General features: G+C 38.4%; 1 long non-coding RNA gene across 1 annotated transcript; it reads right to left on the reverse strand.

The window, feature by feature from the left end:
* Positions 1-14,333: 14,333 nt before the first annotated feature.
* LOC148217023 (uncharacterized) lies at positions 14,334-20,461 on the reverse strand. Its single transcript, XR_015795445.1, has 3 exons — positions 20,225-20,461; positions 19,530-19,598; positions 14,334-16,083 (listed from the first exon to the last, which is right to left on the reverse strand). It is a non-coding gene; the product is annotated as an uncharacterized LOC148217023 (long non-coding RNA).
* Between the last annotated feature and the right edge of the window lie 51,628 nt (positions 20,462-72,089).

Genomic DNA, 72,089 nt, shown 5'->3' on the forward strand with positions numbered 1-72,089 from the left:
CCATGGTACACACATGAAAGGATACGGAGAGTCCCTCGCCCCTCAAGAAGTGACTTTTTCTGTCATGGCCCCTACCTTTGGAACACTGTGCCCTGGAGTTTTTGTAGCACCTTCCTTAATTAGCCTTCCTCAAGGTGAAGTCACTGTTGTTTGAGATGTCTGGAATGGTTGTGACTATATTTAATTTCTAATTATTTATTTATTTATTTATTCTGGATCTTTTTTTTCTTTTTTCTTTGGTAAACTGTCAGGAGTTGGGCTGGGCAACATGTATGCAAATAAGTAATAAATATATAATATTTTTATTCTTAGGAGGAAGTATGATATAAAAATAAGACAATTGCTAACCACAGAAATATCAACAACATATTCTTATCTTTGCAGGAGGATATGGAGAATTTGCTGTGGGGTTTCATGCTCAAGAGATGAATTTAATCCCCCACCCCACCACCACAATTCTGGTCCTACAGATAATGTAAAACTTTATTACAATCAAGGACCAGTATAAAAAATAGAAAAGCATTATAATAAGGAAGGACAAACATACTGAGGGGAAAAACAGTTATTGCAAACTTTTTTGTGGGAACCAGTGTCTTCCTGATCTTATATGCCACCACATAGAATTTCACCAACTTATATGTTGTTGTAGAGTTCTTGTCAGACAATGTGAAAGATGTATAAAAATGCTGAGGGGGTCCTGGGAAATCTACTAGCAATGGTGTAATATAACTACTTTATACATGACTATGATATTGACAAGCAAGTAGAACTCCCTCAGTTGTTTCTACAGTCTCATCCCCACACAGGCACAGTTGTTCTAACTTGGGGACTTTTTTAATAACTTCCCTCTAGGACTGCTGTGGGAAGAGCACCACACCTTGCCAGGGTAAAAACTCTTCTATGCCCCAGATAAATGAATAATAAGAAAATGTCTCAGACAAGCCTCTCCCTAGTTCACACGAAGATAAAGAGAGGGCAGGAGGAAGCACATTCAGTTTTGCAAGATTCTGTTACTAGCTTTACAATAAAAGGAGTACTCACCTACATGACATTGCTTTCCTAGTCTGGTCTACCTTGAAGGGCTGACAGGTTGATATAAGTCCTTTCTATCACTGGAGTGTGTCTGCCTCAGCTTTGGATCCTAGAAGAGGCAAATCTCATCTTGTCCCTTACACCCTTTTGTATTTTCCAAAAACGTTAGCCTCAAATGCAGAATGAGCTGTTTTTCATGAATTGGTTCTTTGGCTTATGACCAAACAGTCCTCTTTAAATTATTCATACCTTCTTCAGTAAGTAAATCCGGAGAAATTACATTGCCCTTTGTTCTCCTTATGACTTTTCAGCTCCTTTAGCTTCAGTAACATTTTGTTCTTAGCTCCCTTTTTAATACTCTTGACTTGCTACTATAAACTTGTTCTTTTATTAAATTAAATAAATTGTGCTGACCATGTTCTTTTTCACTGTACCTCATTTATGTACCCTGGTTTGTTTGTTTGTTTGTTTGTTTTACTTCTATTATGGTACCAAAGAGATGTTTGTGATAAGCTTCGGATCTTGTCGAATATCACTTATCACTAGGCCTTTAGTGTTCAGTGTTAGGAACCTCAAGTTCATAATTGATCATTGTTCTATATGTGCACATGTGTGTAACTGCAACTATCTTCTTCATTCTTCACTAAACATAAATCAGAGAAAAAGCAAAAAACATAAAACTGCAGAGGCAAAATCAATCGATCAATCAATCAGTTAAAATGCCTGAATAAGTAAGAATGTCTTGATCTGATGTCAAAGTATTGTGATATCAGCCAGCTAAATTTCTTTAGGAAAGGTATTCCAAAGGTGGCTGCTACCACAGAAAAAGTTCTTTGCTTCCTAATCTCATAATTGCTTCTCTATTTACTCAGGAATTTGGTGCATTAATGGTAGAATGAGGACTAGATCTGGCAAAGTCAGATGCAAAAAGTTTGAGACCAAACTAATCACCAGTGGTAACTGTCCCTCCTACCCCGATTTTTTATTATTTTATTTTATTTTATGTTTATTATGTATTTTATTTATATAACTACCCATCTCACTTTTGTGTGATTCTAGGCAGCTTACAATAAAACCAATAAAATACATAAAATACACAATATAAAAAAACAAAAATAAAACACATAGGAGCCAGGCATAATCTAACCAATCTTCCACACAACCTGGAGATGGGCTGTAACTCACACCCAGGGCCCCAGGCACGAGCACAAAGCCAAGCTTTCAAGACCTTGGGCGGCATATACATTTAATAAATAAATAAAAATAATAAATAAATCTCAGGGGGGATGATGTTCCAAGGGCCAGGTGCCATGGCAGAAAAGGCTGTCCTTCTGGGCCCCGTCAGCTGACACTCCTTAGCCAATGGTCCCCGGAGCATGCCCTTCATGCAAGATCGGGTAGGATGAGTAGAAACAATTGTGGGAAAATGGTCCAGTAGCTAACCCAGTTACTTGTGAGGACACCAGCCCATTACTTCATGTGAGTTGGAAAAAGAGATGTAAGAACTGAATCTTCCTTCCATTATAAACAGGGCTTGCATTTCATACTTGACAGTTGCCAGATGTCTTCCTAATAGCTTTCTTAGTTCTTGTAATCAATACACTCATTAGAGAGCTGCACCTTTGAATCACAGCCTGCAAGGCTTCTAGCTCTAGTCTTGGCTAGGAGAAGAACACAGAGGCACCCTGAAAATGGGGTCAGAAATGCACCAATATAATTTGGGAATAAATACACTGCTCTGTCTAAATTAACTCCTCACAATTCTCATTGCCAAAATTTAAACTAAATGAAGTTTTCACTATTTTCAAGGCACTGTTAGGAACCAGAAATGAACTATGGCATTTTGGTGTCTGAAGCAAGCATGCAGGCCCGCCTTGCCTGCCTGCCTGCCTCCCTCCGTCCCTCCCTTCCTTCCTTCCTTCCAAATGAAATAACCATTTAAATAATTTACAATTTGCAGGACAACTCCTCCCTCTAATTCCATTTTCACCCTCAGTCACTGAAATCTATACCCAGTTTGGGATCCCCAGATGAAGAAAAAAAGTTTCTTTAAAATTGGGAAGCGGCATATTATCCCAGCTCAGCCTTAGATATGCTTATTTCTCTGTACCATCTCTTTACTTGAATTAATGAAGTCTAATGAATTTCTAACAAAACCTGTCCCCCAACCAAGTCACTCTTTTCATTATTCCAAATAATACTTTACTTTTCAGCCATCTTCTCTGCTTTATCAGAACACAACCCTAGTCTCTTTTACTGTAATTAATTTTCCATATTTTGCCCATCCAGTAATTTCCCATCCATGCACTGATCAAGTGAGTGTTTCAGGTTTCCTTTAGTGCCTTATTCCAATTATACCATTCAAGTTTCAAATGGGCAGCAGTGGATTCTGAAAAAGGGAAGATCCAAGAGAGTTTAGGAACACTACCTGTTCTAGATTAAACAAATGTAATGAAACAGTAAGTCAAGGGGACTCATGGGAGAAGGGAATTGCCTTTCAAAAACTTATAATTACTAAAAGAATCAGAAAGCTCATCAGAGTCAGTGAAATGGATGCATGGACTTCTGTCATATGCAGGCATAGATGTCCATGGGAGAGTAGAAGTGCATGTGACAAGAGGAACATTGTGGTTCAAACCCCACCTCTTTTGTATGTGGGTCATGACAACATATATATGTATGTATGGGGTGGGGCCTGCATCATGACGTTGCAATGTTTGTTTTGTCATTCTGACCAAACTGTTGGATTCTGCCTCTGTGCCGGTGATTGATCTACATTGAAACTGCTTTCCTTTTGCCGTGCGCAACAGTAACAGGCCAGGACATTCTTATCTCAGCATGCTGGTCTCATATAATCTCAACTCCTTCTTTAACTGAGGTTCTTCAGAAGACCTTCAGAAGCCAGGGCACTGAGTGCTTTCTTAAGAACAATCTTTTGCCCCACTGCCTCCTATAACCCATGCCATTCCAGCATCAACCAATTTTAACATTTTTGTGAGATTAGTGGAATACTTTCTATACGGCAAAATCTATTGTGCTCTGTCTTCAGTAGAGTAAAATCCTATTTATCGGTCCACCAGAAAAACAGTGATTTTTCTGTTTGTGGTTAAGAGATTTACTTATTTCCAAGTTGCAACAGAGAATCATGGATTAATTGTGATTATTCAGGGACTAAATTGACAAGGCAGTTGATTGCTAATAAAAAAGCCAGCAGGATCTGAGTTGGTAAAATGCAACTTATGCAGAAGTTGATATCAGAATTGTCTCAAATCTTCTAGCCTACAGTAGCTATACTCCTTCTGATAAAGAGGGGACCAGATACTAACTTGTTTCCATAGTTGGGAGAGTAACAGATTCTACTTGAAGCAGCTTGTTCTATTTCCTCCTAATGGTAGTTTATGGTCAGGTGGGCATCAGATTTTCCAGACATCCAGATCAAAAGGCAGAGTAGGACAATTTGGAACAGATTTTTATTTGGTCAGGAGACAGCAGGTGAATGAATTAGGATGCACAAGCTAACAAGCATACTATATATTATGCACTGGACTGTATTTTATTGTGTGAATGAAGGAATGAGTGGAAATTGTGAGGCTGAGAACGTCTTTTCAGGAAGATTCTGAACAGCAGCTGTGAATAATAAAAACATACTCAAGTCTACACATGAAACAAAAATATCCTAAGGCTGGGAAAAATATAGCTGTGTAGATGGGAGTGGGGCTCAACTAAATGACAATAACCAGATATTATCCCAGACTATTTTGAGAAAGTGGTCCATCTGGAATGGGCAAGATTATCTATGAGAGGGAAAACAAGGTTCTCATTGTCCCAGGCATCATGGGATTCTCATATACAGGAGACAGTGATCTCAAAACAAGGATCCATCTACATCAACAGTAGGACATGCTGTTCTGAGTAGCATCTAACTGGAACAAAGGGAATCAGAGGTCCTGCATAAATGCAGCATAATCTCCTTGTGTAAAGTATAAATGTGCCAACACCATCCCAAGCTAGAAGTCATATAAGAAATAACTGAGGGACTAGTCATTTGGAAGTAAACCACCCAAGAAAGGCAACTGGTAGAATCTCCTTCCTCCCTAAGACTAGTCATCCTGGGAGCTGACCAACTCAAGAGAGCCCATCTGCAGCTTCTGCATTTCACTTATCTTCCCTGTTTTGCCTCAGTTTGGTGCCATAAAAATAGATGGAGGGATGGAAGGATAAATATGGATTGATTCACATTCAATATTGAGTTCTGTTTGTGTTCCATATTTTGTACCATCTGACACACACATATGCATTCTACATACACACATCCATATACCTCTTGCAAAAATAAAATAGTGTATCATAACTAGGTGTCAGCCTGATGTTTGTGTTGCCTCAATGGTTATTTCAGATGATCTGTCAGATGCTGAATGAAGGACGGCTCAAGCGCATATGATTTTTTTGCACATACTGGAAGGCGCTGGATGGAGAGAAGGAAAACTGTTCCTTATGATCTACTCTGAAAAGCTGATAGGTTGTACGAGTTAAAAAGCTTTGAGTTTTCCCCCTTTCTTGATAGATCACTTGGGAAAAGAGCTTGGTCATAATGGTACTAAAGCATGGAAAGCCACCAACTTTGCCACTTTGTACTTATCCACATTTACTTCAGTTTTGGGAAAAGTGTGTATCTCTGGATTTGTGGCAGAGCTCTGGGCACACATATGGTACAGCAGAATGCCATTAGTTTCATGGCTGTCCTAGAATAACATTTCTTCAGCTCCTGCCCTTAGAAATGGCCTTTTAATAGTTTTATTAATGATACTTTTATCAGCTGAACTAATGGAGAAGCAACCCTTGCAAAAGTCATCAAAACTTCCCATTTCCGAACAGAATAAGTATGCAGAAATAATTAGGGAAACACTTCAGTTCCCTGGACATTCCGTTTTAGACCTCAAGGTGGCAATACTTGAGAAAAGGAATTGCAGAGCCTGATTAGATTGCAAAACAGCCCAGCTGAAATTCATGTGAAAATTCAACACTATTTCTCATAGATTAACAACAATCCAAGGCTTCCACATACATACTTTGTTACCAAATTGCTAGTGTTAACTACTTTTTCTGTGGCATGTCTAACTGCTGTTTCATGCAGGCATGTTCCTTACCTTCACCATTTTCCCCCAGCCCTTCTTTCTTGCATCAAATATACTGTATGATATGTACTTCTTTCTCAGGAGAATAATAATCATAATAAAATAATAATCTAATAAATGTATTAGGTTTTGAGATGCATTATCAAGTCTATTGCAATAGACTGACTACTCTCCAAGAACACCATTTTTATTTTTTATTTCTGGACATTATCTAAGTAATTTTATCTCCCATCCCCAAAGTAACTCCCTGTCCTCTCTTTTCACAATTCCCTTTTCCCTTCTCTGCCTTCCCCCTAAGCATTATGTGTGTGTGTGGGGGGGGGTATGTATGCGTGTGTATACATGCACACAAACATACACACACACACACATATACATTTATCTCTCAGAGCTATTTTCTATGAAGTGGATTATAATTCATGAAAGTTTATGTAATGCAACTAATTAATTCTTAAGATACCGAACATCCCAATTTTCTGAAAAGCTTAGTACACATATATGGAGTTAATACCATCAGTGAAACAGACCTGTTGAAGAAAGCTAGGCTGGAAAAGAATAGCATTTTGAAGTTGCCTCTTAGTTAAATTGGGAAGAGCCATCAGTCAGTAGTAAAACACATATTTTGCACAGAGAAAATTACAGATTTAATCTCTAGCATTTCCAGATTGACCTGGGAAAGATTACTTCTGAAACTTTGGATAGCAGCTGTCAAGCTGTATAAATAGTACCAAACTAGATTTGATTGAGTATAAGGTAGCTTCCTATTTATTTGAATTTTCTCTATCAGGCTGCACTAATGAAGCAGAATTCAGAATTAATCAACTGCTTTAAGTTCGCTGAATTCAGTAATTATCTGGATTATAATTAGGGCTGTGCATGGACTGTCCAATTTACTTGCTTGGTGTTAGTCCAGGGGGAGAGGATTTAGCTGGTTGTCACTCATTTCAAAAAGACCCAAGTTGAAAATGTTCCAAGCTTGATATACAACACTTGTGTACCATAGGTGCAGTTCTGGACTCAAGACAAAACACACTGAGGTTGCTTTGCCCTCAGACTAAAATAGGCCATTTTAAGCAGGGTTATTCTAAGCATTCTAGTTGTTGCAACTTTTGAATCCAGGATATTCTTTTTTTTTCCCCAAAAATGTTTCCGGTTGTAGGGGGAATAGGGAAGGGCCTTGAAGAACAGGAGGAAGAGACACTACCAAGGCAACAGTCAGATAAGAGGGGCTTGAGCCCAGGCCAATAAAATAAATTGAAAAAACATCTAGACAAGCCCCTCCCTAGTTCACACAAAGATAAAGGGAGGGAGGGAGAAGCACATTCAGATTTTCAAGTTTCTGTTACTATATTTGTTCCAATAAAAGTAGTCCTGGCCTATATGGCATTGGTTTCTTAGTCTGGTCTACCTTGTGAGGCTGAGATCAGTCTACCCAATACAACAAGGGCGAGCAGTTCTATCTCTACTGCCACTGGCCGAGACTGAACAGTATGATGAGGGAGTGGCTCTGAGGGGAAAACCGTAGCTATATAAGCCTGGGAATTCCAGGACTGTTGGCTAGACTGGGAAACATTCTTTAAAAATTCTAAAAGGGAATGGCAATACCATGCCCATTACACTGCAAGGACAACTGCGTGGATGCAGTCACCATGAGTTAAGCTCAGTATGACTTGTAATGACTTCTCAAACACATTCACATTGTTTTCTTGGCAAAACAATGGAAGGGACTACTTCTTCTGGGATTTTTTCAGCTTCCCAGTAGGGCTTACAGCCCTGGGTTTCTTTGTGGTTGAACCCTGCTTAGATTTAGGTAAATATAAATGGGTGTGTTTGCATCTGCATTATGCAAGTATTGCTGACAATATTTTCAAGATGCATGTTATAAGTGCAAAGATCATGTCTTTGTCCATGCTCTTGTTACTTGTCTGTTTTGAGCTTTTGGGGGCTACTATAAATGCAAAGACTCCTTGTTGATTTCTTGAACTTTGGTAATTATGTGTACTTTTGTGCCTTGTTGAACTTTAGGGTGGAATGAAAATGCCAAGACTACTATGTTGACTTTGTAGGTTTGCTAGGATTTATGTATACAATTGTGATGTTAATACTCTAGATCCTCTTACATTTTTTTTGATGTAGAGCTTTGTAGGTGGGGACATTTAACTGCTGGTATTGAGCTTTGCAGCCTGGCAGATTAAGTAGCGGTTAGCTTTACTACCATGGTTAATCATCTTCTCCTTCTCCTTCTTCTGCACCTAGCAAAAATAAAGACATGGCACAGTTGCTTTTTTGCTGGGTTTGTAAAAAGGAAGGGTAAAATGGCTGCTTCCATAGTTCATTATTTATTTAATTACAGGCTGCCAAATTCAAAGGCTCTAGGTGGCATACAGAGGATGTATAGAAACCCATAGAAAACCACATCAGCAAATTTGGTGCACCTAATCACTCATCTTTTACTGGCTGGGATCACAAATCACCCTGGCATCTGGCCTGTTTGAAAAGCCAGGTTTTCAGACCTTTTCTAAAGGATGGCAAGGTTCAGCCTAGATGAACCACTGGGGAAGGATATTCCAGAGAGCAGGGATGGCAGCAGAGAAAGCACAGCTCTGAGATCCCATAAGATGGCACTCTTTAATTGGTGGGACCTGGAGTATGCCCACTCTGCCTGATCCTATAGGATGGGAGAGTTAACTGAAGAAAGACTGTCCCATAAATAATCAGGCCATATGCTATGCTGTATAGGAATGCTCACACATGTAGGGCTTTATTCATGAAAAGTGGCACTTTGAATTTTACCCAGAAGCCCACCAGTATCCACTGCAGCTTGCACAGCACAGATGTTATGAAGGCATACTGAGATGCATACATAACTGCTCATACAGTCATGCTCTATGCTAGCTGTAGCTTCTGAATGGTCTTCAAGGGTAGTCCCATGAATAGCACATTACAATAATTCAGATGAGCGGTGGGTAAGGGCCTGTATGTCTGTGAGCAGGTCTGCTGATCCAGGAAAGGGCAAAATTGATGCCATTTTGAGAAAATGGGTGCCCTACCTTTGCATTATCTAAAGGAACCTATATTTTTGTTATCAGAAGGGGATGATGTTTTCTGGTAAATTAGAACACTATAGGGGAATATTGTCTGCCAGTTTCCTGCAAATAAACATAGGGGGTTTCCAGTTAATATTCCTTTTCTGTCTATGTTATCAAAGTGCTCAGAATAGTTTTACTTTACCTGATAATGGGATAAAATTCTCAGGCAAGCTAGACCATTATGAGGAGATAAAGTTTGTTAACATTTGTGGGAATTAGTGCAGATCTTTTCAGTTACATGGTCTTTCGGCCTTAGCAAAGGTTACTTATTGCCTATAATCTTTTGCCAATGCAATGTGAGATCCCATTCCCCTTCCTTTTCCTGTCCCTAATCTCTCTGGTGATACTGCCTAAGTGTCTGATTAAGTCCTGGCAAGAGAGAGGGGTGGCTTATCTAGAGTGCCTGGATCCAGTGTAAACCATATTGGTTCACAATCACATTCCCTTGGAAGGACCTGGTCCAGGATCTGGGAGTTTTCCAGAATTCAAGCTCCTGCTCAAACAGCAGGTGGAGACCATGGTTAGAAAAGCCTTTGTCCAGATGTGGATGGTGCAGCCATTCCTGAATTAGGGTCCTCTGACAACTGTCACTCATGCCCTAATCAAGTCTCATCTGGATTACATGAATGCACTTTACCTGGGACTTTGAAGGCTACTCTGAAAGTGCAGTGGGTTCAAAATGTGGCTATCCAATTTCTGATGGAGCAGTCCCAGTTCAGCAGCATTACAGGTAGTCTCAGGTTACAATGGCAATTGGGACCGGGATTGCCATTGCTAAGTGATGCGATCGTAAAGTGTGACATCACCTGATTGCATCGCTTAGCAATGGCAATCCTGGCAGTCCTGGTTCCTGTCGTAACCCCAGGACTGTGTGGGTCACTAAGTGGGAAGAGGCAGGAGTCCCAGGTAAGGAGTGCAGGGGGATGGGGGATACCACTGGTGGGTGCTGGGAAGTGCAGGTGGGGCAGCAAGGGTAGCAGGCAGGTGCTTGGAAGTGTGGGCAGGCCAGCAAGGGCAGTGAGTGGGTGCTGGGAAGAGCAGGCAGGCTGGCAAGGGCTGTAGGCAGGTGCCGGGGGAGCAGGGGGTGCTATGGAGAACAAGATCCCTGGGATCTTGTACTCCATAGCGGGGCTCCTTGGGAGAAAAAGTGGCAGGAGCGACTTATTGGAGTGACTTCCGACCTTCCCTGCCAGCTTCCCCATTGACTTTGCTTGTAGGAAGCTGGCAAGGAAGGTTGCAATAGTGATCATGTGACTGCAGGGATGCTGCGACAGCCACAATTTTGCAGACTGGTTGCAAGTCCTCCTCATTCAGCGCTGTCATAATTTTGAATGGTCACTGAACGAGTAGCCGTAACCAGAGGACTACTTGTACATCCATCTTGCAAGAACTGCATTGGCTACCAACAGATCTCCAGGTACAATTCAAAGTGCTGATTATGATCTATAAATTCCTATACTGTATGGCTCAGGCCCTCACTTCTCCTGAGACTGTCTTCTCCAAGTAGAATCTTTCTGTCCTGCATATACTTTTTGGGAAAAACAGTTGGTGATCACACTCCCCAGATGGCCTGGGGGATGGCAGCTGGGAAGCAAGCTTTCTCTGTAACTGTGCCAACCCTTGGTATTTCCTACTCCCAGAGGTGAGAATGGCCCACTCTTTCATGGCATTCTAGAAGCAGATGAAAACCACTTGCTATTGCACTTGAGGGTAATGTTTTTAGCTGTTAGGTGACATGTGGCTCTATGTTGATATTATTGTTAGATTTTATGTATCTATCATTGTTGTGAAGTGGCCAGAATCTTGTGAAGTGGGCAGCAGACAAATGAAGTGGGAAGGAGGGAGGGCCAGTATGGATTGGGGCAATAATATTGTTTACAAGGACAGAAGAAAAGCTTTATTATTTACATACAAGTATATGTTATTTAAACAAACGTGTTATTTATAATTTTATTCAGTTATATAGAGAACCTACTAAAAAGTAATAAATGACTTGTAGGAAGAATAAATGAACAGAGAAGATGTAAGTGAAAAAAAACCTAGTAAGATCTAAACATTATCTTTAAGCAAAATAAAAGATTGATATGCCATTGGTGACCATAACAGCCAGACTGAATTTGTCTTTGTGAGATGACATGACTTCCCCACTATTATGGATGTAAAGGTAATTCCATCCAATTGCCTCGCCCCACAACACAAGTTGCTCGTTGCTGATATGAAGATCAGCAAGCATGCAAAGAGTGGTGGCAGCATGATGGGTCCACAGGAGATCAAGTGGTGGAAGCTATGAGACCACAAGGCAGCCATCATTAACCACATCACATTTCCTTCAATTACCACAGGCTCGATTGATGCCACATGGACTGTTCTCCGCAAGTCCATTACCACTGCTGTGAGAACCACCCTAGGCACTATGAGATCAGGTCATCATCGAACTGACAAGCAGATGTGGCTCTAGACAGAGTAAGTGCAGCAGAAAGTACAGGAAAAGAAGGTATCTTACGAGAACTGGTATGTGCAAAAGATCAGTGAAAACTGGAAAAAGTACATCACTGCAAGAAGAATGGCAAAGAAAGCTGTTGCAGAGGCCAAAGCCAATCATTAGTGGGACTCATATGAACAACTGGACACAAAGGAAGGTGATAAAAACATCTACGTCCTCGCTTAAAGAAGGTTCAACGATGATTCAAAGTAACAACGGCCTCAGAAAAAGTGCTTTATGACCTATACTTGCACTTACAACCATTGCAAATGTTGCACCACCCCCATGATCACGTGATTGTGATTTGCAACCATTTTTATGATGGTTGTAAAGCAAATCACATGGTCATTAAGCAAATCATGTGATCATTAAGTCCCACAAAAAATGTCCATGGGGAAGCTGGATTTGCTTAACAATCACGTGATTTGCTAAATGACCATGGTGATTTGCTTTACAATCATCAAAAAAATGGTTGTAAAATTGGGTCCGGTCACATGGTGACTTGCTTAACAACCGCCCTGCTTAATGACCAATTTTCTGGTACCTATTGTGATTGTTAAGTGAGGATTACTGTATCAACTAGCATAAATGAGTGCCAAGGCAGCAAAAGACATTGAACACTACATGTATGTTAAGGATAAAAATGGCAGCAACTGCAGGATAAGCTCAAAATCCTGAAACACTGGTAGCAGCACTATGATGAAATCTCTAATGTTGAATTTCCACACTTGCCAATTCCTGATGGCTTGGCTAAAGCTGGCCCTGTCCTGCATTTTACACCTGAAAAGGTTACCAAAGCTATCAGTAGCATAAAGAATTTGAAAGCACCTGGCCCGGACAATCTAACAGCAGGCATCTGGAAGCTGAACTTCATGGCACAGCGGCTGACAAACTTCTTCAATGACATTGTGGACTCTGGCCACGTGCCTGCTGAATGGGCCATGAGTATCACAGTTCCCCTCTTCAAGAAAAAAGGCGACTTGGCAGACTGCTTCAACTACTGACCACTCCGCCTCCTGTCACACGCAATGAAAATATTTGAGTGGATCCTCAACCAGTGCCTTCGTGACATCACTGAAATCAGTATCAACCGGTGTGGTTTGTTAAAGGCTTGAGTACCACCTATACCATTTTTGCAGCTTGCATGCTCATGGAGAAACATACAGAAAAGAAGGCATTACCTCTGGCTTTCCTTGACGTAGAAAAAACTTTTGACCATGTTCCGCATCAGCTGATATGGTATGTGCTACATGACCACGGTGTGCCTGAGCTACTCATAAAATGGGTCCAGATGCTTTATGTTAATACCAGCAGCTGAGATGTGCCACCAGCCTTTCCAACAGCTTTCCTGTGAAAGTGGGCATGCACCAAGGCCAACTTGCTGTTCATTCTTGTCACGGATACCATTACACGAGACCTGCACCACAGTGCTCCCCTGGGCCTTGGGCTACATCGACAATGTCCTACTTCCAGCTACCACCAGGGAAGAACTGCAGCGCTGTGTTTTGACATGGAACAACTGCCTCAGCCAATTCGGTTTGCACCTCAGTATCAAGAAGACTGAGTATCTTAGAGACTAGCCCAAGCACTTCCACTATCCAGGTCAGCGATAAAGATCTAGTGAAGACAAACCCCTTCTGTTATTTAGGATCCCATCTGCAAAGGTGATGATTGCATTAATGAGGAAGTGCGCATGAGGGTGAATGCAACATGGTTGTGGTGGAAGGAGATCACTGGAGTGCTCTGCAATAGGCACATGTCAATTCACCTAAAATCGAAAGTGTATAGAATGATGGTCTGCCCAGTAGCACTGTATGGTGCTGAGTGCTGGCCAACCACCAAAAGTGCTGAGTGTCCTTTACATGCCATGGAGATGCATCTGCTGTGTTGGTCATCAGGCATGTCCCTTCTCAACCACGTCAACAATGATACAGTCCGGCAGCAGATGGGCATTGCACCAGTAACAGAGAAAATGCGGGAAAAATGCTTACAATGGTATGGCCACATTCTACAAGCAGCACCCCACACTGTCACCTGCACCGCCTACCACTTCAACACTGATGACAAATGCCCGCTCAGAAGACTAAGGCAAGATGGCAGGACACAACTAATGTGGACATGAAAATCATCCACAGGACATGGCTGCTATGTTCAGTCACTTGAAATGGCATTTGTTGATCTGAAAAACAGACCCTGCACTTGTGGGAAAATGCTAGGATGAAGAAGAAAATAGGATTGATGTACGTTTGAAAGGGAAGCAGGATATAAAGTTGAATAAACAAAACAAAGGATGGCAATTGTAGTAGCAGCAGTACTTTGTTTGTGGCTCTACCAATATTAAAGAACATGCTCAAGATGTTCATATGCTCCCCTCTCTGGACATACTTCATTGATTTGTGAAAAAAATTACATTTCAGATAAATCCGTTTTTTACACTTGCCTGATAAATTCCTGTTCTGCTTAAGGTATTTTACCGTAGTTAAAAAACCTGAAAATATGACTTTATATTTTATTGTAAATAGTTAGATTTATTCTAAATGCTGTCGATACCAGAAGAAATACATATCCATGTATATATATGTCTGTATAGGTATTTTCTGCTGATAATTAAATGAATATGCTGGAAACACAGAAGTAGCCCTGATGGGCAGTAAGCAATCTAATTATTCTTGAATTCTGTATCTGTGAATATCTAGATGTTCAAAAGCAAAGCATGACGATCCTAGATTTTTTAAAACTTGTCTTCAATATTTAGGATTCGGAAGTGACGGTTTGATTAATTTAAAGATGGATTCATTAAGGATTATTGTCACTTTATTAAATATAAAATGTTATACAATTTTAGTAGAAGCATCCATTTTTAAATCTAATTCCCTCATATGGAAAAGCTGCAACTGTATTTTTAAAATAGGGGAGGGAGTAAAGTTGGGGTTGCTGTGTTTGGAAAAGTAGCTGCACCCAGGCAGAAATGCTTCTTACCCCATTTCCCTAACTCAAACTTTACTCACAAGCACCCAAGCCTGTGTTCCAGCTGCCTGTGATGAGCCACACCCTGGAGTTATCAAGGATGTACAAATACTCAGAGGCAGCTTCACCCCCTCTCAGGCTCTTAGCTTAGAAAAGCCAATGCCAAGACAGAGTGAGGAAGAGGTGTGTGCAGGGCAGGTGACAAGCAAACGGCCTACAGACAGGGAAGCGGAGGCGACATCTGGAGATTGGCAGCTTTACAGATGAGGACTATCATTCACCTGCCAGGACCCCAAGCTACGGTGAGCAGCATTTCCTGGTGGGAGTCCTGCCTGGAGCTTGGAGCTTTGCCGGGAGCTCAGTGGCAACTAGAAAAGGAACAACCACACTGAAGCAGCACCTCATCCCAACTAGTGTAAGAATGTTTGGAAGGAGGTGAAGGTTGCATGCCACTTTACAGGCATTATAGACTTTATACACTTTATATAGACTTTACACACTTTATAGACTTTTGCTTGGGCTAAGTACTAATGGACTGAGTATTAAAGTCGTATGTACATGGCAACACCACCTTGCAAGTCCTAGAAGGGTGGAGAGCAATAGTCTGTTGTTGGGGAAGGTGGGTGCTGCAATAAAGCATTTTGTACAGATTTGCTACGCTGTGGTGTGTTCAGTCCTTGGAAAACAAAGAACCCTCACAGTCCTGCTTCATGAAGGCTTCATTGAGGATTATTGTGACTTTATGAAATATAAAATGTTATACAATTTTAGCAGAAGCATCTGTCTTTAAATCGAATTCCCTCATATGGAAAAGCTACAACTATTTTTTTTTAATTTGTAAATTGCTTTGAATTTAATTTTATCATAGGGAAATAAGGTATAAATGCACAAATTAGTAACAACTTTAATAAAAAAAGCACACAAGTGACATTGAATTTTAACTTAGCAGAATTTGCTCTTCAGGAAAGCTCTTAAAGTGATTAAGTCTGTCAATGTGCAACTGAAACATTATTTTGTAAAAATACCATATTCCAAAGCTGCATAGAAAGCCACTCAGCAAAATTTTCAAAACTGGTTTGTGGTATCTGTTCAAAGAGAAAAATTCTCGCTTTGGTGTGTGAGTCTTTGTACCATGCCTAAAGGAGCTCTTCAGTTTATGGCCAAAGTCAGTGTGTGTCCAATTTTGTGGATTAGCCACAGCTGGTACAGGCTGTGAATGAGAAGTTTCATTTTGTACTCAGCAAGTGAAGCAGTGTCATCCTTATTTTGCAGCTCTTTCTCGAAGCCACATGAGCGAGGGGAGAACTCAATTCAGAGGAGGTGAAAGATTTATGCCCACTTGTGATGATGCAGGAATCCATCTTCATAAGGTGACATGCTATGGGGGTAAAGAAAGCAAAGCAAATGATTTTATAAAGTTATATAGTGTGACAACATCTTTTTTGTAAATAAAATAAGCTAGTTTATATTTAAAAAATAATACCCCAACCCAAGGAACCAAATATTTATAGCCACTGAATGCTATCATATTCTGAAAAGGTTTCAGAATTCTAATGGGAAAATGTTTTAAAATGTATAATGCTTTAAAGGTTTTTCTGTATATCCATAAGACATCATTAAAAAAAACAACACAAAAATGAATTACAATAAAACATGCATTTGGAATTGCAGCTCTTGCTGTTAATTGTGTCTGCTCAAGTCAGCCTGACTACATCCATGTCTATCTCACAACAACAGCTACCTGGTTCAGGCCAGAGATCTATCTGAATCAGCATCCTGTCCTCACTGCGGCTAGCCACAGGCCTAAAAACAGCTCCCAAGCTGAACAAGAATAACACCTTTTCATTTTCCCTGGTAAATGGAACCATACTGTTTGACAAGCATACCGTTTCCTTTGCAAAAGGTAACATATAGCCATGATGATTAGAAATTATTGGTAGTCTTAGGGCTTATTAGACAATCAGGTTAACATGCTTTCAGCAGTCTGTGGCAGAGCACAAAAGCATGCAATTGTAATTTGCTTAGTTGCAATAGTTGAACTCTGTCTTGGTAATGAGGCTGGCATGTGGTACTACTCTGACAGTTTCCCGTGGGACTAATTAAGATGCCAGCAGAAAAAGCATCTACCAACAGTTCTCCCTAACATGGGATAGGGAAGGGGCTGGGAAGAAAGCGAGTTTTGACAGACGGCTAGATCCACAGGTCTAACTATCTATCTAAACCTAATATGTGGGGTGAAGTGGGCCACCTGGTAAAACAGAAGAGGCTCTCCCCTCTTACTTCACCTGGAAACCTCCACATACCTGTGGATGATCCACAGATTCTCTCTCCCACTTTCTTTATCTTCTCGTCTCTTGGTCTAGCTTTCACTCTACTGCTCTCTCACTCGGTCTCTCTTTGACCCATCTCACACTCTTAACACTTGTACTAATACTTGCTATATTGCTACCTCTCTCACCTGCTCTCACCCATCTGGCTCACTTATCTGACTCTTGCTCTAATGCTTGCACTATTGCTAACACTTGCTTTTACTCATCTATCTCACTTGTCTCTTGCGCTCTCTCTTTCTACCGCTTGCTCTATTGCTCATCTGTCTCGTTCGCTTGTCTCTCTCATTCGTGCCTCTTCTACTGGCTTACTTTTTTATCTCACTCATCTGTCTCTCATGTTCTCTCACTCTATCAATCACTCAGGTCTCTCATCGTCTCTCTTGCTTTGTCTAACACAGTTGACCAGGAGCTGTTAACAGGTGCTGGCAGGTACTTTGCCATTGCCCAAGCCGAAACAGCCATGAAGGAAGTCATCAGCAACTACAGAAGAGGGGACATGCCTACAGCAGCCAACAGGAGTTGGAAAGATCTCAGCTTCTGCCTCATCATCATTATAGCTGCCACCAAAGCATCATACGTCATGCATATAGTGAAGTTTGAAAAGACAGAAAACACCTCCAAGGATAGGTAGCCTCAGCAATGGGATGGGGATGAGAGGAAGGCTGCATCATGAAGATGGGTCCTTCAAAAACAGTTTGCAAGGAATCTTTGAGTCAATCTGACTCTTTGAAGTCATCTAAGCTGCTGGCCACTGTATCTATCGCAATGAATTCTATACATTTGTACTTTGTGAAAAAGTTCTTCCTGTCCTGAATCTCTCAATATTCAGCTTTGTTTGATTGATTCTGAGAGAAAGATGGATCATTCTTTATCATTTCACCATTCTTTTCCTAAACTAAAAAGTCTCAAATGTTTTAAATTTTCTTCACAGTGGTCTTCCTCCAGCTCTTTGATAAACTCAAGTACCCTTTTCTACATCTTTCTCAGTAGTACCATATTTTTTTTAAGGTATATCTAAATCCAAGTATGATAGAACCATACATCTGTACAGCCGCTATGACACTGGAAACTCTATTTTTAATCTGAAGATAGCATTTTCAGCTCTTTGCTGATCTGTTTATAACGTTCTAAATAATTTGGTCTTGTTAGCAAACTGACCACCTCAGTAGTCACTAGGCTAATTTCAAATCATGTATGAACAAGGAAAAAAGCATCAGTCTCAAGACAGAGGATACATTTTTCCTTTATTCCTGCATTGTTTTCTTTTCCTCTACCAGTTACCGATTCAGAAAAAAACCCCCTGAATTTGGGAAAATGATTTAATTCTTTCATCTTATAATCAGTAAGGGCATGTTGAGCTTTACTCTGGATGAAGTTGTTGTAAAGCTTTAAACAAAAATACTTGATTTGTACCAATGTGCTTTGTGAAGCAACTGCTTTGAATGCTTTGTGCAATCTTAGTAATCAAATAAATGAGATTCAAAAGTGCTTAAATTCAGAACAATTGTGCATTTTATTATCTTCATTTTTTGTAATGAATTGGAAAATTAAAGATATTGGTGGTTTAAGAAATTTCAGTGATGTATTTCAAGAAATGCCTTAATATCTATCAAGTAAATTGGGGTGAACAATGTACAACCTTCCAGATTTTGGGGCTTATAAATCCCTGCTTATCTCCCAGTTTCCTACGCCGGCTAGGATATGACTTCCTCATCCATGATGAACATTATAGGAAAAACTAATTCTATTTTGGATTATTTATTATATGAAATGGGTTGGGCCTTATTGCCACTTACCTAGAGCTGAGTGCTACAGAACTAAATATAACTTATTTTGGAAAAATATGAATAAAATTATGTTGAAAATTACAGACTAGATCTTTATGTCAGACTACATCTTTAAATCAAGCTCCACCTTCATCTGGGAAAATTGGGAATTAAGCATAATTGAAATCAAGTTTGGTTCACACCATCTTGTAGATGCATTACAATCAAAACATTCACTGCCTGCAGTATCTTTAAAAAATAACACAACAAGAAAAAGGATAGGAATGGCAGAAGAAAACAAGTAAACTGAAGCATTAATTTATACTATGACATAGTTGTTATAATCTATAATCTATATAATCTATATCCAGGTTGAATGCAACTATTTAGGGAAGAGTGCACGAAATAGAAATGGATTTCTCAACACTAATATTTTGTAACTAGACAGAAAGGTGTTGTCAGGTGCCAGTGAGAAAGCCATTCTATCTTATTTCTCAGATAGAGAGACCCTTCATCCCATCTCCCCTTCTGCAACTAGATTTTAAAATGTATTTATATACAAATATGTCTTCAAGTTTTATGATGCCCTGTATCATAAATGTATATTATATTTTAAATCCTGCTACTTTATGTTTCAATTATGCTTTAAATCTAAATCTTGCTATGCTGGCAAACCACCAGACAAAATATCCTTTTGTCCACTAGCCCAATCCAGACAGATCTCTCACCTGCCATGAATTTCTTATAGTCCTGGATTGATGAACTGGATCTGTAGCCTGCCTTTCCACTAAAGGCAGCTAAAAATAGAGAAGAAACAGAAAAATTAATTGAAAACACACTTGACCAGAAGCCTATGCCAGCACAAGAGAACGCAGGTTATGGTGTAATGTTGCATATCATCAATGTATTAATCCCACACAAGGAGACAGCAATTTAAACGACAGAACGCATGGCAAAAAGAAACACATTTTGCGACAGATATATTTTTGCTGAAAGGTAGTTTCTTATCCTGCATCTAGAGCTGGTATAGCCTGGGGAAACTAAGCAACTTTGAGACTACAGGATATGGTATAACCATGTTCCCTTATGCCACCTACATCCTTTGTCCCGGATTGCGCCGGGGGCGTACAAATAATGAAGGCAGGGGAGGCGACCGCCTTGGGGCCCGTGGTCACAGGGGCCCAGCAGCAGACTCCCCTTGCTCCTCCCCCTTCAAGAAACCTGCACGTGTGGAAAGGGATTCCTACAGCCGCAGCGGAGGAGCGGCACGCCAGGAAAGGGCGGGCGAGCGAGCGAGCGAGCGAGCGAGGGAGGGCGGGAAGGAGGAGCTTCGCCGCAGCCACGGATCTCCTGAAAGTAGGGCGAAGAGGGGCCGGCCGAGCAGTCAAAGCGGAGCCCTGGGGAGCCCTAGCGGCTTTCCTGCCTTCTCTGCGGGGCGGCTTTCCGTGGGGCTCAAGTCCGACGATGCAGCGAGGGCGGGGGACCGAGGGGTTGCGCTCCCCCCTTCCTCCCACCCGCCCTCCGTTGCCGCAGCCTGCCGGGGCGCGGCGATCGCTTTGGGGCTGGGAGGCTTCTGCTGAGCACTTCCGCTGCTGCAGGTAGCCTTTCTGCCGCGCGCCGTCGTTGGAACAGGCTGCTAGGGAGCTCTTCCGGCGAGGCGCGTGAACAGTCCGTTGGAAGTGCCTCCCCCACAATAATACCCCCCCCACCGGCTAAATTCACAAGTCGCCCTCCCACTTGACTCATCCTTGCGGAAGCGCACTGTGGTTGCCAAACAGTCAGAAGGCTGGTGGCATCTTTTTATTAAAAGACATGCACTTTCGTGGGCTGCAGCTCAGTTCATCAGCCGCACAAAGTACGTGAGTCGGAAAAGGCGCCGCCAGACTCCTGATTTTTTGCAACCGCTGGCAACGCGGCTCTCCTACGAGGTCCGCGCTACGGTTGGTTCCTGAGATCCAACCAACGACAGAAAAGAGACATTTTCTGTCAGCCTAGAGTTTAAATTTACTGAGCATACTGTTCCGCTGCACTTCCTAGCGCGGATGAAATTACATGAAGGCTGTTAGCAGCGAATGTTCCTCAGCTACCAAAATAGCTGGCTGGGAGAAAAAAAGCGTTTTCCCCGTGACAACGTGAGATGATGTGTCACCACCACCATATCCCTACCTCGAGGGACGCCTGTGTGTTTTAAAGGGCTGCCTCCGTTGGTTAACTTTATTTAGGCCAGTGGCCCGCTTGAAACAAGACACACCCGCCTCCATTACAAACTGGTGGATTGATGATTGTGCCACTAAACAGTCAAGAAAAGGCCTCCGGCTTGCCAGGGCGCCGGCCTCCTAGCCGTTTTCAAAATGGCTGCCGCGCAGCGCCCCCAAATCTTTCCGTCGCGGCGTACAAAGCAGCGGGGGCGGCGGCGGGGTTCGAAAGCCGACGGAGGCGGAGGGAGAGGGGGGTCTCTCTTCAGGGAGGGGCGGGGTGGCGCTTGCAGCAGAGTAGGAAGAGCAGCCGAGAAAGCGTGTATAAATAATAGAACGAGAAGCGAAAGACAAATGCGCCGAAGTGGAGCCGCTGGCGGCAGTGAAAGAGAATAAGGAAGGAGCCTTGAGGCAGGCAGTGAGGGAGAAGCGCTTCCTCGACCTAGACCAGGGTGTCCCTAAGTCAGGCTGCATTTGGCTAGCCTTCCTTCTGCGCGTCCTCCCCCTCTTCTTCCGAGGCGTATGCGGCGCCTTACAGAAGGAGCGGCGGCGGGGGGAACTTCGCTTGCCAAAGAAAGAAACGCCACACGCAGCCGGGGATGTGACTTGTGTCGTTGCAATATGGCCTCATGATTCATTCATTTCCCAAGATTTCTTCTTCTATTCAGAACTGATCTGGGGCTGGCGTTCGCTCATCATCTCTGCAATAAGATGCACGGGGTGGAGAAGGGGGGAGGGGGTTGGAAGGAAGAATATAAATGCTTCACTGGAGCCAGACTGAGACGAGGGCGGTTGCTGTCAATATCCCGGTGTTGAAATACATTTACAGGCTGGGGAAGAGGGAGGAGACCGAGAAAGAGGCGGAGGACGAAGGGAGAGCGGTGCGTGTGGGAGGCACGCTGCAGTACTGCTGTTGCTACTGCTACCCAGGAAGAAATACCTTCCTAAGGAGAATAAAGATGGGCTCGCAGTTTGAAGTGCCTAGAGACCGCCTTGAAGTACTAGCTTTACTGAGCTCGATCCAGCGCTAGTGAATTGTTACGGTCTGGGGCGCCGAAACCCAGGCTTTGCCTCTGCAAACTCGAGTATTGCTGAAATACAGTAACTGGGATTTCAGCAACCACAGAACTGTAACCCCCGATCGCTAGCAATTGGACGTCTCGGGGTCTGCCTATGTGCATATGACGCCAAACAGGGAAGGAAAGAATAGGGAGGGAACAAGCTTTATCTGAGTCACCGCTTAAGGGGTAGACTGGGTAAGCCTATTTAAAAATATGACATCTGCTGCCCTTTTCTTAGCCGTGCGCGCTGGTGAGCACTTCGGCATAATCCGCCCCGTGCAATGCGGAACGGAGCTCTGGATGTCACGGCCATTTACAATGATCACCGTCTTGGAGGCGGTGGCTGGAGGAGAATCTATTCCTCCTCCGTGACGACACGCGCTCGCCTCAGCTCCCCTTCCTCGCTCGCTAACTGTAGCCTGATGGCGACGGGAAATCAGCCCTTGGTCTTCTGGAGACGGGAAAATACGAACGACCTTTTTATTAATTTTTTTTTAAATGGAAGTAGACTGTAAACGATTCCCATTCTTTGCTCCACAGAACATCCGATGCGGCGCCCAATCAGATGAAAGGCTGCTTGGACGTCACTGAAGCTCTCCTTGCGTGCCCGCGCGCTGGTGTCTAAGCGCTGCCAACTGCAGCTGTTTTTCTGATCGGAGCCTCCATTAGACCACCGCTATTGATCTCTGATTCATGCCGTAGAGGCGGCGGCGGCGGCGGCGGCGGCGGCAGACGAACTGGAGGGTAGGCACAGAGAGAAAGAGAGGGAAAAACCGAGAGAAAGAGATGGATTGAGGAATAAGCGTAGACCGAAGCCGAGCCTGTGCACAGATAGGAGATATCCCTAGATCTTCTTGCGGACTGTTCACATAGGTTGAAGCCACGGGTCTGTGCTTAAAAAGAAAACTTAGCGGGTGCACGCACAAATAAGATCTATGCATCCGTGTTAGGATTAATATATGTCTCAGCGTATGATTACGAACAATGGGCAAGCAAACATACAGCTGTATGCACGCTGATGGAAGGAGGCGCACGCGCACTGGGTATTTAGCAATATAACGAAGATGCGCCTACAATAAAATACTTGCAACAGCTGGGGAAGGAAAAGGCGCGATGCGGGAGACTGGGACCTGAAAAGCAAACTTCATCCGCCGTCAAAAATATCTGGCGCACATGAAGGGATAGCTCTGATTGTTATGGCAAACCGGTTTGATATAGGAAGCTGTACGTCAAAATAAACAAACAAACAGTGCCTTGCCCATCCACAACAAATAAAAACGGTTTAATAAAACCATCAAATGGTGCCTTTTTCTTTCTCTGTCAGCCTCTGCCTAATGCGGAGGGCTTATTTGTCCTCTCCTCATACACGCACAGCCCCCGCCCCCGCCTCCAATGAGATAGCTGAGTTTTAGGACATCCCTGGGTTTTTATGCATCCTGAATGTGCATGATGGACACACAGCGAGAGTGTTGCAGTAACAAGTTGCTTTTTCAATTAGCAGCGGCGGTGCTTCGTGGTGCCTAATCGGCGACATTAGACACATAGTCTCTCCCCCCACCTCCCGCCCACCCCCCACCCCCCCGCGCATTCTCTGCAATCCTTTTCCCTTCGGAAGGAGATGGCGTTGAAATTATTCGGGCTGGTTACTCTCCCATCCTTTCCTTGAAATGTGTATTCCAACTAATAGCTGGCAATAATTCCTTCTAGCATGTTAAGCGTGCTCCAGCGCATTTTGGGGGGGGGGGTAGAAAACTCCGGAAAGAAAGCTTTTCACAATAACTGCTTGTCAGCCTGACAGACTGTAACTGTGAACAATATACAATTAAGGACGGGGGGGGGAGGGGGAGACGGAGGGAAGGAAGGAAGGAGGGAAGGAAGGGGAAATCAGAAATCAGAACCATTGTGCGGGGGAGGGGGACAGAGGAGCGGGTGGGTGCTGGTAAGCCCTTTTCATCTTTCAGGAAAAAAAGAGGGGTCGAAAAAGACGAACAGGAAGCCATTATGGAAAGATGCTATACTGAGCGGGCTTGTTTGCCAAGCTAAGGGCACCCAGCTCGGAGCACGCTTTCGAGTCCCGCCCAGACCTGTGCCTTGCCACTCTCGTTTTAATGACTCTGCCAGGGGTGGCTCTGGAAGCCTGGGGCGAGCTGCCGCGGCATCAGGGCGCCCCCGACCTCAGAGACCAGGCGGGATGGTTGTCAGACCCAGCTCAAAGCCACAGAATCTCTGGGTTGCCTTTTGTTGTTGTTGTTGTTTTTGAGTCCAAGGGAAGGAGGAGGGGGAGGAGATCCGTTAAGGAAGAGACCCGCCGCTGCCCTAATAATGAAATAACGCACAATTAGAAGAATAGGAGGGAGATCTAGGGAGACCTCTCCTCGTCTCTGAACTCGACGGAATTGCCCGGTGTACCTCCCATCTGCTGACGTTTGTTGTTTTTTTGTTCCTTTGCAGCCCTTCCTCGCTTCCTTCCTTCCTTCCTTCCTTGCTTGCTTTCTACCTGATAAGTAGTTGGGGGTGGGCTACCTGATTCAGCCAGAGACTTTGATTTGTGGGATTGACAACCTTATTATGCAGCCAGGCTTATTATTGATATTATTCCCTTCTCGGTTGCCATGACCACCTTGTGAGAGACATTCAATTTTCTCTCTTCCATCATCATTATCTATGAGGCCATCTGTTGTGGAAAATGAATTCAGCCTCATTTGCATGACTGATAAGCAATTTTTTTTTATCTATTTAACAGAAGGTCATATGCCGGGGATTTGGAGCTGGTGAGAAAAAAAAAAAGTAGAGGGGGAGGGAAAGTATATGGAGAGAAGGAGGGAGAGCGTGTGCATTAGGGGATGTATGTGGAAGTAAAACAGATCCCTTAGGCCTGCTAGTCTTTCGTTCTGAATTTGTCATCCCTGCCAGGGAGATGTTCCTCTTCTGCCCCCCTCCCATACTTGCACACTAAACAGAGTAAGTGTGTGAGAGAGAAAGCTGTTTTTTCTTCAGTCTACATGCACCCCCCTCCATTTTTTAGTTCAGGTGGGAACATTTAATTTTCTTTTCCTTTAAAAATCTCTGAAATGTGGGATATTTTTTCAACGATCAATGAAGGGTAAAAAAGGAACTTTTCTGGGGGTTCTCCATGGTATGCTTCAAATTTGTATCGTTCCTCATCTGTTTAAAGTTGCAGCAAGCTAAGATTTATGGGGGTTTGCTTTTTGCATTTTTACTTTTTCTTTTGTCCTCTTCCTCCCCGCCCCCTTTACCATGTTGACATTTCATATATTTTGTTTATGATGGTAAATGAAGTTTGCGGATTGTGCTCAACTGAGGGTTGATTCTCTGAAGTAAGTCAGAAATCTAGATCTTGCTTTGCTCAGTTATTGGGGTGTTTCATATTTGTCTTGTTTACTCCTCCACCCCATTTCTCTGACTTCGAACAGTGTATTTGCTGTGCTGTCCAGAGGACTCAGGAATAGCCTAAAGTAATATGATGGCAAAATATGTTATAGCTGTATGAAAGTATTATCTTGCATGCATGAAGCATCTTCCTTATATCAAATTATGCATGCTGCACATTAACTGCTTGATAAAGCAAGTGAGGCAAAATTGCACAGATATTCCTAGATTAGTTGAAAATTACACTTACTTAAAATGAGAACTTAAATACATTTGGAATGTAACACTAATTTCACACTTTACATTTATACTGACCAAATGCAGATTGTGCTTTTAGAATAACATATATGTTTTTAAAACACTCTGATGAAAGTTTGGTAACCTACATATTAGTCAACAAGTCAAAACAGAGTGGATGTATATATTTCAGTTTTGTAGTGAAATATAACGTAATTAAGTCATCACACTATGTGAAAGTAGAGCCATGTTCCTTAAATTCTTATTTTCTGCAGCATTCATTCTAAAAATGTACTGTACACAAAATAGAGAGACAATGGCTTGGATTCAGACTTGGTCATACTTAAACAGACCCATTATAACCAACCGGACAAGTCAATAATGGCTATGACTAAGTCTGAATCCAATCCAATATAATTATCAGTTTTTTAAATGTCAAAATAAAAAGTAACTATCTGCCAATATTGTAAATATTCTTTCACAATATATGCAGTATTCCTTTTTACTGTTTTGCAAAAAGTATAGTTTCATGAAGTACTTTGACGAGGCTGAGTGAAGCTCCCTTTGGATTGTGTGGGTTTGTTTCTTTTCTTCCCATCCTTTTTTTGTCATCCTTGCCATCTTTATTCTTCATTTTTGACTACTGTTGTATTCTTTCTTGTTTTTAATGTTTTAATTGTAACCACCCAGAGTAATTGGGAGTCAGGAGTAATAATAATGTCAACAACAATTTTTGTACAGAATTTTAATTCCAGAATAATATCAGTAAGTTCCAAAAGAATAATATTTCTGAATTTCAAATAAAGAAGAGTTTCACTTTTCCTCAGATTACATACTGACCTGATTAAGGGAGTATCATCTAATTATTTCATTTGTAAATTGAAACACTCAGTTTTTAACATCCTGGTTTATAGGACTCCTAACTTCCACTATTTAACATGTTTTTTCACTCTACTTCTTATGATATTTTCTCTTATTGTTTGGTTATAGTTGGTTAAATAAAGTTTAAATATATAATTTCGCCCTCTTTAGTTATCACACATATCTTTTACACTGATTATATTTTCTAGCGAAAAATGAATTAAACAATTTTATTCTCATTAATATATTAAGCTTGATATTCTATATGTTAACTCAGAAGTAAGACCCATTAATTTCAATGAGGCTTACTCCCAGGTAAGTGGTATAGGATTGCATCTTTAATCATAATAAAGCTTGAACAGATTGAAAGGGGAAGCATGAAAAATCCTACTTTCCACAGTTGATAACAGCTGCAGTATCTTGAAAAAAATTAACAGTTTTGTGAAGGTCTGAGTTTGCTTTTTAACCATTTGAGGTTTAGTACTTTCACTTTGTGTAAGTTATAAGCAAGTTCAAATGCCTTGTAAAGAGGGATGGAGGAAAAGATACAATATTTTAAAAAGAAAAACCATCAGAGATAATACACTTGGTTTTCTTTCCCTGCCCCCATAAAAGTTAATTACCAAGCTTGGTTGGATTCCTCCTTGCCACCCTGACATTTGACTGCTGCTAATTCACTGATTAATCTCATTAATGTGATTATAGAGGGATTTGGAGTTGGCTGCTATTGTTCTGCAGATAGTGTTTTTCGGAGTGCTTACCACCTCATTCAGTTTTGCTGTGATTCCACCCCCCCACCTTCCCAAAGGTTGTTTGAGCTGCACTGCTTCTCCTTTCAGCACCAGGAGCTGTCCGCTGCTGATAGTAATTACTTTGAGCCCTGACTTCCTATTAACTTACTGGAAAATAGGAAAATAGCTGACTTTCATCACCTACCTTAACGATCTGCTACAAAGAGCAGGTTAACCATGGGAAAATTTAATCACTAACACTATGCATACACTTGAAGGGGGAAAAATAAAACTTGTTCACTTTTATCCTTGTTTTCCTTTGCATTTGTTTTTACATAGTCTATTAAATGTTGGGGTGATAATATTGTAGAATTTGTCAATTCTTTTATCCTATAATTTAAGACCAGATCATTTACTTCACTGTTTTCCTTCAATAGCTTTTCCTTTCTTCAGAAGAGCCCATTCTCAACAAACGGCGCTCCTTTTTCTCCTCCATATATGAATAGTCTTGCTGGTGTAACTCAGTTCTTCACAACTCCTTGTTTCGCTACCAGGCAGGAGTCTCATAGATGGCTTCTACCCACATTTACATGTCACCCATCCGTTGCTAGGATCTCTCTCTCATAGATACACATTCACATCCATACTGATTTAACTGAGAGATTCTGTTTAAATTAACATTTCAACCTTTCAGCAAAATATTAGCGGAGATGTTTGTTTCCAGAAATGGGTCTAGATTTTCATTGTGCAGAGCTAACACTCCATCCGTATCTCCAGCTAAATCTCAAGAAATGCTGTTTGAAATATGATGCTTTGAGAACATCCGCGCATAATCAGCTGAACTGTCTGCTGCTTTACTTTGTTATCATGAGATGCTGTAACTGCGCATGTGCAGTAACTTTTCCAACCTAGTGTATTTTGAATATCCTTTCTGTTCTTCAGGAAATGTGCCACTATGCTGAATATTTCAAGCCATGGTTAAACTCCACTGTATTTAGCATTTTTTTCTGAATTTAATGGAGTTATGGAGGCAATTAAGTGTGCATTTGCCTTCAACTCCAGGCAAATTGATTATCTATATATTTACTCAGGAATGAAATTCTACTATGTATAAGAGTTTACTCGGTAGTACTTAAGCATATGTTGTTGGGGTTGTGAATAGATGTGCACGCACACACACACACACAATGTTGGGAGTGGGTAAGTATAGTACAGCAAGAAGAAAATGAAAAGCATATAGAACAAAGATATTTTTGATATTGACATCTACAATTTGCTGTTTAATGGAAGCTGTTCACAGCTGGGCATTCCCATACAGATTTACCTTTCCATTCCATTTGTACCCTGAACAGAACTTCTGGTGTACCTCTCATGTAACATTCAGCCCCCTCTCATGCATAAAGGAAATACTGTATTTTCAACCATAGAGGTTGAATGGAATAAACTTTGTTAGCTACATTGCATGGGAATCAGATAAGGCATTGCTTTCTCATTATAGCTGCATGAGTTGCACTTGTTCCCTCCTCACCCCCCCCCCCCTGCACCGCCCATCTTTCCCCACTGGATTGATACCTATGCCCATCCAATTGTACCCCAAATAACAAAGGCTAAAAGATTTCCCCATCTATTGCAATGTATGTTTAGGGATGGGGTTGAATCTGCACATCTGCTACAGTTATGTGGCAAAATGCTACATGCTCTAAGTGCTCCTAAATACTGATTTAGTGCAGTGATCATTGTTAAGAGAGAAGTAAAGATAGGGGATCTTCATGCATTCAGGGTAGCATTTGTCAGTTCTGAAGGAATGTAGAAGTGAGGAAGTTATAATTTCAGCACCAGGTTCCTTAATGTTATTTTACAAAGATAAAACAGCATAAGTAAACATATAGGAAACAGGATTTTTAATATCTTTATGCTATTTTAAATTATTATTATCAACATTTCAGAAAAAAGAAAGGTAGAAATGACCTCAAACTTCTGAATCAGATGCCCATTAAACTACTATTGATATCTCCCCTCTTCCCATTCTTAAAATTGTTGGTTTGGGCAAGATGTCACACAATTTACCTCACAAGGACTAAGTTGCTACCTGCAAGCCACAACCCAATTTTATTTCAGTCTACTGTTCAAAACTAAACCCCACAGAATTCAATAGGCCTTACTTCTAGGTAAGTGGGTATCATTTGAATAGGTTTGAACTGGCTCTGTGTATTTACTTTTAGAGTATTCAAGTCATCTAGGATGAGATCAGGAATTTGACCTTTGAACTAGCCTTAAGTAGTGGAGCTTAGTATCCCAGCCAGGTCAGAATGCCTTTCTTTCTGTATCTGAGATCACCTGAAATCTGGGATTAGATTCTAGGTCACAGGGAGTGTGATTTCCAGCTAGAAGTGTGAATCCCAAGATTCCTAATTTTAGTAAACACAGGAAATTGCTCTTCCACTATTAAACTGAGTGGGATTTTATCTGAACAGCTAACAGTTTACGTTTCATATTATACTTACATCATGTCATCTTTTTATTCCTGAATCTGATTCTAAGAGCATTTATTTGAAAACTCCATTTAATCTGATGATCCTGATTGCCTCCAAATAAGCCTGTACACATTTATTTTTAGGAGCATAATCAAAGGATCTCAATGGGCCCTACTTTTGAGTAAGCATGCATGAGAATTGGGCTCCCTATAGTCTTTGGACCAGAATCTCTCATTAACAAGCATCCTCCTCAAACCCTTTTCCTAAATAAGGGTTGTCTCTCCAGCCAGACTACTTTAGATTTTGGCGTAATAAAGGAAGCCCCGAGAGGATCCGGGGATGTTGTCAGAAGTGGGAGAGGCAAAAAGAAATGTAGGTGTATGTGTGTGTGTGTGGGGGGGGGGACAGACAAGGGGAGGGGAGGGCTAAAATCCTTTTTGCTTCTTGGGGAAACACTTCGGTGTCCTGCCTTTAACCTGTTCAAGTGCGGAGCGAGATGCTTCCATTGCCGCGTTCTTGATTTGCGCGCACACACACAAACACGGTTGGCAGGGTTTGTTAGCAAAGTTTGCCTTCAGCAGAGGAGCTGTCTGTGGAGCTGTCGGGAGAGCCCAGGAGGAAAGCGAAGGGCGGGCTGGGCTCCAGCAAGGCTTTTCCTTCCCCTCAGACTGCAGTGCGAGCTGGGAAGGGAATTGCCAGCAACTCTCGGTCGCCTCGGCCGTGGCGTCTGCTTTGGTCTTCTCTCAGTGCGTCAAGCAACCGTGAGGGGGGATTACTTTGGCAGGCTGGAAGGAGGTGTGTGCCGTGTGACTTCCCGCGCTGGGGTCATCTCAGTAACCTCTGCCGTGGCAAGAGCGGTCAGTATTGTCTCTTTTTGCAAAGGCTGCAGTTCGACGACGTCGGTGGGGGGGGGGGAGGAGGGGGAGGGCGCGCGCGCGGGGCTTGTGGATGGCGAGGGGGGGGGTAACTGGGGTTGGTGAGTGAGGCAGAGGGGAGATTCGGGTGTGCTGAGGGGGGAGGCTGTGTGTGTCTTACATGGATGAGAACTCTGAAGGCGATAAAGGTGTTGCGAGCTTGTCTGTGCACTGAGTGTTCTAGAACTCTGCCCGCGTGAAAAAGCTGGTTTTAGCTGCCGTGTGAGAGAGAATTGTGCATGGGAGAGAATTGTATCCGAGAGAGACGACGAAAGAGTTGTGGTTGTATGATGAGAAGGGGGGGGGGGCTTGGGTTGGGTATGCTGTGATGAGACTATGCTTTGAGAGAGAGTGTTTTGTGTATGGTGGGAGATGGGATTGTATATGAGGGGAAGCTGTGAGAAAAGATGTGTATTTGTGAAGGAGAGTGAGCGAGGACTTCTGTTTACTGCGTGAAATCCGAACTGGTGAGGGTGCTGTGGCAGTGTGTGAGTGATGAGAGGAGGGTGAGTTTGCTTGTGTGCTCTTGTATGTATATGTGAGAGACGGTAATATTGTTTAGTAAAAGACTGAGGTGAAATTAAGATAATAGAAGTCCCCCCGCCCCCAAAGGAAAATAAAATAACCCAAGAAAGAAATATTCTTATTTTGTAGTTCTATCCAATTATATAGAGGGGTTTGGGGTTTTTTGGGTTGCAAAAATTTACATATGCCTTACAAATAGAAACAAATAATGCTAGAGAAGTAGCTCAAAGGGAAACCATTCATATGAGGTGCATTCTGGCCTTCCTACAATTTTTCAGTACCTTTGTGTTAGGGTTCCTGAGGCTGCTCTTAATGCATTGTTTATGACTGAAAACTGGAAGATATTTTGAATTCAAATTTAGAAAAGTTGTGTTAGTTGTCTGCTTTTTCTCTTTCAAAGAGAAGGGACTGGCCTGCATATGCTGACCTTTTTAGCATAGGGTCACAGTCACACAACTCATTATACTGCAGGAGAAAACTGTTATGTTTTAAGCAAAATTATTTGCTAATGGTAAATATTCAGAAGTGATTTCCGAGGTACATGTTCTATCTTTGAAGTGGTTTAATTTAGATGCACATGCCAGAAAACTAGTCAAAACAGTTCTTTAGTAGATTCAGGAAGAAAGTGTAGCAGAAATTTTATATATTCTCTCTCTCTCTCTCTCTCTCTCTCTCTCTCTCTCTCTCTCTCTGTGTATTTGCATGCCAAACATTGGAAAAAGCTTCTAACAAGCCTAAAACACTTTTGCATATTAGCCTAACTTACATTTTGTTTGATTTGATTTTTTAAAAAGAAGTTCATTTACCAAAGTTATACTAGATTCAGATTATTACTGTTGATTCTCTTCAGATATACAATCCTGTCAGTTTTTTTTCTTAGCCAAAGGTTTCCTTTTCTCTCTCTTTTAAAGAGGGAAAAATCAGGTATTGACCCAAATGAGTTAGGTATACTTGAAGTTAACTCTAAATCTATTGTCTTCAGACTGTTCTAAAAATTTTCTCAAAAGAAATAGGTCAAAACACTAGTGCATTTGCTGTATTTCTTGGCATTTTTGTAGTAAAAGCACACTTTTCCATATCACCAGTCATAAAAGAGACCCCAATTTAAAAGCATATATCATCTACTGGGTTGCTGTTAATAGCCTGAGTGGTATTTTATGGTTCCCATCTATTACATTAAATACAGCATTGCACATGATACACATTCTGCTCCTCCAGAGATGTAGGGGCCTTTGGGTACAATGTAGACAGCATATAGCGCATATCTTCAATCTTGCCTGACTACTGCAAGACTAGTAAACAGAAGATCTCAAAATTATTGTTATATTCTAGAAGTGGGGGTGGGGGGAAGGAGGGGGGAACCCTGTCTAACTCGGAGGTAGTTAAAGAGTTAGTCTACTGTTTAGGAAAGAAATGAATACACTTTGCATTCTATGAAGGAATCTTGCATGAGACAGGGAAAGTCAGCAGTATGCTACTGATGTTATTCTGCTGCAGTAATGTGGTCTCTAAGGGAACCTGTGCTTGCATATACTACCCAGCTAGGCTATTCTGTAGCCCACTGCCTGCCTTGCTGCTGCTAGTGCTTTCAAATGGAGGCTACTGCTGATGTAGCAGGCAGAATGCTGCACTCATGCACATATTTCCCCATCATTTAGTAGTGTCAACTTGCTTTTATTTCTTGCTTTCAACTTCAGGTCCATTGTTCCCGTCTGAAAACATTTTGACCTTTGTCTTTGTGGCAAAATAATTAGCATACAGATAAGGAGCAATTCCCACCTCTTATACCTTGGAAATGCACTAAGAGAAGAGGTGCATTTGAAAAAGTTGACTGGTTGAATGGTGAACAAATGGTGGGCATTTGGAAGCATTGCAAGGATTTTTGCTGTTTATCGTGTATCGTGAAGCAGATTTGTCACTTTTCTGGGTGAATCCCTTAAGATGGAAAGCAGGCTGGCTGGTGCTGAAATGATTATTTGACTGTCTGGCCTACTTGAAAGTACAGAGTTGGACTGCGTGCATACACAATTCATTTGGACTACTTTGTTTTGCAATTCTTCAGCTTTCCACCTGATAGTCCATTCAGGTAAGCATATGCCTTTTTTTCCTTCACTGTTCTGGATATGGTCTTTCTGTTAAGAAAGTGTAAGAAACTTGAATTGTTTGACAAGGGACAAAATAATCTATATATTTTTACTTTTTCTGAAGACATTTTACTTGGCTTTCTTCAGATAGGTGCAATCTCAAATGCTGAGAGATCCCAATTCTTTTCCTAGGTCAAACAAAGAGTTCAGCGCACTCTTTTCTAATATATACAGTAGCAATTATAGAACATTTGGTTAACATTTTTCTTAAAAGTGAATTGCCAGATTGACATTCTAATAGATATTATTTCACTGAGAAAGCTTAGAATGTAGAATTTGGGGGGCATACATTCATGTATGTACATATTTAATATAGAAATGAAATTGTACTTTAAATAGTGACTTAGATAATTTTAACAAGTTACTTATATAAGTGACTGCAAAAGGTGAAGTATTGTTTTTATACTGCTGAAAGATATTCTCTATAGAAAAAGAAAGTCAGTGCAAAATCAAACCCATTTAAATGTAGACACCAACATCTATTCTTATAGTTCCTTCAAAGTCTTTCTCTAGAAACCTGAATATAATGAAACCTTCTAGTAAGTCAGTAATTGACTTACTTGTTTATTATATAATTTTGTAGGGATATTTTAATTTTTGTCTGAATATGTCTTTTTTTTATCTTTGTAATCTAGGAATAGTTTTATCCTATCATAATGGCTCCTAATCTTAAAAAATTAGCTTTTTAACTTGACTAATTTGTTTTTTAAAAGCCAAACAAATCATGTTGTGAGGTTGGAATTTAAGTATAGATTATAATTTAATTGTATTTCTTTAATTCCTTGTACATTACAAGTTGAATATTGAGAGATTTTGCTTTAATATTTAAAAAACTGTTTCTTGCCTATTTTTCAGAGTAAATATGTATATCAAGGTGGTACAATTTTTGGCTTTTTAAATTTATGTAGTAGATTACCTTTATGAATTACAAACGTAAGAATTAAGCATGCACATAAATAAAATAAAACACATAACCCAGGTAAAGAATTTTTGAAGCATGCAGTTAACCCTTATTATCACAGCTTACTTTTGCTCACTGTAAGTTTGAATGCTGGACCTGAACTTGGTGGTTAAGGTGTAGTTAAATTATCTTATGCTTATGTCTTGTTATATATTTATCATCAATATACTGTGTTTATGATGGAAAACAAAATGCAGATGATTGAAGAAAAACAAAGAAAAAGTACAATTATGATAGAAGCCATTTGTTCCCACTGGGGGAAAAAGTGAGGAGTATTACCAAGCTCGCAAAAAGAAAAAGAAGTAATTTAGATTAAAAACAGAATTGATTTTCTTACTCTGCTAAAGCAGCACTTCATGCTCAGCTTAATTCTATAGTTCAGGTAGTGAAAGGCTATGTTTATTCGGTGTTAGGTATGAAGCTAAAACAAAATGCAGAGCAGTTTGCTTCTCGCCAGCTACAGCACTTCCTTTGTGTTTGGATTGTGTCTGCTCAAGTATACTCCCTGTGTTGCAGAAAGGATCAGATTGTCCACTGAAGTTATCAATTTATAGGGTAACTTCATCGTTTTATGTTCAATTGTTCATCCCTTTTATGAAATGTACTATTCTTATTTTTCACCTAAAACAGCATGTAATCAAAAGGGCTATTTTGTTCTGTTTAATAGATATCACTTTTTCTTTTCCTGATTATTTTATACTGAGAAATATAAACATGAACAGTTTACATTAAAAACCCTACAAACTCTCACAGCAGACTAGCTTACTGAATGTTATTAATAATAATTTTTATATTTCTGAAATAATTTAAATATGCACATGCTTATTAGATTTCTTGACTCAGTTATAGTTCAAAATATAGTTTTTTTTCAGGTGTCTTATATTTTTGAATCATATTTAATAACTGATCTGAATTCCCAGAATAGCATATGAATCAGGAAGAATAACTGTCAGTGCTCTCAAGTCACTCTTGTGATTATACTTTAACAGAACTTAACATTTTAATGTTACTTGCCCATCCTTTCTTTGAAGCACAGAAAAGGCCTAGAGGTGATATGAAACACCTACAAACAAAAGAGCAGCTATGTTTATCACTTATTAATTGGGGTTGAGTCTACATTTTGCAAATTCTCCTTTAAGTTCAGTATGGTCCAAGAAATCTCAAACAGTTTGTCGCATATTGATAAATGTAATTTCTACCTGTGTTTCAACTGTATTATTTGTTTATTAGATACAATACTTATCTAAAGTAGAAGCTTACAGAATTATAAATTATAGAAGAACAGGGAAGTATTGTGTATCATAAGAAAGGTCAGATAATTTGCCATTAAAGTAACACATTTATTTTTAATTTTGCTGGATATAGTGTATATATCAAAGTTTAATATAGTTCTTTGGAAAAGGTTGCAGACATACATTTGCCACAAAACTATGTAGCCAGCTTGGTTGTGAAATAATCAAGGCTGCAGGGCACCCCATGGAGAGCCATCAAATCAAGTCTAGTATGGAACAGTCTGGTAAATTGTGAACATACAGAAATCAATGTTGCATCTGCCAGTAGGCCCTTTGGTTCCTGAAACTCCCACGTGTCTAATGAGTCTGGGCAATTGGTTTCAGACACCCGTTTCCTTCAGGATAAATTTAATACATCTTGAGGGTCAGGAATAAGCAAATTGATTATAGCTCAGCACCATACAAACTCATAAACATCTGTAAGACTGCAGATTTTAAAGCTATTCAGCATCAGGGGCTGGTATTTTCAAAGCTTGGCTCCCTCATACTTCATGTCAGCATGACATACCTCATGCCAGCATGGGTCTCTTGAATTGGGAAGTTGATTAGAAAGGGGCATGGTGTATACCAGCCTTGTATATTCATCTGGCAATAATCCAACTGTTTGGAAGTTATGAGTAGTGCTGCTTGTTGCTTTTGGCATGAGAGGGCCATGGAAGTTAAATGAAGTGCTATTTTTTAAATTACTTGTGTGATAGGTTTTGAACTAGAGAGCTATTTTATTCTGAAAGCAGCATAATTGAATAAAACCTTCTTTGTCCTCATTGTCTATCTAGCTGTGGTTTACAGAGTTAAAATGTTATTAAACTGATTCATACACATATGCAGCTTCAATATTCTTCTAAGGTTTGTTATACCTATGTTTTCAATTCCATAACACTATATGTCTTCCAAGCTTAATTTGCCATTTTAGGTGTAGAAATGCAAGAGGCATCAAATAATCAGGGTGTTGGAAAATTAGACTGAGATATCTGACACAAGAAAGTATATGAAAGCTATGCCACATGGTATGCTAACTCGCATATTCTCAGAATAGTTGCAAAAAAGGCAACTGGTATATTCAACCTAAGTGTCAACTTTAGTTCCCAAGAGAATTTTTTCCCCATCATCTCTGGTTACAACTGAAACATGTTACAAAAGAATGAAATCTTATGCCTAGCTTTAGTGCTCTTTTCCCTAACATGCTGCAAATAAATATCTTGTTACAGGGTCCATTCTTGTTAGTTCTCAAACATCTTGTTTCAAGTAAAATAAACCCAGTTCAACAAGATAGTACCTATAAGAATTGTTGTCTGAGGAAATTATGGAGGACTATCTTTGTTTTCTTTGAATCCAGCTCAACTCTAACTCTGAATGGGATCCTTTATGTTTTATTTATTTATTTATTTATTTTAAAAACCCCTATTAGGTTAATGATTCTGCCATGTATGGATCACAGTATGGATCACAGCTGAAGATTCTGATACGAGGCTGTGCTTGGGAGGGATAGCTGATCTAATATAAAAAGGAGAAAAGATAAACTGAACAGATGTAGGTTCAGATCATTTTGGGGAAGAATGCTGGATGTCAGTACTTCCAAAGCAGTGGGCTGTAGCATTATGAACTGAGGTTCTAGCATGCTTTCATGACATGCAGCTGGGAAAACCTCTTGACTTAAAATGTAGATGAACAGAAAGGGGAACCTGGCTTATCCTGACTCGTATGTGCATTTTGTCTCTGACATAAATAACAGTGGTGCTATGCAGACAAATAAGTGGGTCAGTAAAATCTTTCATATTATAGCCAACTGAAAAGAGGTGTGAGCATTTGAATGTATATATGACAGCCTATTGTATGCTTTTATCATGTTAAAAATGGTTTTACAATAATATTTTGAGAATAGTTAATGTGATAAAGCAATTACAGCATGATTCTTCCCTTCTTGTGGTAAGTAGCTAAATGATCCAAACATCTGACATATACCATCAGATGTAAATAAAATCACTGCTCATTCTTTTATACCGCTGGTCACATTTAAAAAGTTTTCTAGGCCAAGTCTCACATGAAAATAATTTAAAAAAAAAACCTTCAGAAAGCATTATCCTTAAATGATAGTGGGAACAGGCTCTGATCTGTCAAGCCCACATGAATACAATCTAGGAGTCCAAGGATTGGAAACAACAAAAGAAAAATAACTTTAGCTATAATATGTGAAGTTATTCATCTGCTGATTTAATTGCACTTTAGGATAGCTATCTTTTTAGGTGGCAAGTGCCACTGAGTAATTATGCACAATGGTGTGATTGTATTAAAAAAGTAATAAGTTTTACATGGCTAAACTCTTACAAGATTTACTAATTTTATATTTCAACAATATTGCTCCTGAGATGTCACCAGATCTCATTTGAGAATATTTCAATATTGCAAATTTAGGTCATCCCATGGGATTTCAGTAAAAGCCTATAGAAGCCATAAATATAGGATAGGCATGGTTTCCTTTACTGAATTGAGGCCTTTGACTACTAGTGTTATTGTTTTGGCTATAATTTCAAAGAATTAGTGTAACACTGTGGGCTGGGAAGTATTTATTTCAAATCCATACCCAACCATAAACACATGGGGATAGATTCAGGCTTTATCAAAGTCTGTCTTTTTATTTCTGCGGGCAGAAGCCTTCTTTGAAATTGGTGCTGCCTGTGGGATTAAAAATTCTTCATTCATTCAAATGTGTTACTTCTCCTTTTATACATTGGAAATAGCAAGTATGTTAGAATAATTTATATATCTTTATGTGAGGCATTACATGATCATGTCTTATACTCAAAATAGTTTAAAAAGAGTATAGTCTTAGCCTAATACCTAACCCAAAAGTAATTATGTCTGAATTTAGTAAGACTAAGTTTCTGGTAAGTATTTTAACAATCATGTCACCAGATAAATAGGATGGAAAAAAGGATGCTTACATTGGCTGATTCTGTTTTTGTTCATCTACAGTATTTTAATTAGCATGTATTAATATTGGTATTTAATTAGCAATAAGCTTTAAATGTTTCACTGAATTATTTGAGCAAAGAATATAATATAATGCAGAGGTGGCAGACTTCAGGTCTGCAGGATCTACTTAGTTTTACTAAAACCAAGGGACCCACTAAGTGAAGCCAAATACAAAGAAATATGTCAGGTAAACAAATGCTGAGATTGAAGGAACAGTGTACTTCTGAGTACATGGTTAGTGCAGAAACTCAGTACTGATATCAGAATAAGTTCACAAGTGCTTTCAGGCAAAAATCTCCTTCTGGTGTCTTAAGTGAATCATTTTTTCAAAGAAAAGCTTCTAGCTGTTGGTAATGTTAGACAATGAAGAGTCAGAAATCTGCTGATCTACTGAGAATCTGCAGTTTACCCTCAGTTTACTTCTGATTTATTTGGAACAAGAACAATCTTGATCACAAATACAGTATTTATCCATTAGATATGTATCTTTTGAATAACTTTTAAACGTGCTTGGTATTAAAATGAATCCAAAAACGTAATTTATTGCCATTTGCAAATATTCTGATAAACCATCTATGCTTCTGACAAGTTTCAAAACAGCATTTTCCCATAGGATACCTACGCACTTACAGCAGGCCAAGAAATGTTCTCATTTTTTCCCCTCCAGGGGCAAGTTATTTTGCCTGTTTACAAATTAGAAAGAATCACTAATGATCAAAACAGTCGTAGACGGAAAAGACTGTCAGTAATATTAACCTTTTAATGCTAGCAAATAAAATAGGTTTTGATAGAAATAAGTTTTCTTATATGATATTTATATATATTTTTAAAAAGACCCTTGATAGTGCTCTGGATCTAAACTTCTCTTCATTAGCTATCTGGATTTTTTCTTGCTAGCAGACTTGTCAAGAATCTCTTTGTCATAATCCTCTTCTGCCTCTGAATTGTGGACAGCATGTTAACTGATTATGCAGATTGAGAGCAGTAGATTTTAGAGCTGCATTTTAAAATGAACTGTTTTAAGATATGTTTTGTCTAGCCATCTCCAAATGTTCAAAATAGATGATGGAAAATTAACACCCATACTGATTTTAGTAATATGGCTTTGTTTGCTAAAACAAAATTCTGTACTCCAGCCTACAACCAGACCATGTACACTAAAAATTGTTCATGGAAGGGGAAATCTGTGGCCTTCTAAATAATGCTGAATTTACCATAATCACTCACTATGGGCAATACTGGGTGGGGTTGTTGGAAGATGTAGTTCAGCATTATCTGGAGGACCAGCAGCTTCCTATACCAGCTATAAAATGTGCAGAGCCTGAAAGGGAAGTTTGGGAGGAAGGAAGCTCCACTGAGAATATATTCTCCCATAGCTTTCCTACTGAAATCATTGAACTAGTCTAAAAAGTTACAGGCAAGGAAATAATGCATTATGGGTGTTGGTAAGCTGCTGTGTATTTAGTATTAACTCCCATGCTACATTTTTTTCTTAAATTATATCTACCTCTCAAGCATTCATTATTGAGTTCACCCAACATACTAAGTCATCCTATAATTATGGTTTGTTTGTGAATGACTCCAATTGTTGTGTTTGTAAACCATGGTTTAAGATTTAGCATGTGCACGGACTCAGTTATTGCAGCTTATTCCTTGAATTTTGGCTAATCAAATTATGTTTTAGTGCAATATACAGCCTAGCCATTGTGATACTACCCAGATTCATCTTGCCGCATCTATCACCTTGCTATTGCTGAATCTAGAACTGGAGACTGTTTAGAGGTATTCAGATCATTTATAGGTATTGGTTTCATGTGACTCACTTCCTCATATACAGGCAGTCCCCAGGTTATGAATGAGATTTGTTCTTAAGTCTGTCTAAGTCGAATTTGTAGGTAAGTCGGAACAGTTATTTAGCGTCAGTTAGTCAAATGTTAGTATATCGTAATATTTTACCTTTCTATGCATATAAAACACTTCTTAATACACTAAAACAACTTAAGCATAATAATACAGTACATAATAATAATATAATAATAAAAGTAAGTACATACAATACTGTACTGGAGAGAGAGAGAGAGAGAGAGAGAATCTATGTGTCTGTATGTGTTGCTTAGTAATAATTGTAGCTTTCACCAGGGCAGGGCCTTCACATGCTCCATTATTCTCACTTTATCTTTTAAAATTGTTCTGATCATTGGCCGGCTGTAGCCTAACGCTTTTCCAATGACTGATGGCGTTTCACCTCTTTCTGATCGCTTTATTATTTCTACTTTATTTTCAGTCATGATCGTTTTCCTTTTCTTTGATGCACCACCAGCACTTGTATTGGACTTACGCTTTGGAGGCATGGTTACAAGGGTAAATAAGAGAAAAATTTAAGGCAAATACAAAGTTACACACTCAACACAGCGTTAACAGCAACATGAGCTGATTTAAAATGGCGGACGGTGTTCTCCTTCCTCAAGCTGACAAACTGCTGAAGCCACACAATGTTTTCATGAGTGTCACAAAGTAGTGCGTGTGTTCATTATTACATACCATTGTATTTAACTCAAATTTTTAATATAATAGGCATTATGGCAGTTGGTTTGTAAGTACGAGATGTCCATAAGTTGGACATTTTTAATGTGGGGACTACCTCTATTTATTATCCTTATTTTAAATATAACTGTGGCATTTTTCAGAACTATAAAGTTAATTCAATGTACTATACAAAAAAACCCCCTATAATCCACTATACAAGTACGATAAACAGCCAGTATTAAACTGTAATAAATTCAAATTATCCTAAAATCTGATCAGTTAAAAAGAACAGCATAAGACAGCAAAAAAGTATTAGTGAAAATTTTTGTATCTCCAATATTAAATAAGAGTAATACACTACCAAACCAGATGTAAATTGGAACAAAAAAATTTTTTTTGAATCCATCTTTAATACAAAGCAGAGTAGTCCAAATTATTTTTTTAAAGAAGGAATTCCATAAATAATGAAATAATGAAAAATGTTTTCATGCCAGATTATGGCCTCTGCAGGTGCAGATTTGTGTTGGTGCAAGCAGTCTATCAAATACTCTGGTCCTAAACCCAGACAGAAGGTCAGTATCAGCACTTTGAGTTGAGTGGGAGCAAAGTGTCTTGCTCTGAAGTTAACAGCAAAATGTGCATGGAGCTACATTTTCTACCAGTACAAGCTTCCAAAGCATTTTGTCTGAATATGGTCATGGCATGAGTATCTGAGGCAAGGTCTCACACCTCTAAATAAGTTGGTCTCTGGGATAAATGTTGAAGTTGATAAAAGCCACATTGTTGCCATCTGTAATCCACCGGCAGACCTGAGTTTAGGAACATCTCAGTGCTATATACCTGAAATGACCCAAATTGCCCAGTGTAGAAACAATTGAACATCTTCAACAAAGTTAATAAATCTCACATACGCAATATCTACATTGTATGGATTGTTTTATCTTGTTTGCTTTCACCTATTACAGAATTACCTCCAAACATTTGTTCAGAAGTGGTCACTTTGCTATGAGATTAATAGATGGAGACCAGAGGGAGGGTACATATCGTCAGCATACAAACAGTAATCCAAACCTTTACATGGCTTTCTTCTGTGACTTCAAGTATAGATATTAAAAGGTAAATACCAGTGGAATTGCCAAGAGCCAAAGACTATAAAGCATCTCTGTGCCAATGACTGAAATGCTCTATTAGAAATTTCTGGAGTCCCAATAAAATATCCAGAGGGAGTGAAATCAGTTGACCTCCCCTTGAGCTATACTCTTTATATCCTTTTAAGATTAAGAAAAGTACAAAAAAAAAAGTGCAAGTTTCTAGTCCTTCTAAAAGTCAACATATTCTCTCAGTTTATTTTACTTTCTTTTTACAGAAGTTACTCATTTTTCTATTAAAAAACAAAAGGTAGGAACAAAGGCTTTGTTTATAATATTTCTAACTCAAATCGTACTTCTAAAAAAAGTAATCTTTTGCTGAGTTTCCATATCTTAAAAAAATATCCTGCCAATTTCTGTACAGTAAATTAAGTCCATAGTATTTATACATATTTTGCAAAAAGTTGGGCAGCACCTGAGAGACTTTGAATTATGCCAGAACCAGTGTGTGTGTGTGTGTATGTGTGTGCGTGTGAACCATGCTGCAATGTGGTCTAGCATTTTTATCTAGTTACCTGGGCTGATGGCATGTTTTATGGATAAATGTGAAAGTAAATCCTGGCCAAATATATTCATTTCTCCCAATCCTGTACTAAAGATATTGCTTTCAAACTCTACTGCAGAAACTCACAGTATTTCCTAGATAAATAAAATGATTGTAACTCAATGGGAGAGCAGCAATTTCACATGTGGAAGTCCCTAGTTTTATTCTTAGCTTTCCTATGGTGAAGTTGAAAATGACTCCGGTCTAAAAATCTGGAAACTATTAGACATTAATTAAATTCATGCATTATATTATGCCATTAGCACAGAAAGTCTGTTTGGTTTGGCCTAACGTGTTGTACATATCAAACACTGTAGTTTAGAAACCCTATTTCATTACTTACCGTTGTGTCAGATTCCAGTTAATGTAACGTTTTAACAAAGCATGGTTAAATCAGGGTAATTTATTTTACTACATGAGCCTAGCCAGCATAGACAGTACTAAAGTGGTAAATAATAAAAAGTGATGTTAGAGAAAATACATGAAGGTTTGGCTGGTGTGGGTCTTCTGGGCTGTGTGGCCATGTTCTTGAAGTTTTGTTTCCTAACGTTTCGTCAGCACCTGTGACCGGCATTCGTTAGGAAACAAAACTTCCAGAACACGGCCACACAGCCCGGAAGACCCACACCAGCCATAGAATGCCGGCCGTGAAAGCCTTCGACAATACATTACATGAAAGTTTGTTAGAATTTTTCTTTAGTCTCCTATTAGGTTAGGCTGGCCCTGATTCTGTTAGGGGATCTTAAAGTCTGCCTGTGTTCCCAGGTGTGAGAGTCAGGAAAGGAGATGAGCCCATACTTAGGGTTGTATGGTTTCCTCAGTGGCCATTTTATCCATTTTGTTCTTGTCCCTTTTTTATTGTATTTTTTAATATTTGTTAGCCATCCAGAGATGTGCTTAGCAAAATGGGTGGCCGCTTAAAAAATAAATAATGAATTAATAAATTTGGGGGGGGGAGGTGTTTTTTTTGTATTGTTCCTTGCTAATAAATTTTTTTAACAATTTGTAAACCGCCCAGAGTCGCTGGGAGTTGGGCGGCATATAAATGTTATAAATAATTATTATTATAAAAATGTACTTGGATTCACTAACATTCTCATCCTAATGCACCATATTCCATATTTGTTTATTTGTTTGTAAGTTAAGTCATGTGGTGACTTGCTTACTATATTAAAATTATTTTTACATGGCATTTTTTGTTTTTTTTGTAGAGATTTTATTATATTGCTTTTCTGCTGCGTATTGGTTTTTAGCCACCCACAGTTATTTATTTAAGATGGGCAGCCTTATACATTTTCTAGAATAAATAAATAAACAACAAATCTCATACATGAGAAAAATGGACGAGTGAGTTATAGTACTTCATGGAATGCACGCCATAATCCCATCTCACTTGTGGCTTTGACTGCTTCCACCAGAAAAAATTCTGCAGATGCCCATGTCTTCCAGTATTAGCCTAGTCAGGTGACTCAAAATAATATCATTATTGATTATATTGATGCCACTGAGGACAGCAGTTCTACTAATTACAATACATTATTGCATTTATTCCTCTGTATAGGAGGATACAGGATAGCCAAGTCTGCCTGTCTCCAGTAGCCAAAGCCAAAAGCCTGGCTGAAATGGATCCATATAATCAAGATCTTCCCAAACAACATACATCTGAGACGCTAGCTCTCACTCTAGAACCTTTTAACAAAAATCCCTTTGCCTGACACTGTAATGATTGCCCAGGTCCAGATTTGATTTTTTCCCCAGTAGAAATCTTACTGTAGAACAGTAAGGACAGTAGAAACAACTTCTCTCTTCAGTGAAACATTGACCATTTTTGTGGGGTTCAAACTTTTGCAGAGAAGGATATATTTTATTAGGCCTGGATATCTAATGAGCCCTGAAGATCCATTTTGCTCTGGCTACAAAATCATGATGATGAAAAAATAAATGAGGCTGAATTGTAGATCATATCTGAGATTGTTTATAGAACTGCTGATGGCAGACATAAAATGCTTAGGCTGAGGGCTATACAATGGCAGCTAATCAGCTACCAGTCATTTTCAATGTGTTATGTTTTAAAATGCTAAACAGAGAAAGTTATCTAAGCAAGGACCTTCTTGCATATAGGCTTATTTGATCTTTATGCTCAGGAGATGGTGACCAGATGATCACAGCATGTTGATATTCAGCTCAGTTATGCCCATGCCACGGATTGTTTCCTTCCAGTGGAGATTAGGTCAGTCCCCACTGTGAAGTACTTTCATCAGAAATGAATATTTATTTATTTGTTAAAGCCTTTCTTATATTGTGTCAGCTGCCCTAATTATTGCCGATTTAATTTTAATGGATGGTGTAACCATTTTGAGCTGTTATACTATTTTTGTCCTATATTTTATTCAATTTATTATGATCCCTTTAAACAAATCAAAATGGTATAGCAATACTGACAATACAAGTATTCCCCTTATCTATTTTTTAAATGAAGTCATTTTAAAAAATGTACGAGATCCCATGTGAAAGCCAAATCTCAAGATATCTGTGTTGAGATACATACACACACACACACACACACCCATATCAAAATCTCAATCTCTCTCTTTCTTTTGATGTCATGGGTGCCATCTAGTGGTGTTGTGGGCATAAAATTGCTGACTCCTGCATATATGGTTAAAATGGAAAATATTTCAGGACATATATTGAGGTGAAGAGATGGTAAGATATATATCCTGATTTTATGTCTAAACAAAATCTATTCAAGGCAGCAAGCTCCAATGTAGGGATAAATTAATATGCAATATTCATGGATAAGTATATATGTTGAGTATGAAGGGGATTCTGAATGAATGACTATGGAACATAAATGTGGTATGGTCTTATGCACATAGGAAAAATTAAAATGGAAGACACTCTCAATACAGTGTCCACATGGCAAATCTCTGGCCTTTGGTTCTGTTACACTGGTCTTCAGCTGATTTGATTCATCTATCTGTTCCTCCTAGCTTTTTGATGATGAAATCAACAGACTGAAATGCAGATCCATATATTTCATTAATGGCAATCAGCTGTGGAAGAGAAAATATATGATGGCATCTGATTGTTCCACGTTTCCCTCGTTCCTGTTGATTAGTATGTCAGGAGTGAAAATTTATCCCTCTTTCTATGCTGAGTTTGGGAAAACTGTATTTGTGTATAAGAGGAGTTAAGGAAAGCTCCATGTATGTTTGTGAGTGTGTATGTATGTGAAAGAGAGAGAGAAGGACAATGGGAGGGGAGCTCAACTCTTTTATTTATTTTTTATTGCTTTCATATTAAAAAAAAAGACGAGGATCAAAAAGTAGATAATTCCAATCTTAAAACATATCATTAATCCCTGTAGATAAGTTCAGAGCTAACTTTGAAGAAGGAATGCAGAAATGGTTAGGTAAACATCCACTTAGCTCTGGGAAGGAAGAGGGGGTGAGAAAGAAAGCCAAGACAACTCCCCTTTGATTCTCTTTAGAGTAAGAAGGACAGAGGGAAAACCTGTCAGGCTTTCAAGATTATGTTATTATATCCTAAAACAATAAAATAGAGTTTGCATTGTCTTGGTTTCCAGATCTGACCTACCTCGAAGGGCTGACAACCTTTGATCATATGGAATAATATTGATTAGTCTTCCATTATATTTTGTTTAATAAACAAAAAGCAAATACATATTGATAGTCTAGGATTGTAAATCTTAGGTCATATGCTTTCCAACTTTGAAGACTAATTATTTTTGCTCTCCCCCATGCTTTATAAATCCATAATTTCTGACACAGTGAGAAGTTCCAATTTTTTTGGTATATAATTATATTCACATCTTTAAACCATACTGATCCTTAGAACACCATATAAAGAAACTTAACAGATACAAAGCCAAAATAGGGCAGTAGTGGAACAAGGCCATATTATACAGTATAAGTAAGTGTCTGCTCACCTATTTTACACTTCCAACATAGTGAGATTGAAAGTCAAACTTTTAAAAACATTACATGAAATATCCAGTAAAAATTAAAGAATATATTTGGTTAAATTAATCTAATCTTCATAAGGAATGTTCAATATCTTTAAGACCTTTAGCCACTGATTTGTTAATATGGGATATTCTTTTTATTCCAGAGTTCTTGCAAATAATATCTACATTAGCGATACTTTTTAATTGTTTATAAAAAATAATGTGGACTTAGAGTTGTCCAAAAGACATTCCAATACTGATAGTAATTTGGGAGATTTATATGCTGTTAATTCATCTGGATCAAACTGTGAAATCAAGAAATGTTTTAATAGAGTATACTATCACTTTGCAATTTTAGCCAATCGGAATACCTATTGGAAAACCTGAAATCATTTAAAATTTTATTGACAATAAACAGATCTAAAGTATTAATAAACCTTCTTGATGGCAGCCCCTGCCTTATGAAATGATTGTCCCCCACAATGTAGGGCTGGTCTTGACCCTGCAGGCCTTTTTCCCCAGGATTTTGGCTCAGGATGAATAGAGTCCCAATTGGATGAGTTACAGTATATTTTAGCTCTGGTTGCCATTTTATTGTTTTAATTGGTTTTTAATATTGCTTTCCTTTATATCTTGTGTTTGTTGTTGATGATTTTTGTACATCATCCAGAATAATTTTGTTTGAATTGGGTGGCCACGTAAATGCTCTAAATAAATAAACAAACCCTACTTGCTTATGATTTTTTGTCAAACTGGATGCGTTCCACAGTATACATTTGTGATACAAATACGAGTTGAAATTATGGTTCTGTCACAACATCTTCCAAATTTGCCTTGCAGCCTTTAATGCAGGAAACATAGTAGAGCTGTTGCTAAAATCTTGCCCACTGCATCATGTGGCACTCAGAGGCATAACGTCTCTCTATTCCTGGCTTAGTTTTAAACCCTGATTTTGTTTTTTACTGTGTGTACATGATTCCTAATGAAAGGGGATGGACATTATTAAATTTCCTTTGTAATCTGACTGATGCTTCCTTCCTTTCATTGTTTCTTAGGGAGGCCTTTGCAATTCAATCTTACCTTTTTCTGGTAACTACAATAAGTATGTTTATGTGTGTCATTGGATACTGGCAAGATCTGCTTACATTAATAACACAGGCTGGTGACCCTTCATGCTCTTGTCTGGTTCCCTCAGCTATCAAAGAAAAAAAGGAGGACTGTCATTGCTATTGAGAAATAGCAAAATACTTGTTAAGGAACTTTCTGACCAAATCTATAGAATTAAAAATGCAAGCTCACTCTGAGCTTTCATTTTGAAATATGGCTTGTACAACTTTCCACTTCAGTTCTAGAACTTTTGAGGTAGCACATGAATACATAGATAACAGTTTTAAAAAATCTGCATGATTATCTAAAATTACAAAGCATATTCTCCTGTTCTCTACCATGTGTAAGAGAAATTTGAAAAACAAATTTTTGTTTTTGCTGTCTGTTTTTCTTAAATAAGCTTGGGATAGCAAAAGAATATGGACATTTATTTAACTGAGGCACATCTAAAACATTAGATTAAATACTTTGATTTCATGTTTATTAGTATGATATATTCAGAGTAGTGAATTTACACAATTAAAAATGTGTGTTTATTTTGTTCACACAAGAAACATTTGATCATACCTGAATGGCTTAGTACGTTCAGTGCTTGTGTTGCTCATTGGAAGGATTGATAATGAAGCTCATGCTCAGATACTTTGGTCACCTAATACAAAGAGAGGACTCTTTGGAAAAGACCCTGATGCTGGGAAAGATTGAAGGCAAAAGGGGGAGAGGACGGCAGAGGATGAGATGGTTAGACAGCATCACTGAAGCAATGAGCATGAAACTGAGCAAACTCAGGGAGGCAGTGAAGGACAGGAAGGCCTGGCGCAATATGGTTCATGGGGTCACGAAAAGTCGGACACGACTTAACGACTGAACAACAACAAAATAATATTCTATGACAGAGATACAGTACAGTTTGATTTTTTTTAGCAACATTACCTTTTTCATATATTTAACAACTTCATATTCAGACCCCTGGTACCTCTAGCTCAGTATTGACTACATTGACTAGGGATTAGATCTGGGTCCTTCTGTAGAAAAAGCAGAGATGATACCATTGAACTGCAGCCATTCTCTTCACTTTGAAAACATTATTAAGCATTCTATTGAGTCTGTAGGAAGCTCTTTACTGGAGATGGAAGAAATGAGTATATTTGGCCAAAGTATTAAGCAAATTTCACTTTTGCGCTGCAGATTGGGCACTTTTTTTACAATAACTTTTATTATTAACATTGATCAGAAACACAGAAAAAGAACAAAATTCTCAACAATGTTGACTTTAACTTGACTTAAATTTAAATTGCCTAATTTACTGCAACAAAATGACTGAGTTGCAGTCAGTTAAAAAATAATATATATAAAATTCTGCCAGGAATGTTAGCTAGAAGAGAGACAATGAGCTCCTGATAGGAGTCTCCTTTTTCATCTGGTAACATAATACAACTTTGACATTAATTGAATTTCATACAGTACCCACAAATACTTTTGAAACTAAAAATTTTGTTTCTGGTTGTACTTTTAATAATAAAAAAAGCCGAATGTTGTAAAAAAAAAATAGATGTTCGATTTTTAGAGCAATTTGTGCAATAGACCTGTCAACAAGGATAGGCCTACCTTTGATAATTAATATGCTAGATTTATTTCTTCTTTTTCAGTGAGTAAATCTGCTCGACTTTTGTTCAAAAACCTCGAAGACTGAAATCCAAGGAAACTGTTTACATCCTAAAATAGTGTACTATATCAGTCACTGACTGAAAACATAAATAAATTGGTGCTTTTTCCAGATTAGATAGAGTGCTTCCGGTCAGTGAAAAAGCAGATCAAGGAACTGCTACCCATTTTGATTTTTTGGAGGAAAGGCATAAAAGAAGTAGATAAAATAAGTAAACCACTACATAAATAATTAAATACTTCCTTCAAATATATATATTTCAGCTTAAGAAGGTAACACTTAAGGCATTCTGGTATTTTCTCTCTCTTTTTAAAATAGTTTTTTTTAAATTAACTAAATACAGAAACACAGAAAAAGAATTCACAAAATCATAAAAGAAGAAAAAACTGAAAAAAGAAACAAAAACCTGCAAGAGGTATATTTACAGATGTACATATATCAATAAATTGAAGCCATGATTCATTATAGTCATCCATAACTGATCAAATATTAATGAATTCTTCAAACCACTGAATAATTGGAGCCATAAGTTTGTATTTCCAATCCTGAGTAGATCTTTTAACTATAAGTCCATTTTCTTTGTCCAGAAGTCAATTCCCATGTGATAACCTTCAAAAGAATATAAACATCTGAAAATATTAAATCTCAAAGTTGAGTTAACACAAGTTATTGTTTCTTACTGAAATGGAACAAAATATTTAAATGTCAAGAACCTAAATTAAACATAGACATAAAATATTATTTATTATTGAAAAGGATGTAATCTAAAAATCTATTGAGATTTTTGGTGTTTTTTAAACATCTTTTTTATTAATTAAGTAAAAGATGTAAGCAAAAAAAGCAAAAAGAAAAAGAAAAGAAAAAGATATATATACATACTTAAAGGATTTTGGGAAAAAAATAAAAAAAGCAAACACAAAAGGTTGAAAAAAATATATAAAAAGGACATTCTAATAGCCCCCCCTCTTCCCCCCATCTGTTTTCCTCCCAGCCAAAATGCTACTTGAATATTTTTATACTTTATTTTGGACATTATTTCTTATTTTGTTTGGCTCTATTGTTGGTTGCATAGTCAGCAAGATGTTTAGACTGGATTTGGCATTTTTATCCACCTATCGAGTCCTTCCCAAGGATCTGGGATAGGTAGATGTTGTTTGATGGTGTTAAAGGTATCATCGCAGGATATAACTTGTACCAAGTAAAGCTGCCTTTTGCAATTGACTGATGGTGATTTGTCAGTGCCAATGGTCTTCAAGTGGTGCTCCAGATGTTTTGGGATTGCGCCCAAGGTGCCTATTACTATTGGCACTATCTTTGCTTTCTTTTGCCACAGTCGTTCTATTTCTATTTGCACATCTTTGTATTTTGTGATTTTCTGCAGTTCTTTCTCTTCTCTTCTGCTGTCTCCAGGTATTGCAATGTCCACTATCCAGACTTTTTTGTCTTTCTTATCAACAATTATTAAGTTTGGAGTGTTGTATGGCAGGTGCTTGTCTTTTGAATTCTAAAGTCCCAGAGCATTTTAGCTTCTTCGTTTTCTATTACTTTGTCTGTTTTATGGTCCCACTAGTTCTTGCTTGCAGGCAAATGGTATTTCTTGCAGATATTCCAGTGCACCATTGTTGCTACTTCGTTATGCCATTGTTTATAGCCTCTCTGTGCGATCTTCTTGCAGTAGCTGACTAGGTGGTCCACTGTTTCTTCAGCTTCTTTACAGAGGTAGCATTTGCTGTCTGTTGCTGTCTTCTCAATTCTGGCTTTATATGCATTTGTTTTTAAGGCTTGGTCTTGGGAAGCCAGAATTAGCCCCTCTGTCTCCTTCTTCAACTTTCCTGCTCTTAGCCATTGCCAGGTCTTCTTGTTATCTGCTTTGCCTGCTCATTTGTTCGTGTACTGGCCATTTAATACTTTGCCTTGCCATTTCTCTTTTCTATTCTTTATTTGGTCTTTCTTGTAGGCTAGTTTGGTCTCTTCAGTATTCAGTAAGCCTTCATGGTGTACTAGCTTCAGTGCATCTTCTTCGGTCACCTTCATATATTTTCCCAATGCCCTTTTTTCTTCTTCAATTGTCTGGTGTACTTGCAACATTCCACACCCACCTACACTCCTTGGTAAGTAGAGTCTGTCAACATTGCTGTCTTCAGTTTCACCTCCTTGCAGTATGTTGTTAAACTGCCTGGCAATGAGTGAGTGCAGACCAGTCAGATGTTTCAACCAAAAACCATGTAGTTCATCTTCAGCTGGCACTGACCAATTCTTGATCTTCCTTGCCCTTTTCTCCATCATTTCTGCTGTTATTACAAGTTCCTTCATTTCAGCTTTTTAAATTATTTTTATCCACCACCTTTATCCAAGTTGTATTCTGGTTGTATTTCTTTGGGTTGTCCCATAGCTGTATTATTATTATTATTATTATTATTGTTATTATTATTATTATTATTATTATTTCTCTTATTCTTTAGAAACCATATTCTATTGTCCTAACTTCCCTTGCTGTGTGACATGTTAAATATAAGGGAACCATTCTTGCTTGAATTTGGTTAGACTTCTGCTGTGAATATACAAACGTTCCTGTATATTCTTCCATTTTAGTCTCCCAATACTGTACTGATGGCAAGGGTTCTCTTTCCCAATGTTGTATCAGGTTGGTTCTTGCCACTGTCAGCATGTAGCTTAATAACTTATGATACCTTTCACTATGTTCCCTGGGATCATACCAAATAAAAATATTTGTGATTTTTCATTTGAATTTTATTTTCAGAATTTTCTGAATGTTTTGGTACATTTATTTCCAGCATTTTTGAGGGTTTTTTTTAAAATAATCACCACATATAATAGAACATTCCTTCTTTTTGTGGCATTTCCAGCATTGGAGTTCTTGGTCCTCTCTGAGCTTGGTTGTTTGCTTGCAGACATTTCATTACCCAGCTAGGTAACAGTTGGTTAATGAAATGTCTGCAAGGAAACAACCAAACTCAGAGAACACCAAGAACTCCACAGTTCAGCCCTGAACTACGGATTTTTTCTTCTACTGGATTTCCAACATTCATTTTTGTATGATTTATCCATCTTGTTTTCCCTCAGATTGTAGCTTGGTGTAAATGTTATTGATATTTTCCCTAGATCTTTCCATTGATCCGCATTTATTGTTTCTTTGAAATTTTGCTTTTCATTTCATTATTATTGTTATTTTATTTAATATCTTTATTATTTGAAACAAAACAATATTTAATCTTAAAAAAAGAAACTTAAAAAAATTAAAAGTACAAACTAAAAATACAAACTAAGAAGGAAAACAACAACAAAAAATCTATCTTATATTTTATACTTATCAATAGTCACTGGTTTATCAATGAATTCAGTACTATAATATGAACATTACAAGATATTATTTTAATAAAGCACAGAATCTCTGCCATAGTAACACATATTGCTACATCTTTTAATTGGTAGAAAATACTGCCTTTTCCAAATAGATAGATGACACATTTCCGACAACCATTCCTTGACATCTGGAATATTATCACTTTTCCAATTTCTTAATATAATTCTTTGGACTGTATAGCAAGGTTGTCATATATCTCTCTTCTCTGCCCTGTCAGCTGCCGAATGTACAAAACAAGCCTGCTTTGTAGGGCTGGTTGAACTTATATAGGTTAACATTTCTCAGCCAGGATCCTGGTTTTTTGCAGCATAAACGTCAGAATTATGGACTTTATCTGCGTCATTGGCAGGATAACTTCTTTAAATATTCAAAAAAATCATAACCTTTTTAAAGAAAGGGCAGAGTTGGAAATATTAGAAATCGCTATTTTCTCTCTTCCTCTCTTGTTTTGGGATGGTGGTAGATAGAAAGGTTACTGTTTTATCTCAGCTACAACCTGTGTCTATGTGTGTGTAAAAGCACATGTGTGTATGAGGCACCAGTCACCTCCCACTAGGGAAAATTAATGTTTTAAAAAAGCTTCACTGTATAGACAATGCATATGTCAATAATTGCTTGAACTCATTCATTGGCTAAAAATACTGAAAAACAGGAACAGTCTTCTTTATCAAATGAACAGAATAATGACTATATAGTTCAACTCATAATTATTCTTCTAGAAAAGCTAAAACTAGTATTTTTTAAAATGTTGGTTGGTCGTCTGGCAACAGTTGACCAGGGGGGGTCACACACACATACACTTCCTGCAGAAGTCCATGCACAGAGAAACTCAACTTTTGCTCTGATCCTTAAGTGGGAGTTCAAAAATAAGAAATTATATTGCCTCCCTCTCTGCATTTTGGAAGTATGGAACATAAGCCTCCTTATTCTGAAACACTGAATTTTGGTGATAATTAGTGGGTCAAGCTTTTACCAGTTGTGTAAAAACACATAATTTACTAAAGTACATAAAAAAGCTTGCATAAGAAATGCAAAACAATTTTGCTTACTGTATATATCCATGGATAAGCCCATCCACAGATAAGCTGACCCTTGAATTTTGACATTTTCAGTCAATTTTTAATCAAAATACCATGGAAAATGTGCCATCCACAGGTAAGTTGATCCATATTTTTCATGGCATTTGGGTTAAAAATTTGAGGGTCCGTTCATCCACAGATGGGTTTATATGTGAATATATATAAGAAATACTTAAAAAGTATTTGCTGATAAGCCCATCCGTGGATAAGCTGAATCCAATTGGGGGGGAGGGTATTTTGGCACCTAAAATCCTTGGCTTATCCCTGAGTATATACGATAAGCACAAATTTTTGGAAATATGGGTTTCTTGTGTACACATTTTTAAAGAATCTATATGTTACTGCAGAAATGGGATGTGGCAGATTTATGAATGAACATATGTGAAAGTGGCAAAAACTGAAGTAAAACTGATCTATTATTGGTTATCACTGTCAATTCAGTCTTGCATACATCTATGAAAATTGTTGAATCCTGTTTAAAGAATGTAATATAGTGGCCATCTTTACATGTTGCAGTAGTGAATTTTGACACCTGAACATTGTATGAAGAAGTATTTTGTGGTTCTTCTGGGGTTAACCAATCAATTTCACTGGATTGTCCAGTATCATGAAACAGAGATCCTTGTCTGTATCATTCCATTCATAATTTTATAAACCCCTAAATGGCAGACACATTTTTCCTTAATACGTTTCAAAAAACATCTTCCCATTTTTATAATGATTTGATGATAATATATTCTCTCATTTTCTATCCCTCTGACATTCCCTTCAGATAGGGCAATCAGAACTGTTCACAAGATGCTATATATAACCTTTATTTGTTTAACATATTTATTTAATAATGGACATATAACTCTTGTTTAGGCTTTGTTTTGTTTTGCTATTTTGTTGTCACACATTAGATATGCTAATAATTTTCTTGTGCTTGGATTTAGGCATTTCATTCGTGTAATAAACAAAAGAGTTACCATTTACATATGAAAGGTGTGATATCCAGTTAACAACTTTGAACTTAAATTCAGCTTTGAATTTTGTGCAGTATCAAAAAATTGAACCAAATGTGTTTTCCGCAGTGCTGGGAAAACATGCAACCAAATGAAATGGCAATACTTAAACTAGACTGGTTTAGATAAAATGCCCTTAGACTCTTTTCACAGTAAGATTCCCTTTCACGTGCTGCATCATCCACTATCAAGAATTAGGTTCTTTAAAAATTAAATTTAATATTTATCCGACTGCTTCTCAGTGTTTTCTTTACATGAGTAATTAGATTATAATTTCTAAGGCTACCAGCTTGAATTGAATAACTAATAAACTCTGAACCCAGGTTTTCTTGTGAGACCCAATGTACAGCAGACTATATGGAAGAGCAGAAATTCTATGTTTAACAGATGTGTTCCAGTTGTGCAGCAATTTTAGGATTTTGTTTTAACAGCTTCAACATGTTTTTGATTACATTCTACTGACTGCTTTCAGGTTTCAGATCTATTCTTAAGTTTCTTTGCATTCGCTGCTTGTTTGAAATCTCCCCAGAGATTTTCAATAATACGTAGGGTCTGGACATTGTGAAAGCCATTCCATAACCATTATCTTTCTTTCCTATGAATACTTCATGATTGATTTGAGGGTATGTTTTGGACATTATCTAGCTGAAATATCCAACCTCTTTTTTTCAATTTCTTTACTGGGACTTTAGCTTCTAGGATATGTTGATATTTAGTTCAATTGATTCTTCTTGCATCTGCATAATGTTTTCTGTGCTGCTAGCTGCCACACAACCCATTAAGTTCCCTCTGTACTTAATGACTGGCAAGATATTTATTTTTCAAACAATCCACTGTTTCATTTTTTCCCCAAATATCTCTTGTGTGATTGTAGCTAAAAAAATCAGTTTTTGTTTCAGTAGTCCAAAGCAATTTGCTTCAGAATATTTCAGAAGTACACATGTATCATCAGTACACTCTTGATTTCACACAATAGGTATGATGCAGGTAGCTTACAAATTAAATATTTAAGAACTAGCACCCACTTTCAATATACAGTAGTGTAGTATAATATCATTCAATATAATGTAATTAAATATTCTTTAGGTTTGAGAGATTTCCTGTGTTAAAACACATCTTAAAATCAAAGTTCATTGCCTGTGTTGCTTTTTATTTTGTACTGCACTTTTTTCTTAGTTACATGTTCAAATGAGCCCTCACATTCCATCTCTTGCTTTTGTTTTAAGCATTTAGAGTGGAAGTATCATACTTGGTTACTCATACTTTATAGAAGACTCTCATGATATTGCCAACTAGATAAAACTCTAATATTTTTCCAGTTCAGTTCAATTTCCAAGTTGTTTTTCTTACCGAAGGAAATTCATTAACAAAAAATAGTGTCATTTCCATAGGAGTTTACACCTCTTTTGCAACTAGAGCCTGTTGCATTCACTGTAACTTTTGGGGTGAGCACCACTTTATAATCCTGCTAGATTATTAAATCACTTTTTATATTAGAACTAAAATTCTGTTTAAGCTGTAATTTTCTTAAAATATTAGTGAAATATTGCTTAAGTTAAAGTGTTATAACACTATAATAAAGAAAGAAAGAAAGAAAGAAAGAAAGAAAGAAAGAAAGAAAGAAAGAAAGAAAGAAAGAAAGAAAGAAAGAAAGAAAGAAGCTTCACAATTACCATCATGTGAGCAAGATGTTTGCTTTCTATTCTACTCTTTGATTGAAAATAAATGTTAAATTCTTATTTGGATGCTTTGCAGATAAGAATAGATAGTAATAACCCAACCATTAGATGAATTATTTTGTTAAACAGGTTGCTTAGAGTCTCTCTGTCCCCCACCCCCCATGGCCATTTAGGTAAACTAGAATGTTTCTGCATAGCAAGTACTTCACACCCACCTTTCTGGAAACAGTTGTGGTATTTGTGGAAGTAACTGTGTGTCTGCTCATCAGGCAAAGGGCCTTGATTTCCGTTCAAACTGCACCTTGAGAGTTTTGGATGTACAAATTATTCTAGGTAAAAGGATGTGAATGTAAACTAATAGCTAGATCTGTGGTGTGTGCATTATTATTAATTTCTAAGATTATGGAATGTAATTACCAGTTGATTCCTTCATAAAAGGGGCATCTAACATCTGCCTGAAAACCACAGCTCATCCAGTGTGATACTTGGTTGTGATCACTAAAAGGGAATATGTACATACATGCTCACAGAATTATTTCATGTGTTTCAGCACTAAGCTCTGTCATTAAAAACTATATCTAAAATTAAACCCTGCTGTGCTTAATCTTTTGATAGCATACTTTCTATGAAAGGGAAATGAAGAATGTTCAGTAAGTAGTTAAAAACATTGTGTTCAGGTCATTGGGCACTACTTACAAAGCTGACATAATGTCTTTTTTTCCAGCTTGCTTATAAATTAGATTCTTAATTCTACTACTACTTTAATTAATCAGATTTTGTGAGTAAAGCCAGATTGACTGCTACATCAGATTTTAATTGGTTAGATGGAAACTGTTTTAATGACTTTTTAAAATTTTGTTTTAAATATATTTTTCCTGTATTAAACTGTTAACCTAGTTGAGTTCTATTCTTTGGGGGAAATGCTGACATAAATTCAATAAACAAATAAATGGTTCAGATGCCTGAAATAATCTCTTGAGTCACCTGCCATAGTGTTAGTAATATTATAATAGAACTAAGCCATTCCTTCTCCTTTAGCTCCCTTTGTTTTCCTTCATTTTGTCATTTTATGTAGATTTTAAATTAAAGTATGTAAACCATTATAAACTATTTTAGAAGGTCATTTGGCTGAAAAGTAGAATAAAACACATACAAATAATGTGTTTTTAATATAATGCTCATTTCATAGATGCCATAAACTTGGTAATTCTTATAAGAATTATAACAAGGGTTCCTATGTAGATCTGCATTGTTTTTCTCTAGTGCTGGAGGTTTGAAAAATTATTAGCAAGCTTAAAATTCCTGCTAAATTTAAGAGATGGTGATTTATACTCAGCACTTCAGGGGTCATACCTAGCATATTAGCCACACCATAGCTCCTTAATTCCTGTCTTGTGCAAATACTATACTGTAGTATACCATACAGTAAAGCCATATGGTAGTCATGGAGGGTCATTACAAAAAAGTAATCTTCTCCAAAGTTTTTTTCATTACTTTTGTTTGTCCTTGCTTTGTTCTTGAAGAATGCTAACAATGGTAAGAAGAAATAAGTCAACTCTAATAATTCAATATAAAAACAATCTTTCATTTGCCAATGGCTATTTTTAAAGCCAAGATATCCTTGAAGATTAATATTCAAACCTTTGTATTTTATGGATTGTGTTCATAAACCTTAATGGATTGCTGTGCTTAGATATTCATTGCTGTTTCATTCTTATTGAAAGGCTATTTATTTTAACAGTCAAAACTTTGGAATGAAGAAATGTAGAAAGTCAGACTGGCTGGGATGCACACTGTTCTAGAAAACAACATGTATTCAGGTATAGCAGTTCCTTAATCCTAACATACATTGTTGGGCTCCCTTATACATTTTTCCAGAAGTTCATATTGTTTTTAGTATAAGCAGGCAGTTAGATAGGTATTCAGTGGTGCATTCATGACTTATCCAAAGTGTTCTTTAGAGTGGGAATCTAACCTGAGCAGGGAGTAATGAAGCAGGTTTTATACCTATAAAGGATTTATTTACAGGGAATGCTTTAGAGGGATAAGCCTAGCACCTAGGTAGCTACATCCTACCAGGAGAACAGTCCAATAGCATGTGCTCTGGGGATGTGTTCCTGGGGCAGAAGGAAGTGACCTCAGGTTAGCAAGTTCTTAGACAAAGAGCCAGCAGAGACAAAGAGGGGACACTGGATAAATCCTTAATTCTCTATGTGGTCAGTAGGTCATGAGGTGCTGAAGAGTGAGGACCATTGGATTTGGACCTCTAAGAAGAGAGACAACCTCTTTGCGATAATATTGTAGGCTATAATAGGCAGGCTGTCAGATATGGTCGTTTTTAAATCAGTGCAGTATGTATGAGTAAGATGTGACATATCTTGCTTTCAGAATAGAGGGTTAACTGGAGACTATAGAAGAGACAGAAAGTCTAAACAGATTCAAGAGAACAAAAAGCAGGATGAGTTAATTTTTATTTCCAGAAAAGGAGTTTAACTACTGTCTACTACCAGCTGTTTATTGGTATCTTTATCTAGAAATATGCTCAATAACTGTTATGATCCAATAAATTAATAAATAAACTATTAAAATCCTGAGCCTCAACACAAGTAGTTCTTTGGTAGAAATGCTAGCTGTCTAATGTAATGAAGTTTGAAGAACTACACTAAATTTAGAACATGAAGCAATTACCCAGAAGTCCTAGATATATTTTTTATTTATTTACTTTATTTATGTTCTACCCTCTCCCAAGGGCTCTATCCAAATGTCCATGACACATTTTAGACCTCATCACCCTAAACTCCTAGAGTTTCATACTGACAAATAATGTATCTTTACAAAATCCCTTCCTTGTGAATTATCTTCTTTTGTTTTTAAATTAGAATGCTATCTTGAAATTACGGAATATTTTACAGCCTAGTTTAAATTGCATGGTTTCATCCAAATCTGCCCATGTAATAACTCTTTGCCCCTCCTACTACTAGATCTCTCAAATTTATTCCAATGGATGGCTCAGTACTTTGGGACATATGTGGGGAGCAGTGGCACCAATGGATTCTCCAATACTTTGGATGTAATTGTAAGTTTAGAACCTGAGAGAGGTTCACATTCTAACAAAGTGGACATTCCTCCATTATCAATTAAGAGAACAGCCTTCTCACCAATTCACACTGAAGCCAAGAGGAAGAGATTGATAAAGTCTCTGTCTTGGGAACATGGGTGATAAATTGAATGCTAAAGGGAGAAAACAACCCAGTTTCTGAGATTTTGGTATCCTATCTTTTTTCAATAAATCTTGGTTAAAAAAAGGCAGGAAGAATCTTGCTTTCTGTGGAGCTGGAGCAGCCCCAAACTTCACATTGGATCATATTGGGAGGCGAAATAGGGATTGCATGTGAGAAGAGAAATCTGTTCTATTAGCAACAATGATAATTCCTTTGGGAAATGGACAGGTACAAACAAAATTAAGCTACATTAAATTCAGTTGATTAAAATTTGCACAGATGGACTAATAATACAGGTAGTCCTCACTTAATGACCACAATTGGGACTGGCAACTCTGTTGCTAAGCAATGCAGTCATTAAGTGAAACATGTGACTGTGCTGGACTTACGACATCAGTTCCACTGCGGTCGTTAAGCAAATCACCCATGGCTATTAAGTGAGACATCACATGACCATAACTTGTGATTTTACTGCCTGCTTCTCCATTGTCTTTGTTTGTCAGAAGCAGCTGTGAAGTTTGCAAATGGTGATCACATGACTGTGGGATGCTACGATGATTGTAAAAGCGCACTGGTTGAGAAGTGCATGAATCACAATCATGCCACCGCAGGGATGCTATGATGGTTGTAAACTTACCTTTTCAGCATTGTCACAACTCTGAATGGTTGCTGAACAGGGCAGTCATTAACTGACGACTACTTGTAATATTTAATCTATACCTTTTCCAAGTCAGAAAGGCAGAGTAGTTACAAAATTTCATCCAATTAAATTAGTTCACAACCAAATCAAGAAACATATATTAACAACTGAGAGACACAACAAGCATACATATTTAAAACAGCACTTTTATGACCAGGCATGTTGCTGTTCTTAGTATTTGTGCCGCTTACTTGAAGGGATGTTCGTTTCGCACTGCACCTGCCTAGTACTTAAGCAAAATTTATCAATCCATAATGTGACAAGGGGTTTTTGTTTATCAGCCAGCTTCTCACAGATCTGGATGCTGGAATATGCTGGAGTATATTCCTGGAACATATGTTTGTGTCTGTCTGTCTGTTGGTCTACCTCCCTCCCTCCCTCCCTCCCTCCATAATTAATTTAAAACAGAAAATGCCAAGTTTAATGAGAGTAGGGTGGGGAAATTGAAGTATAGAAATTAAAAATGGAAATCCAGGTAGACTGAATATTTGTGAATAAGTTCTTATAGCTATATCAAGATAAATATTGGCATTCTGTTTTTTTTTTTTCCTATGAGTAGATGTTTTCACAGGAAGGAAGGAAGGAAGGAAGGAAGGAAGGAAGGAAGGAAGGAAGGAAGGAAGGAAGGAAGGAAGGAAAGTTTAGGTAATTTCTAAGTAATATACGAAGACAAATTGATTTGTAGTGTTAAAATCTGAAGTTATACTTATTTCTGATTTGAAAGCTAACGTTTCACCTAACTGAAAACTAATTTTTTTTCCAAAACAAAATTAGAATATTTTAACAGGATTGAGTGGGAGAAAACAGTTCTTCATACAAAACAAAATCATGTGACTAATTCATAGAGAACTTGCACATACTTCATGATTAACATGACCTTTTAGGCCTAGCGCTTCCCTAGCTGTAACCAATTGGTCACAAATAGCTTCTTAATGTGTCAATTATATCAGCTGAAAAAGTAAATAACCAAAGGCCCGTTTTTTCCTGATACTTCTAAGACATGGCTATTTTAATTTCTTTAAGCATCGTGTAGTTGAAAAAATATAGCCAGTTGAAATAAACCATTATGAAACATTATTTTTTTTGTAATTAAAAAAGAAAAACATGCATTGTCTCTTACAAAGAAACTGAATAGTCAGAATAGTCAGCAACCTAGAAATCACATATGTTGGAATTTCTTTGTGCTTGTCTTTATAAATAATTTTTCCAAGAAAACTGTAAGATAGATAAATAGCTGAAGATAGATAGATAGTATAGTGCTGAGGTGAAGCTTGAAAATTGGGCATTAAACACGGGAAGTATCTGTATTCATGCCTGATTTTGGACAAGAACTTGCCTTAATCTTTATCCATTGGTAACAATAGAAACACATGATGTATGTTCCCTAGCAGCAGAGTTGTATAATCTGAGATTTGAAGTCCTCATAGGGTCACCAAAAGAATTCGGGTATATCTGCTAGGGATCTCAAAAAATGTTACTCAAGCTGTAATCTTTAACATGGCAGAATGAAGACATTAAATACATAACTGAAACATATCACATTAATTATATTTAATTTGAATTGACTTTAAATGTGCATGGAATTAAATCAAATGTAGCTTTTATATTACAATTTGTTCCCTAAAGTTCACATTTTTCTTAATAAAAAATATACATTTCTGCCCCATGTGAATTAAGCAGTGCTGTGAATGTCTTATCCTGGTGCCTGGAGGCTGTGAGGGTCTGGATGGGGAAAAACAGGCTTCAACTGAACCCTGGCAAGACTGAGGGGTTTTGAGGCCTTCTGATGCTAGGGCTATGCCATCTTTGGTACTGAATGGGATTGCACTGCCCCAGACAGACCCTGTGCGCAATCTGGGGGTCTGCCTGGACTTACAACTCCTGCTCGAAGAGCAGGTGGCAGTCATGGCTAGGAGGGCCTTTGCACAGGTTTGTGTTGTATGCCAGTTGCACCCATTCCTAGATCAGAGGGACCTACTCACTGTCACTCATGCCCTAATCACCTCCCATTTGGATTTCTGTAATGTGCTCTACATGGGGCTGCCCTTGAAGAGTATCTGGAAGCTTCAGCTGGTGCAAAATGCAGTGGCACGGGCAGTTATGTGTGCCCCTAGGGCAGTACATGTTACACCTCTGCTTTGCGAGCTGCATTGGTTGCCAGTTTGCTTCCAGGTCCAATTCAAGGTGCTGGTTTTGACCTTTAAAGCCCTTCATGGCACGGGGCCACGTTACCTGAGGGACTGCCTCTCCCTGATTACATCTGCCCATCCCACCAGGTCTGGCAGAAAAGGCATGCTGCGGGTCCCATCTGCCAGAGAATTACGTTTGGCAGGTCCCAGGAGGCAGGTCTTCTCTGTTGTGGGACCTGCCTTGTGGAATCTTCTCCCCCTAGAAGTGAGATTAGCTCCATCCCTCTTAATATTCCACAAGTCCCTCAAGACCTGGCTATGTGATCAGGCCTGGGGGTCCCAGGGGACCTGGGAGATTTTGCGATGGCTCCCTTATTAATTTTATCTTCTCCTGTTTTGTGTGCTTTTATAGTTTTTTATTTGTAATTGTTTTTATGTATTTATTCTTTTTAATTGTTGTATGCTGCCCAGAGTCACTTTGCGTGAGATGGGCGCCTATATAAATATGATAAATAAATAATAAAATAAGATTTGCACAAAAAGGGGGAAGTTAGAAACCAAATAGCCATCTTCTTTTTTCCCCTTTTTCCCCTTTTTTCCCTTTAAAGTTTTTTTAAAATTGTTGTCAAATTTGCTTTGTCTATCTTCTTTTTCTTTTTTTTCAACATGCACAAATAATAATAATAATCAGTAACAATACAATGGAAACCTCAATACTAAGTAATCAGCTTAAGACAGAAGCTCTTACTGTACAACAAATTGTAAGCTGCCCAGAGTCATGAATGTGAGAGATGGGCAGCTATATAAAATGAATGAATGAATGAATGAATGAATGAATGAATGAATGAATGAATGAATGAATGAATAAGCTGATGCAATGTGCAGCAGTTTTGTACAAAGCTGAAATTAATAATAGTGATATAAGATTCAAATTACTCACTTGACCAACCTGGATCTAGGGGGACATTTGCATACATTTCACATTTGTGTGTTTCAGTTCACTTCTAATGAATAGCCTTCATTTTTGAAAGAAAGGACACAGAAGCTCAAAAGTGTCAGTCCACCCCATTCCCTTATCACTGTAATGGATGCTGGATATCCAGAGGAGGAAGAAGAGCAAAGGGTTTAACCAATTATTTGCTTAACCTACTTTGCAGGTGCACAATCAAGACATCAGCATCAGGCAGAATAAAGACTGGCAACAGGGACAGCACATTTTTTGCTGGTGTAGCTTTCTGCAACTCAAGGATGGGTGAATAGCACTTTAATTCAGGGGGAGGAAAGGCCCTCAGCTAGACAGAAACCCTCCAAAGTCCTTGTAATTCAGTGAATTCCTTTAAATTCCTGGGGTGGTTTATCCTATGAAGAATATATTTGTAGTGGGAAATAGCTAACTGTGGAGTATAGTAACATATGTGAACATGTGTTTATTCTTGATCAAGTTGTGGATAAAATTCTCTTGATGCTTAATAATTAGATATTCCAGAGTGGTCTAGTTTCCCTGTAGTATAACAACTCATGACATTGGTTGGGTTGGTTTCAGGAAAAAAAGATTGGGTTGGAATCAAATCTGGAGTGAATGAGCCATAGTGCCATATAGTAATATTCATCCTAGAAATTATATGCAAATGTATTTAACTGTAGGAAATATTTTTCTTTTTTTTAATTGAGAAAATATGTTAAACTGAGATACGATAATTACCACTCTTAGTTTAAATCTGGACTGGCCGAAACGTGTACAAATCTTTAGAGCAATATATATATATTGCAGATATATATATATCTGTTTAATACAGATAGTTAGAGTTGCTGAATTTCCTACTGATGTTGAAGGCTATCTCCATCTCTATCTCTGTCTCATCTTCCAATACCATTATTTGCAATTTATCCCTTACTTATTATTTGCTTTCCTGTCTTTCCTGTTTTATTATCTTGTGTTTATAAATCCACTATGTTATTTGTTTGTAAAATGCCTTGGGTGAAAATTAAGATTGGGGATACAGAAAATTGTGTGACAACCTGGTATTCTTCTATTGCTGTTTCTGCACCTACAAACTGAAAAGGCAGTAGATGTCCTTGAAAAAACAGACTCCTTTTTTCCCTTTCTGAGTTTTTTCTCTTTGTTTTGGCAATGACTTTGAGAATGTACAGAATGCTTGGTGTCTTTGGGGTCTGCAATTATAGGGTGCTTTATGATACAATAGAAACAATATATAAAAAGCAGATAGGTGTACCCCTTGTGTACTGAAGGCTCCCTTAAGAGTATTCTGAGTGCAGACAACATCTGCTGAATGAAAAAAGAGAGGCTTTTTATACAGGATAAAACTGGTATCCAGAAAGGTAATCTGTACTGAAATCATTCCAGGAACTGCTTCATATTTTTCTTTCTAACTGTGCTTAGTCCTTTATAAATTGTGAATTTAAAAAGATATATGGCAGTCCTTAAACCATGGTATAAACCAGCTTCTATATCCTTGTTGCTTTGAGAAAATAGTGTAATAACCTTTTGTAATGAATAGCAAAATGTAAACTCTGAGTACCAGTGCATTTTCTGTGAGAAGACTATTTTTAAGTTCTTTTAAAAACAACCTGCTTTTGCTTTTCCTTCCTAAAAATTGTGGCATCTAACCTCTGAAATCCCAAATATGTACAGTTTAGCAGAAAGGTGGAATTTTTGACTCACAGATTCTGGGAATCTAATTGCCATTAACCGAAATTATTATGACCTGTAGTGAGCAAAGTCTGGAACATCTGGTTCCTCTGCCCTGAACAACTGGCATATCCAGGGAACAAAGGGACATTCTGTGCATTTTCAGAAGCATTGCTTAGTGTTTCATTGCAAACAACTGAGCTTGAGTGTTCAAAAAACTGTTTGGATTCAACAGTCTTGATTCAACTTAAATATGTTGTATTCAGATCTCTTCTTCCCAGTAACTGATGTTGATTTGTGTTGAGATGTAGGTGTTTATGGCCATCAGAAAATGTTCTTTTTTTGTTTTTTTGTTTGTTTGGCGAATGGAGAAAAAGAATGACTTTTTCAATTAGGAGAAATGGCATGAAATGGGGGTGCAGGAGAATCAAAATTACTTTTTAAAACTTTCCAAATTTTTAAAAAGTTTCTCCAAATTTCAGTTATATCACAAATGTTTTACATTAGTAGTCAATAAGGATTTTCTTTTTTTTTCCTTTTGTACATATATGTTTGGCATTTATATATTATTGAATTTATTCATACTAGTACTTTTTTTCTTTACTCTTCCCAGTTCCTAAGTGTATCCAACTTTCTGTATCAACTTTTTTGTTCTGAATGATTGGAAAGCTTTGGGTCACTTCAGTACTGCTTAGGATGCTTGTCTTCATTATTAAAGGCTGTTGATAGAAGAATGCACTGATAAGGGAGAGAAAAGATAATATCTAGCTTTCCAGGTATTGCTGAACTACAATTCCCAGCATCTCATATCTGTGGTTGTGCAGACAAGGGCCACTGAGGTTTGAAATTCAGCAAGGTCCAAAGGAACGTATATTGCCCAACCTTGGAATAGAGAATGTGAGCCAATCCCTTTAAGATACTTAAAATAATTCAAGGTCCAGTCTAAAGAATATCTTCTATGTCTGATAAGAATGTATTAAGAGATGTCCTCAGTGTAAAGGAGAAAGAGCTTGTTCTCACATCACTCTACTGCAGCATGAAGATGCTCTGGGAGCCAGTTTTAACTGACATGTCCTCATGATATTGGCATCATCTCATCCTCAGCCCACAGTGAAGAGTGTAAAGTCACATGTAACTTTTCTAGTCCAAAAGTAGTATTTTCCCTCTTCAAAACATTCAAAACATTGTTTTGGCCATGGATATGATCCAAAGGGTTTCCTTGATAATGGATTGAAGATACATACAGGGGCTGGAATCTGTCAGTCTCCTTTTGATTAGTTTAGACTGCTGCAAGCATGCCCACTCCCTTTTAGTCACTGGACACTGGGCACTGCCTTCCATAGTCATAGAAGAAAACAGACACCTGCCTTCTGCAGAGAATTCTGCCTATGTAATATCAGCCCAGCCCCTCAGAAATTGCTAGTCAGGCATTATGTGGGCTCCTCATATACATGGGATTAGTGCTCTTTTGAAAGAGTACTAAATACGTGTTCCTGGGCTGCACAGAAGGACAATTTATGCCAGATTCTGCTAGCTGTGTGTTATTGATTCTAACACCAATGTGTGCATTTTAGCTTTTCCTACAAGGCATTTGGCATAGCCCCACTGGTTTCATTACTTTGAGAGAGCACACCATTTTGCCTATTCTACACCATTTTATGCACTCAATAGGCTAACGTCCAGGTGCTACCAAGGTCTGAACTTACTTGCAGCAAATTGCAGAAGTGGAAATGTTCAGTACACGTCTGTTATACTTACACATTTCAGTCAGTGCAAATAACAACTGAATTCCAAAAATGTGTATCTGTGCTCCAACCCAACTGATAAGTTCCTGATATTCCTTGCAAACTCATCCTCTGTGACTGTGGCCTGTCAGTCACACTATTTCTCAAACACAGGTCTAATATTCTTTCAAAAAACGTTAAACCTGTGCTTAAAAAGCATGTCTTACAATTTTTTGGAAGAGCATTAACCCATGAAAATCCAAGGGATGCCTGACTAGAAGGATTGTAGAAGACGCAGGGGTTTAGTCTGTCCTGCAGTGCAAGCTGAAATGGCCATGGAGGACAGAGCCTGGTTGGTGGGCACAGCTATGCCCCACCACACATTAAGGAGATCAATTGATTTTTGCTCTTTCCGCCAGCAGGTAAACATTTATGAGCATTTGGAATCAAATATTATAGACAACTAGTTTTTAAAGTCCACTTAAACAATGGATTTGTTTAATCGAGAGGTATCTAGGTATTTAGTGAAGTGCCCTGCTGGAACAAGAAAAGGCAGATAAGGAGACTCAGGGTAGTTATATTTTAAGAGGCTAAATTCACATTATTACTTTTCTATCCTTTTAATTTGCAAGGGTCAAATTTTCTTTAATAAACAAATTGCCCACATATTAATTCTGGATGCAGATGATATAAGCCATGGTTCAATACCTTTTCTTCTGTGCCAAAACTAATTTAGCTCATCACAAGCTATGTATACAGTATGATAATATTTGCTGTTAACCTGGCAGTCTCTTCTGATCAGAATACAAATGAAATGCTGTGATCTCAAATTTATTTTATTATTTTTTAAAGCTTTTCACTGTGAAAATCTATTATTCCAAAATAGTCTGAATTGTGGGTGATTATATAGGAAGTTTTTTATTTTTAAACCTGTAATGAAGAAGAGGGTTCAGAAAAAAAATCAGAAATTGCTCAAGGTATTAATTTTTTTATTTATATAAAATGCTACTATGCTGCTTAAGTATAAAGCTTAAAAATGTTTTGCAAGGAAAATTGAAAGAAACAGCTTCATTTTTTCTGCATGTTCTGATAAAAATCTAAATGAAATAATGTTAAACCACATCCTTTCATAAAATCCTTTGGAGTCAACCTATATTCCACTCCTCATTTTGTCACTCTTCATTTTAGATAATTTCAGTACAGAGAACTCTGCATTCCGTACTGCACTGTCTTTCTATTTTGGTTTGATTGTGACTTTTAAATACACATGTATATTAAACATACACTGTCTAAAAATATAATCCTAAATCCATGTGTTTTTATTGTTAAGAGAAAACAGTGGAAAAGGCTCAATTGTTTTCAAACTCTGTTTAGAAAATCCTAGATCTGGAAGCAAAAGATCAGTAGTGGTTAGCTAGCAGGAATGTTGTTTAGCTAGTCTGATCTGTTTCTTGAGAACTGGTTGTTCAATTTTCTTGTTCCTCTGAGGATGAGGCAAAGACTCAGAAACTATGGTTGAATGGAGAAGGTACAATTTCCAGCAGCATTCTCTTGCAGCTGGTGTCCCTGCCAGCTGCCTCCTTTACAGCCATGGCCCCTATCGGTGTGCTCCTGCAGCACAGGAACAAAACTAGTCTGGTTTCCCACTAAACAAGATCCATGATGAGATTCATCAGGCCAGCCCAGCCTGAGCTGGAGGAGGAGAAGCTAGGCCCAAACCAGTTGTTTGCTGGCGTCAGAATTGGTTGTTGTCTAAAACCTCTGTTAATACAGGTAGTCCTCATTTAGCGACTGCCTCAGACAGCGACCGTTTGCAGTTACGACCTTTGCAGTGTCTCTCTGTTTCAGTCATGTGTTTGCCGGAGAATGGAGAGATTGCCTAAACAAGTGATCTCTTCCTGAGCTGCTTTTCTCTGCAGCCCAGTGTGTCCCTAAAAAGTGCTAAGGGCAAGTTAACAAGCTCAGCTCTGGGACCTTAATTAGTTGCTGCTTGAAACTGACAAGATCCTAATCAGTTTTATACTAAAGGCTTTTTCTTGCCTCTTAAGCAACTCCTGGCTCCCAGCCTGGAGCATATTAGGCAAACAGCTGGCACTAGCGCATTCCTTTTAATGTGTATTCCCTATTGTGTGCCTGCTTACTCCCTTGTAGTCCCTTCCTCTCCAATGAATGTAAATACAAACATCAATTTTCTTCTTACTAATTATCCCAGCGCCAGGGTAAGCATTGTAAAAGATGGGGGAGTGGGGAAAAAGGGCTACAGGTAGTCCTCACTTAACAACTGTTTGTTTAATGATGGTTTGAAGTTACGACAGCCTTGGAAAAAGTGCTTTACATCTTGTATGAATGCTTACAACCATCACAAACTGTTGCACCCCCCCACAGTCATGTGATCACAATTTGCAACCTTTTTTATGATGGTGGTTAAGCGAATCACATGGTTGTTAAGAAAACTCTGGCAAAAAACATCCATTGGGGAAGCTGGATTCACTTAACGACCACATGATTTGCTTAATGATCACCATAAAAATGGTCATAAAATAGGGTCCAGTCATGTGGCGATTCGCTTCACGACTGGTCCGCTTAACAACCAATTTTCCAGTCCCTATTGTGGTTGTTAAGTCAGGACTACCTATATAAGATTTGTCCTTTTACCTGGCTTCTTTGAAAGTTGAGTTCCGGAAACCTTCCCCGCCATTTGGGCTCACACGACTGTTCGGGGTTGTTTCCTTCTGATGCTATAAAGCAAAGGAAAGCTGAAGTAAAATCATAAGCACAGTTGTCATGTGATTTTCACTTAGTGACAGCTTCGTTTAACAACCGACTACCTGTAATTGTTATGTACTATATACATCGTTTTAAATTGTAGAAGCACCACTTTTGGCAATCAGTTAGTATTCTAGTATGGGCTCACATTCTATAGCTGTACAGGTAGTCCCTGGGTTAAGAACGCTTGGGTTACAGATGACCCCTAATTAAGAATGGAGCCTATTGTAGCAAAATTTGAGTTAAATACACAAAGATTTGAGTTAAATACACAACGGTTCAAATTAATTACACAATACTACTTATACAGAATTATTGTCAGGCCCAGCCCAAGAACAATGATGAGGCAGTCCAGTCCAGTATAGTTCCTTTATTAGCTTACGCCCTAAAGACGGAATCTTGCCAGACTAAATCTATCCCAAAGCAAGTAGTGGATATACCCCATGAGCTTCTAGGGAGGGGCTAGCCTCAGCTTCTTCTTACAGTCATGCTGAGGGCTGAGAAAACACTTGCCCTGTACCCTCTCCTGGAATGTAGTCCCTCCCTCCTGATAGCCTTGATCTTCCATTCCAGTATCCTCCTCGCACATGCCTTCCATTACTATTATACAATAATACTGTTCTGGCTTACATACAAAATCGACCTAAGGACAGACCTTGGGAATGGAACTCGTTCTTAAACTGGGGACTAGCTGTATTTATACAGCACACTGAGTCACAGACCTACTACATTTTACCTAGTGTGCTATGTGAACCCAAAGAGCATGGTTAAACATGATTCAGTTAATCAATAAGCATGTCATACGAACACAATAATTGAGGGGCAAAGTGGCAAATACTTTCTTAGGTAGAAATAGGAAATAATTCCAGACTTTTTGCCTATCATATCTGATAAAAGTTTCATTGTAGTATATTTAAGAATCCCTGTCTAGATCTCTGGGCTTAAATGGCCAGACGATGGTTTTGTTCCAAGAAATGGAATGATATCATCCTCTGTTCTGCCACCTTTAATGATTTTCTAATCTATTTCCCAATGCAATCTAATTTTTCTCTTCACCAAGGACTTTCACATTTGGTCATTAGTACCATTTTGACCTTTTGTTGCCCCTTTCCTGAGATTTTGTCCAGCTTATTTCTTTCTTTGCTCTTCCTCCAAGTTTTTTCAATTTAGCATAGCCTAAATATACTACTAGCCCCCACCTGTATCTCACTCTAATTCCTTCCTTAAAAGTTTTATCATATTTTTCAAAGACCATGTAATCTTGTTAAGCCAGCATATTTGGATGTTTCCAGATTTAATTTGGTTTATTTCAGTGGTATTAAATTTGCTGTAAACTCAGAACCTAAACTCAACTACACTCTGCTGGGGTCCTTAAGACCTGGCTCTTTTCCCAGGCCTGGAGTTAATGTGTTTGTGGGGACCCTGTTGTGTTCTTATTGTTATGTTTGTTTTTAGTGTAGGCTGTCATTTTTTAAAATGTTTTAACTGTTTTATTTTTTTATTTATTCATTTATTCAATTTGTATGGTGCCCATCTTAACAAGTGACTCTGGGTGGCATTCAAATAAAAATAAAGTAAAAACAATTGCAACAACAGAAAAATTAAAATACATAGCAGCCAAGAAAATATATCCCATAATCACTAATACAACCAAGAAACAGGTTCCTGCACATAGTTGGGGTCCTAGACCAAGGCACAGAGGTCTTTAGGACTTTACCAAAGGCCAGCAGGTTTGGGACCATCCTGATCTCCAGAGGGAGAATGTTCCATAGGGCAGGTGCTACGGCAGAAAAAGGTGCATCTTCTGAGCCCTGCCAACTGGCATTCCTTAGCTGATGGGACCTGAAGCATGCCCACCCTGCTTAACTGCTCAGCTGGGTAGAAACAACTGGGGGGAGATGTTCCCTCAAGTAATGTGGTCCCAAGCCTTGAAGGGCTTTAAAGGTGACAACCAGGACCTTGAATTGCACATAGAAGCACACTGGCAACCAGTGCAGCCCACTGAGTAGTGGTGTTACATGTTCTGAATAGCCAGCACCATTTACTACATGTGCTGCTGCATTCTGCACCAGTTGAAGCTTCCAAATGCCCTTCAAGGGCAACCCCACATAGAGGGCATTGTAGTAGTCCAGACAAGAGGTCATGACGGCATGAGTTACAGTAACCAGGGCCTCCGTGCCCAGGAACAGGCTCAACTGATGTACAACCTGAAGATGTGCAAAGGCTTTTCTAGCC

Source organism: Python bivittatus, unplaced genomic scaffold (assembly GCF_059951505.1).
Source record: "Python bivittatus isolate LINGU-HERP-01145 unplaced genomic scaffold, Pbiv_v1 ctg000020_np1212, whole genome shotgun sequence".
NCBI classification, from domain to species: domain Eukaryota; kingdom Metazoa; phylum Chordata; class Lepidosauria; order Squamata; family Pythonidae; genus Python; species Python bivittatus.